This window comes from Micropterus salmoides, unplaced genomic scaffold, assembly GCF_014851395.1.
Source record: "Micropterus salmoides isolate LMB-PRFRI ecotype aquatic unplaced genomic scaffold, ASM1485139v1 Ms_hic_scaffold_10, whole genome shotgun sequence".
Taxonomy (NCBI): Eukaryota; Metazoa; Chordata; class Actinopteri; order Centrarchiformes; family Centrarchidae; genus Micropterus; species Micropterus salmoides.
The window spans coordinates 15,430,683-15,502,771 of NW_024040041.1; the positions used below are offsets into that span (position 1 = coordinate 15,430,683).

The window sequence follows — 72,089 nt, forward strand, 5'->3', positions numbered from 1 at the left end:
TTTTTTCTCTGTCTGACTGTAGTCTCAACTCATCTATTCATCCACAATGCCACTCCTCTGCCTTTCCAATTTCTTTTGAAATCCTTTAGAGCCGACTGATTAATTATTTACTGTTATTTATCTATTTGTCTCTATTAAATATAGATACATTTCAACCAGGAGGTATTTCTTTTAGAAACATGTTGAATTTTGTTTATTTGCATGTTTGCCATTTATGTCTAACTTGAATTCCATTCACTAATACTCAGATTTACTGGTTAATGAACAATTAAATAAAGTAAGTGACTGTGCATAATAGTTTGAAATAGCTTGTTAATCTACAGGAAATTAGAAACAAAATTAAACATTAAAGCATGTTTTGAAATGAGCAGTGTTTCTTTTGATTGCAGTGTGATGTTAAATTCTTCTGGGCTGTTTATAACTCTAACGTCTCTTGTTATTGGTATTATTCTTTTTTTTTCAGTTCACCTGTAACCCTGGCAGAACCACTGAGGACCTAGGAAGAGCAAAATAACCAACTAAATTTGGTGTACAACCTCAAACACCTGCCAACCTGCCTCCTGCCAACCTTCCCACACCAGAAGTTATTCATAAAGGATACGCTGCAGACGAGAGAAAGGAGCACTTTTGTGTCCTGACAAAGATAGCCGAGGAGTGAGAGAAGGGGACAGAGAGAGGATACAGGTAGATTCTTTTATATAAAAACTGGTTTTACCATGGACTCCTTTGCATGACCAATAGCTTCAGACATGTGTTTCTATATTGTCATTCACATGTGTGTTTCCCCAAGGATATACCATGTCTGACCCGTATGTACTTGTAGATACACAAAGCCCATACCAGTGAAGATATAATCTTACGTGTATGCAACAATACAAATTGACATGACCTCACTGTTACACATGTGCTCTGCTTTACAGTAGCCTGGAGCTTTTTGTCTGTATGTATATTTGCATATGTGCGTCATGAACGTTACAGTGTGTGAGGCTTTTGGCATACAGTTTGGCAATGGGGTGAAAGCATTAGTTAGTGTCTTCACAGGCATGTATTAAGCCATCTTCACTGCCTTTATTGCTCTGATTTTACAGGCAACACTGTTATTAGTGCTGACAGTACTTCACTTACCACAGCTATTATATTCTGTCTGTGTACGCATATGTGAGTGCGCTGTGTGTGTCAAGCAAAAGAAGTAATTGTTGTAATTATTTCATCTCCGTTCTCTTTCCCGCCTACTGTGCTTGTGTTGGAGAAAAACTGACTACTCTAAGACAAATGTAACCTCAACTCAGTTTATCTACCTTTAGCACCATATTGTGGTGATCATATGTCATTATATGAATTGCTGCTGTCAGGAACAGACTTATAATCACCCCGAATAGTCGAAAATTCAATGCTTCGATAGAAAAAGCCTGATTCGACTGCCAATCTCGTATCTTCACAGAGGTGTTGTGAAATGAGGATCATGACATTTTGGCTATTTGGGGGGGCCCAGTGTCTGATATTATTATAAATCTTTTTAAAGTGTGTGAATAAATCCAAAGTTGTAAAAATAATAAGTAATAATACGCCTCAGTTAAGCTGTAAATGCACAGTGTAAGTTACAGTGACTAATGAATAGAGACTGCAGCAATTGGCCTGATTAAAAAAGTGTGCACCAGTTACAATTTAGGATGTATCATTTCTAATATCTTTGCATTGGTAAAAATGTATTTATTTATATACAATTATTGGTCCCTATGCCTTTATTGTTTAGAAATGTGACTAATCAGTTGGTATAAATTTGGTTACATTACATTGAGATTGATTCTTCCTAAAGTCTTTCCCTTATCTCCACTGTCTGTCAGCTACTACCAATGCCAAGGTGTGTCAAATTAGATTAAGATTAAATTAAGAGCAGGAAAGGCTACAAGTCCTTCAGAATTTCTAAAAATTAAATGTTTGGAGACACTTTGGACTTTTGAAAAGAGACACGGTACATGCAGTTTCCAAAATAACCCTAACCCTATACAGGCAGTGCGACTAACCTAAAAACTAACTCACCTGAAGTGGCGACATGATGTGAGTGTGGAGAAGTCTGCCTCCCCCTCCCTCTCAGATTCAGCGCTAGCTATTGCCCCAGATAAATATTTTAGAGGTTAAAAACAAACTGCATAAATGAGATGCTTACGTAGTTGAAGTACTAGAGAAACCATGTGAAGTAATTTATGATTCAGTTAATTTATCATATAATCACATCATTCTCTGTACTATATTGAATTGCATAGCTTATGCTTATTATTTTGCATTGTGTTGTATCTAGGGCTTGACATCAACTTTTTTGCTCACAAGCCAATGTGGCTCGTGGTTTTCCAAAGTCACACAGCATTTTCACTAGCCACATTTTTGTTATTGGGAAAATACGTTTTATATGATTAAAGATGACTATGTTGTGCTAAAATTGGTGTGCAAAAATGTACTAATTTTATCATTAGCTCTGATAAGGTTTTGTGTAAAGCTCCTTTTTTGAAAACATGTTTGAAACATAATACTTAAACACATAAAAAGAGTAGCTTCTTATTGTATATAATGAAAGGGCTGTGTGGGTGTAAAAAAAAAGATAAAAACTAAACTGAAAAAAAATTGTCATCAGAAACAGCTTTAAATACTGTAATACAATAAAATGATCTGCATTAGAAATAAGAGTAAAGAATAACAAATTATTTTTGTCTAAGAAAAAATCCACAATTAAGGCAATGGGATCAACATTTTATGTAGGCCTATATAATTTTTTGTGCACTTTTGGATTGTTTGTTTTGCATCTGACTTTCCTCAGAGCACTTACTGGATTTATGTTGATCATCATGAAGCTCTGGTAACTCTGGGTAACTGTAGATATGTCCACCTGAAACAATACAGGTCTTTATTTTCCAGATTATTCCCATACAAACGCATCTCCTGTTTTCCTACATGGCATGAGTATTTTTATTTAAACATAGAATCAACTCTGGAAAGGTAGCTGTGATATGACGATGCAATGTGACATAAGGGCAGCCCTGCTAGTAGTTGTTTTTTTTTTCTTTTTTAAACACCACCATGTCCCTTAATCCTGAAGATATCTATGGTCCTGAAGATATTTTATAGCATTTAACAGCTCTTTCCTCCTGGCTTTTCTCTGTTTCACCTCTGCCTTTTCTCTTTCTCTCCTTTGCATTTTTTCTATGCACACTCACTCAGTGCGTGTTGATGTATGTGTGGTATAATCTCACACGACTGTTTGTGAGATTATACCATCAGGTTAAAACAAGACAGGAGGCTGACAGCAGCCCTCAGTCCGACGGCCAGTTTGATCTCCACAGTCAACTTGTTTACAGTGTTGTCGGTCAAGACAATAGGCTTCATGAATGGACCAATGAGCAAACATGTGCAGTTAGTACTCATGGGAGTTGTAGTGTCAGAGTGTCAAATTGCAATTTGTTTGTAATTTCAGATGCCAAAGTGGCTAGTGTGATCCGCCATAGCTGAAATCCACCCACCATGGCTGAAATGGGTCCTCTACAAGAGGCCTGGGAGTTTCAGGGTTCTGCACAGCATCTTAGCTGTTCCTAGGACTGCACTCTTCTGGATAGAGACTTCAGATGTTATACATCTGATGTTAAATATGTTAATCTGTAATCTAACGTAACAAAACCACACAGTCATTAAAAGGGACAAAACAACCCAAAGCCAACCCCTAAAGTTTAATAAAAACATTACAGAGAAAGCCACACCCAAGAAGACAGAAACAAGCAGTTATATTGGAAGCGCTAATACTCCAACTTTAGTGTGTTGCTTTGTCTTTAATTTGTAAGTCATTTTGGTGTGTGTTTGTGTATGTATGGTTGCATGTGTACACATAAGACTACCTACCGATATCAGATGTTACTCTCAGTAGCTGTTACCATATGGAAATGTATTTATTGGTGCACACAGTTACATCTGATAGTGATACAGTCACATACATAAGTAAATCCCCTTTTTTTTTTAGATTGGAAGATTTTTGTTTAGTCCACGTGTCCAACTCTCAGTGGGCTCTGAGGATGGCACTCTCAGTTAGTCAGTCATTTCAAATCACTTGGCCCCGTCAGGTATAGGAGCAGAATGGCCTCTAGGGGCCCCTTATAGGGCTTTTTGAGTCTGACAGGAGCACCAAAACTTTTTGATGCGTCTGATTGACAACTAGTGAGAGGAAATGCACTTAATAGCGCTGCCCAGGACATAGTGAGCGCATTGTTGTCTTTCTTCTACTGTATATTTAATGAACTAATAAGTTTGCATTTCAAGACTAAATCAATCCCCTGTGAATACAGGCTAACTTTGAGTGCTGTTCACATAGATTGAGGATAAGTTCCCAGTGCAATTCCATTAAAAAATCTGACCGTCTAGGTGACAGATGCAGTACCAAAGACACATGATGGAATAGTGTAAAACTACTATTACAGGGATGATTGCAGTGAGCCAAAGGCACATCATTCCAGGCGTGCTAAAGAGAGGATATTTAGACAGAGAAACTATTAACCGTTATAGGCTATTAAGGGAGGCAATTATTGACTTACTTGATGGGATTCAGAAAGACATTTAGCCTGCCACTCTTAAGATTTCAAAGTCATTACCAATATTGTTCTGTTAACACTTCAGCTGTTTGCATACGGCTCCTTCCAGTCATATGTTGACTGTGCTCATGCACTATTGTTTCTTGGAGGGAAGCACCCCTGGCCTAATTAAACATGAAGGAAAGTAATAATCTATTCTGTAACCCTTTGTCAAGCAGGTAACAAACCATGCCCTGATGCTGTAAGCAGCTTGAAGAAGTTCATCCTTGTGATGACTGCCTCACTTGTTAATGTGCGTGCACTCAAAACTGACAGAATTAGTTGAACTTGCTAAGGAAATGCTTGCTTTTGTTGTTGTATGTTCCATGTACTGTATCACCAATCCCATGGTGCCACACTTAGCAAACAAATACCTGAAATAGTGAAAATTAGGCTTTTGTGACTGCAGCAGTGTGAATGCCAATGAAGATGAGATTGTTACAGAGGGAGCTGTTGCACTGGGAGCACACAGGACTCACACTGTGTATTTATTCTTATAAGAGCTGACCAGTATAACCGCAAATGACCATTTAGTAAGTAAAGCAGAATTTTAGGTTAAGAGCCTTGCTTAAAGGCACTTTAAGCAAGGCTTAAAATTGCAAAGTGGACCTCCTCACAGGAACCTGAAAGAAAACAAATAATCAAATCTATTAAGGGCTATGAAAATAAGATGTATTTTTGTGAATGTGAATGAGTGTGTGTGTGTGTGTGTGTGTGTGTGTGTGTGTGTCTTCAACATGGCTGTAAAAGTACATGTGGAACTACTCAAGGCCAGTTATTTAGACTGTGCTTCGAGACTATACAGTACATTTCAGCTGAGGCCAAGGATGTGCACTCCTGTTCAAGCACTCATTTTCACTAAAATGGGCCCTGTATCCACTCATACTGATGCAATAGTGCACACAAACACCTCCACTACATTCAGAGAGAGGGAAAGGCTCACTGTTGATGAGGGATGGATGTTTTTGCATATGCAACAGCCCAAGTGTCTGCTTACATTCCGATCTACCCCATTTAACCATCAATCTAGCAAATCCTGCTTTAATTATGAGCCATGCCTCCTCCTCCCCCAAAACTCAATCACAACAAATAAAAGAGCCTTTTCAGCTATAATGGGATTATTGATTGGGTGGCAGCCTAGAACTGAGACTTTGTGTATGTTTCATTCTGGCTATGTGTGTATGCAACAACTAGGCAATGTGTCCATGTATTGTTGTGTGTGCAGTTCAGATGGACATTTTTTGTGCAAGTCTGTGTGTGTGTGAGAGAGAGAGAGAAAGAGCGAGAGAGGGGGAGGGAGAGAGAGGGAGAGAGAGAGAGAGAGGGCTGAAGCATTAAATTACCTCACAGTTTGAGTCTCATCAAGGGTGTGTCATGTTTTACTGATGAGTTCTGAGCCTATTTTGATGGATACCCACTAAGACTTTCATTACTTTGCTTTTCTCATTATCTCAGATGTCAAAGTGGCTGTAAATTGTCCTATGTGGGTACTTTTCGTCTTGAAAAAGTTACTGCAGCTAACTTTAGATTTAATTGCCACTAGTAAATTTGCATCTCAGGTAGCTGAGAACCAAAATGGCACCTGTAAATGACCTTTTTGAGACCTTTTTTTTATTTTGACTCCGTGGTGATTCCTATTTCTCAAGTTTTTTGCTCGCCCTATCACTTATGCACATGCACATTTAAATTCTCTTTAGCTGCTTTTTCACTGCTGCCAACCAAGTTTCAACACAGGCCTATTTTAAAAAAAAAAAAAGAAAAAAACCCACTCAAAACCATTAACTTGTGTCTGAATTGGACCATACCAAAACCATGTTTTTTTGTCTTTTTAAAATGTTTATCACCCATACATTGCTCAAACATGTTCATATCCGACAGATCTTAGCTTAGTGTAACTGTACTTAAATTTACATTCTTGTTTGTAAAACATTAGTCAACTGATTGTTGTATGAGCATCTAGGCCATCACTTACTGGCACTACAATTTGCTGAAAATTACACCCACTTACCCAACTGTGGATACCTCGCAATTATATATGCCAAATTTGCTGTTTATATCTTTTGCCACTTTGTATATAATTGCACTGCATTAACTTTTCTGAGAAAATAAAAAAAAGAATCTGGCTTAATGTCCTACATTGATGCATGCATGTGCGTTTATGTACGAGTCCAAACATTTGGATTTTAAATCATGTTCTGACTCATTAGTTATAAGCACACAATATTTGCTCAACACCCGCGCTTTGGCTGCCCTTGTATAACAACAGCAACAGAGTACAAGAAAACAGAGCTGCAACCTACTGATATTATTAGACGTTAGTGGAGATCTGCACTTAAGTCATGTCTTTTCCCACTGTGTGTTTGTTTAAGATTGTGTATTGCAATGATGCATGCAAATTGAAAACAAACTTCAATTCCTCATCTTATGTCCTCTTTTCCAGTCTCCTCTTTCATACAGTCACTATCATTGAGTTCACATATGCAGGCTGTTGATTAAAATTCAACAGTGAGGGAGAATGGTAAGAGGACTTACACTGTTTATATGCACAGATCTATCGATCTGCACTCACACCACTGTCGTCTATACCTCTGTCTGTCACCGATATCAGTGGGGCATTTTCTTTCCATTACTTTTTTCTTTTGCTTTCTTGCTGTTAAGCTACATACATTTTTACTCCCCTACATCTCTTTGTGAAAAACAGTGGCTGGTGCTCTATTTCATATTCCACCTTGCCTCTCTCGCACTTACTCTCTTTATCTCTTGCTGGTTTACTGCCTCTCCTACTCCTTTTTTTTGTGGTGTTACTGTGGCTGCCGGTGTGCCAGTATACTGTGTCTAGCATTTACTAATCCTGCTCACATTAGGTTACATCACTGGCCCTTTCCTTTTTGATACAGTATTTGCACCACTCCTGAGATGAGAGATGGTAAAACAGTATGTTACACACATAACACACACACACGCGCGCAAATTAAATATTTATATAAATATGCATCAAAAGTCATGTTATGTTGTGTTTTGTCTCAATCCAATTATCTTTCTCCTGCTTAAAATCAACTTTTTTACTTCACATTTTTCCTGGCTCCCAACATTGTCCCTCATTCTTTCCTTCCACTCTTTGAAATGTTAATCCGCTTGCCAGGTCTGTTGGCTAATGAAGCTGCAACCTTGAAGTAATTATTGGTGCCTTGTCTGTGTAAGAGTGCCAGTGACAGAAAAAGAACTAAAGAGAAATAGCAATTATAAATGTAACTGCAAAAGAGAGAGACAGTCCAATATGGTTCTCAAGGTATAGTGTATCCTCAGTACACTGACAATGTAATGTATCAAGCTTTACTCTCAGTGCTACAGTGGTTGCTGTAGCAGACACCAACTATCACACCAAACTATCACTAAAATCACACATAGATACAGTACAATGTTCCACTACCCCCGTGGGGACATCTCATTGAAGTAATTCATTCCCTTGTTCCTTAGTCTTACATTAACTTGAATTTTAGCCACATCTTAACCCTCAAAAAGCAGTCTCTACCATTGGGGTCTCCATGGTGACACTTGTCCCCCATGGGTTAGTGTGCATTCAGGTTAAAGTCCCCACCGAGATATAAGAACATGAAACTCACACACACAGCCTGTAGCCTGTTTGACTACCCTTAATTAGAGAAGAGAAGAGAAAAAGAGAAGGGAAGAGAAGAGACATAATGGGAGTGGGGGGAAGGGTGAAATGGGGATGATCTGAGAGGAGATAAAGAGAACAGAGGAGAACGCAAGACATGAAGAGACATCATTGCTTTGATAGCAGGGGCATGTACATAACGTGCAAATGAAGAACATTTAAGTCTGAGAAAGAGCAATGTGTTTTTGTAGGAGGAGAGTAGGAGGTTGCCCGAGCATCATTTTATCCTTGCTAATCGACGCTGACATTCACATTACGGCCCTGCTCTCCACCAGATGAAAACAGAACATTTTCTAGCGTCATTTTCTAGTACAGGCGAAAGGGGAAACTGTTAAAATGATTAATAGAAAAATAGCTGGTTGGTTGGTTTTTGGTTGTGTATTAATTTATAATCTTACTGTTTGCTGATGCCTGATGGTGAACTCACCAGTAATGATGCGTTCTATGATCCATTTAGTATTTTATACTTATGCTGGGCAAAACTTCGGTGCAAATTGATGGTTTTTAAGCATCAATTTACTGCCTGACAGACTAGAGCAGGCAGCCAATCAGTTTGTTTATTATATATTTTAATCACATGTTCAAATTTCCGTTATTGGACAGGAATTTACGAATGGACATGGTCTTCATTCCGCTGGACCTTATAAAATAACTAAACACAGTTTGGTCATATAATTCACCAGGAGTGTTACCAGCAAACCAAGAGAGTGGGAGAACACAAGAGAAGAAACAGCAGGAGAGTATTAGAGAGAAAGAGAGACACCCCATATGCAGCGAGCCATACATGTTGCATAAGCTGACCTATCTAGTGCTGTAATCAGAGCAATATGCTTGCAACAACCTAATCCAGAAGCAACTGCTAAACAATAGCAGTTCAGCTAAAAAAATATATATTGTGACTGACAGTCAGAGGTTGAAGCAGGGGAAAAAGAGAAATAAGATCAAAGAAAGAATGAAGCATCATTCAGACAATCCTCCCATGGTGATTTTGTGCATCTACACCCAGCTTGGGGTTTTTCTTTGAGTGCATTTGTTTCATGGGCAGATACTCCTCACAGCAGGGAGTAGTGCATATGTGTGAGTGTATTTTGATTGGATATCTACCATGTATATTTTATGAGTGATGTGACATTTCTAGGAGCATGTAATCTGTAACGTTCACTGTTCTCAGGAAAAAGGGGGAAGTAGGTGGGGGATGGGGGTTTACGGAGATCAGAGTATGGCCGTATATGTCTACTAAGGCCTTAATAGCCTACGCCGTTAAACAGGCTGTTCAAGTGTCTTCTGTTTCAGTGAGGTTTCACATCCTCCAGACACTCTTTGGCATCTTAATTGTCATAACCAACATCAGCAAGTGTAGCTGTCATTGTACAGTATCACTAGTATCAACTACGCCAGTTACAGCAGGGGTGAAAAAAACCTATGAGGAATATAACTTATTTTGTTCTTTGATTCCCCATGCACGACTCTCTGGAGCTTCCTGTAGTCTAGATTCTCTGTCTTCTAATAAGGGAATGTGATATGTTGAAGTGAAGAGAGCATCAGCAGCATCAGCAAGAATGAGGACACTCATTACCTGCCCTGTGGAGAGATGTGAAACCCGACTGAAATTAATCAAATACGTGGGTATTAGTAAGATATCGACTGAGAGGCTGCTTTTAGTCTACTTGAAGCTATTACTGTAATAAAAAAAACCAGTTTGGAGAGAGAGGTCCAACGCCGATAGCTGTGAGGGAATCCACATGTTGTACCTGGCAAGTTAAATAGAACGATCACAGACTGCCTTTGATGGTTGCTTTAAATTCGTTGATGGAGGTTCTTCCTCAGTCTCTTAACCAAGTGCAGAAATTTGACACTACTTTTACTTCTGGACTGACATGCGACACCCACTGGTGTAACGATGAATGATATTAGATATCTCACTTCTTACAGTCTCACCGTTAAGAAGCATCTTTGATATCATGCAATTACTCGGCTGTCTGCGCTCAATCTTATTTATCAGTGTGATGACAATGGTTGTGCTATGTTGTGTGCATATGTGTGGAACTGCAGTGAAGTGGTGTTTATGTTTGGCCCAGTTGCTTAGATTACACATCTGTTTGAACAGAAACCACTGATTGTAGTCTCACAGCTCTGCAGAGTTTTTCACCGTGTTTATGACATGAGTAGCACCGAGTCAGACTTCACTTTCAGATATACTGTATTTTATTTTTATTTATCTTATTCCATTTTGAGACGATCTATCTGTACATATGAACTTACAATAAAATTACTTTATGAAGCAATATGTGGCCTATTTTAACACCAAATATTGTAATAGCCTAATGAATGTCTGTTCACATTACTTTTGTAAAACAACTGACAGACACTTGCAGAATCTAAAATCATGCAAGACACAGGACTGATGTGATGATGTGCTCAGTAAACAAGCAAGCGTCTCAACTTGGTGTACACATGCCAGATTCACGGCTGCTGTGAAGAACTGAACTGAGGTGTCACTGATTTTGAGTTCAGCTCCCAAGCGATGCTGCATTTTATCCAACCTTTTGCTCTGTGCTGTTTTTCATGTCACTCTCTGCTGCAGCCTTCTACTCAAATGTGCCATTAAAAAGTTTGGATATACAGTATTTTTAGAATAGTTGCGGGAAGTTATTACTGGGCCATAATTTGTGTGAATGTGTGTGCAGTGGGGTCTCAATTAAGATGCACACACACACACACCACACACACACACACACACACACACACACACACGCGCACACACACACACACCTATCACCACCACACACATACATAGCCAAGAAGATGAAACTGGAGCACTAAATGAGGAACAGTATGTCGTCTGAGACCTAGCCCTGTGTTATTTTAAACCTGGGAAGCATGTCAGGGTTATATTATCTAGGTAGCCTAGAACGAGAGCGACCTGTTAGTTACTTAGTGCACACTGCACGGGTTGGTAAATAGGTGTAAAGCCCTAAAAGTTGTTTAAAAGACAATCCAACTCACAAACTTTGCCACAGTAAACAATATAGAGACAGAGAAGTTTTGCAGATCATTCAAGAGTGTGACATATTACAAAATGTAAGGTTTTCTTCTGTATTTTACTTCTGCATGGCTAGTTCTGAAGGAGAAACTTAAAAGTAACTCTCATGCCTAGTATATTGTAGCAGTTGTTGTTCCACTTTACTTTTCAGATCAGATAGTATACAGTCTTGTGTAAGCATAGTGTTGTCACATCTTGAAGCATTCATTTTTTCAACAGGGAATTGTAATGGTTGTGGAAGGCACATACTAATTTTGTCATCCTGCCAAAAGGGGTGTCAGATCACAAAAGGTGTCGTTCTAGAGGGCATGTATTTTGTAGTTTCATTTGGAGTACTTGCAAAATCACATCATTCTCTGATGTAATGCTGAAAAACTCGGAGCCATTCTGCTGTATTCCCATGCTCTAGTAATATCATTGCCATTCATAGAAGCCAATTTGCTTAATGGATCATCGACATCGCACAACTACTCCGTTTCATAAAATGCATGGTGGGGTTGATTTTGATGTTTGAGTAAGCTTCCATTATTATGAGGAGAGAGAGAGCATTGGCTCACTGACTAATAGACTGACTAACCTGAATGTTGCTTCTGAACTTGCCTTGTGCCTCAGGAAAAATGCCTCTCCTCCTAGTATAGAAATATATATGAAGTTCAGGATCAGGACCACGCCTCTCTCTCCCACTAATTCAGCCACTTACGCCTTATTCAATTCCTCCAATCCAACCACCTGTACTTCACTCATTCCATCCACTTGTGCCTCTCTTATCCAATCACCTGCACTGCGTATATAAGCCCGTCTAACCCCTTTCTCTCCTGTTTCTCAGTTCTCACATCTCTCCCCCCCAAACCCTGTTTCTCAACTCTTTTAATGGGCAGCACAGTGGCCCAGTGACAACATTGTGGCCTCATAACAAGAAGGTCCCGGGTTCAGACCTCAGTCAGCCCAGGCCTGTCTGTGTGGAGTTTGCATGTTCTCCCCATGCTTGCGTGGGTTTCCCCCGGGTGCTCTGGTTTCCTCCTACCATCAAAGACATGCATGTTAAAATCCATAATTCTGCTATAACAGGAACCACAGGGGGTTGATAAGCAAGCCACTTATTGAGACAAGCCCCCACACTGAGTCTCGATCTTAGCCGCGCCAGCCACCCATCTTAAACAACCCCGTTCATCCCTCCATTCTTGACCCCTACATCCCTCTCCCCTTGATCCCTCCATCATAAATACAACTCATTATCCAAATAAACTACCTTTTAATACCTCACATTGGCGTGAACTTTGTTAGTGAAGTAAGTTTTTATTTCCGTGTAATTATTCAGTTTCAGTTCAGTGTCATTTCTCTGCATAACTACACAGACTGATATGTTGTTTTTAATTCTGATGTAATAAATGGGCGTTGGCGGAGAGTTGTCTTTGTGACACCTGGCAAAAATTACATCCTCTGCAGGGGTCATTAGAGTTTTCGTCGTTTCCTCCATTTCATATCCTGCTCTGAATAGTTCTAGCACAGGTTTAAAAATATGACTACATACACCTTTCTCATGTGAAAGTAGTGAAATGCAGAAATACATTAATTACACCAATCACGCTGCTTGTTATTACTGTGTGCTTTTGCTAAAATTGTGATTTATATGTGTGCAATCAAGGCCCACTTGGCTTACAAAACAGTGAGAATGTGGCAGCGATCATTAGCGTTGCAGTCAGCAGTGTATGAAGCCATTGTTATCACAACCAAAGCCATTGTTCTTCCCATCCAGCGTCTGTTTCTGTATTATCACAGGCCATATGCTGATATGCCTACATGCACGTATCATCACAGGGAAAAAATACTGTCGCCCACGGACAGAGAGAAAGAGAGGACAGGAAAAACAGTAGATAGATAGATAGATAGACAGACAGACAGACAGACAGACAGACAGACAGACAGACAGACAGACAGACACACAGACAGACACACAGACAGACAAACAACTGCTAGCACTCCACCTTGTTTATTTGAAAACACCACCGTGTGCATCATCCCACCGAGAGTGGGTGCTGGACATTGTTACTGCTCTGAGCAAAGGTACATCTATTGATTCCCCCCTTTTTAAAATTGGATCTCCTGCGGTGGCTTGCTGGAGGGTGTCAGGTAGAAAAGAAAGAGACAGAAAATAAAACAGACATAATTATGGGAGCATAGTCTTACCCCCGCCAAGCTGTCAGTAAGGTGTAAGAGAGTGAGGTCGAGAGAGATTGAGAATAACAGTTGAAGTGATAATGACGGCTTCCAAAATTTCCAAAGCAGCCCAGGGGACAATAGGAGTTATAATGAGGCTTGTTTTTGTTATCTGTTTCCCAGTGTCAACTCAAGAACAGCTGTTTACTTTCTCCAACATTGTTCTTTGTCATCACATGCTCTCCCTGTCTCTCCTCCTCCCTCCCCGTTTCTCCCTCTTTTTCTCACTTTTTTCCACTAATCACAAATGCTTTCCCTCACTCCCACACTTTCTTTTCTCGCTCTGTCTGTTATCTTTTTCTCCTTCTTGCTTGGTGCCAGTTCTCTCGGCTTCTTTTCTACCTCCACCCCCCTCCCACAGCCCTCTTCTCACCATCTGACCTCATCACCTTACTGAAGCAAGGCAGATCCATGTCTTACTACCTTCCATCCACTTTCAATCTTTAATTCATCTCATCACACCTTCTGTAGATGCACACATTTGGATACAGTATAGCTACTTCTCTCCCTCACATGTTCCCTTTCCATCCCCCCCTTTCTGTGCCTGCTTGACTGTAAAGACTAGCAGACTTCCATCCATACATCCATCGTCAACCGCTTATCCTGCGTACAGGGTCGTGGGGTCTGGCAGACTTGTGAAAAAAAAATTAAAATACTAGAAAAAGGCATTCTTCCCTAGATGTAACTTTTGAGTGACAAAATAAATGTTAGAAGTTGTTCATACTTTTAAATAAAAATCTTCAAATTACCTTACTTTTACTCCAAAAATAAAAATAAAACAAACTTCTGTCTGTGGTAAAAAATGGTAACATTTCTAAATTGTAATTGCTTCATACACACTATATTCCACATAAATGAGACCAAAGATGAGTAAAATGTCAGAGCCTTTTCACATAAATAATAATAATCTCACTCTACTCTCTACTCTTTTTATCAGGGATTTATACTTTTATTACTTTTCTAATTCTATCTGTACGAATGGGTAAAGGTGCAGGGGTGATTCTGATGACAAAAACAACAGTGCTGCACCAAAGAACCCTAGTTCATAGTTTGCCATATATTTCTGTATGAGAATGTTGGTAGAATTAAATTTGATTGAAATGACTACATTTGATTTACGCACCTTTCTTGAAGACTCATGTTGGGCTGCTTGCATTGTACTGAAGAATCTGGTCGCAAGTGGGAGACTAATGGGTCCCAGTTCAAAGGGGAGCACCCAAAGAAAAGAATGAAGACCGGGAGATAAAGAGAGAGAATGAAAGACAGGTGAGATGATCAATTAAGGGGGAGCAGGGTTAAGAGTGGAAATCAAGGAAGATGGAGTGTGTGGTCGGAGTAGAGGAGAGAGGGAATGGAGTGCGAATGTAAAATACTGGAGAACTGTTTTACTGCGAGAACAGAGGAGTGAGTGATCATGCAATTGGGGTGAGAGAGAGAGAGAGAGAGGGAGGGTGAAATGGTGATAAATCTTGTGAATGTAGTCACAGGCTCAAGTATTTGCAGTTCTTTACTCAGCACTTGGTGCCAGTAGGGTGCATACTAGCCTGGCACTGAATGCTAAAAGTTAACTTTTTCTTATAATTGGTTGTCACATTCATGTATGTGTGGCTTTTTTTTTCTTCATAAACTCACAACTCTTAAGCACAGGAATATCTGAGGACAGTGACATGTCAAAAGAAATCCAATGTGTGCCCACGTCATGTTTTTGACAAGGCTATAAACAAGATATCCAACGAAGGTTAAAGTCAAGGGCAACTGGACTTGGATGAAGATACTGGAATACTTTTCCAGTATCTTCAACCAAGTCCAGTATATATAACCAAGTCTAGTATATCTCAAACAAAATCAACACTTCTATAGCACACATAGATCCAAATGCTATGTATATGCTTTTCTTACACACAGGTTTGATATTTAGCTCAGTGTATCTGTGGAGTAACTTCGTGAGGTCAGGTGTAACTTCCTGATTAACCCGTACTACGAAAGGTGGGTAGGTGTTAACCGAGGACTATTGCCATGGCAATTTACGCTGCATCTCTAAACTGCTCTGAGCAGATTTTGTTAACTCAAGGTTACCCTGTATGCGGACTACACACCACATCTGTACCCAGTGTTAATGATGAGAAGTAGACTTTTAATACACATGACTTGATAAAATATATTTATGTTTCATCCTGACTAGTTCCACTGCGATTGCAGCTGAAATTAAGTTAGGAAACACATCAGCATCAGCGTTATACAGCGAGCACTGCAGCCTCAGTGATTTTAGGGAGGAGATCTTAATTAAATAACGGGACAGTTTCTTAGATGTAGCCCATCTGTAGCCTATAATTTAATTATCCTAAGTGTTTTCACATATTTAGATTGACTATTTTAAGTGTTCAAAAAATATGGAGCCAGGGTCGGGGTTAATAAACCAAGAAAAAAAAATCCTAGATGAAAGAGGGAAATTTACAAGAAGAAAAATTGGAAATTCCCTGAAATTAATGTCACAAAAGAAAATCAAAAATCACTCTGGTGTTTTCTCCTGAATGCGCCCAATCCACGGCAAAGTCCCTACGGTACATGATAGTGATTGTGGGCTAAACTCATGAGTATTTCCTCACTGCTAAATTTTTACAATTGTGAAGTCTAATATAACTTTCCAGTGCATGCATAATACACTGCAGACATGTGTGTGTGATGTTGCAGCCTTGCAAAGTGAAGTTTCTCTCATAAATTTGTGACTATAATGTCAGAGAATATTCAAGTTTTTTTATCTACAAATAGATTAATCTTGGAAATTAAATTCTGATTATTAGGACTAACCCTCTCCGCTGGCACCATTTTTTTCCTATTACAATGGACCCTATGTGCAGTTATATCTTTACATCTTAACATTTACATTTACATTAATAGTCCATAAACCTACATAATAGAGATTTGAACTACAATAAGAACACTGAAGATAATTAGGCTACAAATTTACTGCTATTTGTGGCCAGCCGCCACGATAGATTTGCTGTTAAACTTGTCTTTACATTCATAATATCTTGACACTACCAACGTGCATTCCTCTGGAGAAATACGGAGCATGCACCGTTGTGAAAAAACACAGAGTTAACACGGACTGACCAACATCTTATCCACCGTCGTAGTACCGTTTAACTCCGTGTAGGCGGCCAGATTTTGTCAATCCTGAGTTAGCCTGATAACCCCGAGTTAACTCTGATTAGGTTGAACTCCCTTCGTAGTACAGGCCACTGAGCAGCTTGTAATGTTGACTAATCCCGTGTACTGAGTAATGTGTGCGTGTGTCCAGCTGAGGAGCAGTGAGTTCATTAAAACATCTACTCACATCTGGAGCTACTGTTTAATCCCAGAAACAAAATGTACCCTTCTAGTTTAACTCCCATTGTATCTGTGTGTGTGTGTATGAATGTGCATGTATAGTATATAGTATGTGTACAGGATATGTTTTTATAAGCATAACTTGCTGTGCACACAGTGTTTATTTACATGTGATGTGATAATAGCAGGCAGAGAAATGCCTATTTACACAATGTGGTTAGAAAATGTTATGCTTGTGGCATTTTACAATATTGAATTGGAGACATTACAATAATTACCACAAACAAAGCAGACCATCCTTTAGATGTTTGACACCCTCTGCTAACCTTGTGTACTCTGCAATTTACTCCCTCTGGGTCAGTCTTTCCAGCAGGAAGGGATATTTTAGACTCAAACACAGATTACTCAAGGGGCAATAGGGCATTAAAGGGGCTATATGTAGTTTTTTAATTAAACCACTTATCAATTAATTACTTTTTTACTGCCTATTTGTGAACATGTTGTTACCTCACATAAAAATGAACCACACTCCTGCTTTCTTGGTCCCTTGGAATAGCCACTATTCTGCATCCTATGTGAAGGAATGTACTGGATGCAATGCATTTTGCGCTCCCAAGCCTCTTGCCTACTGATTCTGAATGGTACACACAGCAACACCACATTTGAAGTCTGCTAACACCAAAAAAGCAACTGGCTCCCAGCACAACAAAAAAGTTTCATGTGCTGAATCCCGTCAGGCCAAACAAGAATTCACAATAACTGTGATATTAACTGGGATGCTAATTTTAGCTAGCACAAAACATGCTTAAAACCAAACTTCTTTTTGCAACTAGTGGAGTGGTCCTCTGCTGGCCATTAGATAGAATGCAGGTTTGTTACTTCTGCATGGATTAAGAATTCAGAGGTTCCCGCTTGTATTGGACAGGTAAACTAATATTGCTACAAAGAATGTGAAATATATTGTGATTTTGTGCTTCAGTTGGGTCATGTTAAGAGTTGTAACGGTATGGCTTTCCACATTATTTCACTAGCTAACACAATCGATATTACTGTCCTATGTACCACAGTCAAAGTGATTTTATTGTGCAAAAAATGATGTAACGGTACAAAACAAATGTGGAGCAATTTATTTATACTAGCCTATAGTGATGCAAGGCAGGGGCAGCCAGCTACTTTAGCATGGATCACGCATTTTTTGCTTCACAACGTTCAATTACATTTATTGTTGTTTTAGCAACACTCAGGTACACAGATTATTTGCAATAATGATACAATAAAAAAATCATACAATAATGATACATAATGGCACTGGACAACAAAACAGTGGAAGACCCATTCACTACAGTAACATTACTTTCACAGTAACAATCTCATAGATAATATTCAGTCTTGCTCACTAACTGTCTTCATTATCAGCCAATAAATCACAGTTATGTTCACTTTACTGAGTGAAAGATGCACATGTCGGCTAAATGCAGTCAATGTAACATTCATGTAAGGAGCATGGATTAGTTAAAAATATTACTGTACTGGGAGTTTAACTGAGTTTCTAGCATGTTGTGTGATGCCGTCTCTTGTTATGTCCCTCATGAGTTTGAGCACGTGCAGGAGCACAAGCTTAGGAGCGTAGTGGTTGTAACTAATTGACTTCATGGAACATTTGTCTCTATTTAAGAAATGAAAACATTTGCAGAAACAATGCACTTTGTAAGGAGCATCCACTGCAGCTAAATGTTAAGGCCAGTGCAGGTCCTCAAACAGCTGCTAGACTGTGGTTTCATATCAGACTCTGTATGGAGGATATATGTGAAGACCTACAACTTCTGTGTAGAAAAATCTGTTGTTTATTTTCACAAGAAGTTAGCACCTAATTAATTTATGTATAGAAAATAGACACATTTTAGGATGAGAGTCCCGCCCTGAACACATGTACATGCTGACATGTACATGCTGACATTTACCCACAGTCATAGCGCCACCTGCTGGCAACAGGAAGTGACTTTTAACGAAGCAGCCCCCGCCGCACGTTTCACCTACGTGCACGAATTTTCTGTGGTACGTGTATCTTGTCCAGACGCACAAAAAAGCCTCTTGGAGCGATGCCCTAAAACCAACAGGAAGTCGGCCATTTTGAATTTTACGTCAAATTTTGGATGATTTGCACACTTCGTACTTTAACGAACTCCTCCTAGGGATTTAGTCCGACCGACCTCAAATTTCTGCTGTGCCTTCTAAAGGCATTGAAGATGAAAAGTTGTGCTATCTGTGAGTTTTCGTCAATGGGCGTGTCCGTGGCGTGGCGTCAAAGATCAAGTCTTCGCCATGACACAGGAAGTTGTTGTAACTTCAGTGTACATGCGCACATCTGAACCAAACTTTACGTGCTTGATAACTCTCCCACCCCGCTATGGAGGACCGATCCTGACACAGTCAGAAATAAATACAAAAATAAATAAGTGCTAAATAAACAAATAAGCATCCAATTAAATACACAAAAAAATAAAGTAAATAAATAAATGTAGGTAGTAATTAAATTATACAAGGAGACATAAATGTATATATTTTAATTAGTGCCTTTATTTATTCACCTTTGTTATAATTACCTTATTTATTTATTCTCCGTTATAATCTTCAACTTTATTTATTACTATTTTTTAAATGTATTTATTTATGTGTGTGTTTTAATATTTTTGTCTGTTTTATTCTTCCTTTGTGTTTATTTACCTTATTTATTTTCTTTCTCTTTTATTTCTTCCTGTCCTTTTTAAATTTCTGTATGCATTTCTGCCTCATTATGCAAATGAGGAGGTGCTGTGTCTCAAGGGGTCATCTTCTCTGCTATTGGTGGACCAGTCAGACAGGAGAGCTCTAGGCCTACTCTGCCTGCAGACATCAACGATCTTGCCCCTCACACAGTCAGATGGCTTCCTTCAGTGCGCTGAGGTGTTTAACAACTCTGAAGACACTACCAGCCATGTCTTCCTTCTCTTTTCACGTAGACGCTCCGACAGACAGTGCTTTCAGTTTGCTGCATGCATGGACACAGAACTGCGGTATAGGGAGAAGCACACGGTCAGCTGGCTGCAGCTAAATCTGGAGTGCACTCGTATTCAATTCTGTATGGTAAATTCAGATGTAATGGAGCAGAGCGAGCTGACAGGCAGATTTAGAGACTTTTTCCGTTTGCTGGTCCGTTTCTCTCTTTACAAAGACGCATGTTGCAGTCAGAGTCTTCTCTGAAGAGGGCAATGAAGTCTCAATAGTACACGATGCGATTGATAACTCTCCCACCCCGCAGACATCTACACACCAATACTGATTTATATTCATAGCGGCAAGTGCTATGTAGCTCCACATAGGGGACACAGGAAGTGACTTCATGCGGCGTCGGAACCGCGTAGCAAATTCACAGCGGCACCGGCAGAGCTCCAGAATGTGCAACTCGGCCAGCTCACACCCGGACGCGCTACAAGTGCGAGGGCCCGCCCAACGCTGCTTGCAGCTTTAATTTTTTTTAGTATCTGAAACCTTTCTTGACATATGCAAAGTAATAAAACCAAAGCCACCAAATAAGCTGTGGGTCTTAGAAGCTATAACTATTCAGTCTAAATATTAAAATAGAAAAGAAATATGCATGTGGAAAAAGAGGAGGTGCTCAATGAGACGCACAAACAGCTTCACATGCATATCTATTGTTTGCACTGTACTTAGGCCTGGATCATTGGGGTGTTCTGGTAGACAGCCATATCCCATCCACGCGACACCAGGTAACATGCCCTTTCAACGTGGCAACAGGTGCTGCACCAGCCAGACAAAGTGTCAAGAGACACGGTTGGGAAACCTCAGCTCTCTGTGTCTGTGCCTGCTGCAGATTTTACAGTAGATTTTACAGTACAGATTTTGCTGCAGATTTTTAGTAAGCACATGGACTGTGTCTGCCTATATGCGTTTTCATCTAAATGTGTCTTCATTTGTGCACACAGGACTATCAGGATTTTAAATATTCAAGAACAAATGTATAGATTTTAACCATTCCCAACCGTCGCATATGATTTCAATGGGTATGTAACACTATGAAAGGAATCTTTCAGCACATGTTTTATAAATTTTCAAATCTCCAGTATATTAACTGGAAACATTACAGCATGCAGCATTTTAAATACAATAGTTAAGTATCATTGATATCTGTGAGCTGTGACACTCAGGGATATAATGTAAGGGACGTGAATGTACAAATATAACACAGACATTACAAGAAACATAGCTGGGTATGACATCTATGTTATGACAAGCCAGTATTCCCTTGGTCTACTTTTGTTTTCATAAATATTTATTTAACTCAGGGATGTGCCAACTTCACCTGTGCTCAGTTCTTCTGTCACATCAGTTGTCTGACCAGAACATGACACATGCATCAAGGGAGGGATAAAATAAATCATTAACTTGTGTAATCATGTATTTCAACATCAAATTCAACAACAGAATAAAACATTTTTAAAACTCATAAACAGCGCAAGATATGGTTAGATGAAACTTTAACGAGCCTCGTGGTGAAAGTAGACTGTGGCAGCAGCAGGTAGCAATGGGATGCAATAAGAAGGGAAACGAGAAGGACTCAGTGGGTGTCATGAGCACATCACATGTCCGTGGTGGAGCACAAAACCCATCAGGTGTTTTTAGTGAATGAGTGACAATGTCAGCAGTCAGGTTTCAGTGCTAGCGTTGAGATACAAGAAGAGGCTCCAGTGGGCTTGTAGTAGTGAAAACATTGTCTGGTCTGATAAATCCCAGTTTCAATTGTGACTGGGTCAGGGGACAGGTGCTGAAAGAACACTGATCCGCGTAGTCTCTTCAGTCACGTAGAAGCATCTAGTCTTTGTCTCATGATAGTCCATGACTGCAATCTTACAAGGACTGCAATTGTGGCTGATAATTCTTGCCATTTAAAAAAAAGCTAAGTGGCAGTTACTTAAAACTCCTAGTGTGAGATAATACACTTCACCATCGGGGGGTTGTGCTTCAGGGACAGCAGGGGAGACAGCAGGGGAAAGAGCGAGCATGGAATTTGGGTTTAGGAGAGAGAGATAGCAGGTGCGTATTATGACTACACAAATTGCTAAACATCAGATAAGTGATGATTATACATTACAGCCTCAACAGGATCACAACCGATTGACAGGATAAGGCAAGACAAGCTGGCCTGTGCGGGCAGGAGACAGCGGTCAGCACTGCATCCTAATGGAACGTTTTCATCCTTTTTATCTTCTTGCTCTTTTTACCGCCTATGATTAAAACATGCTGAAATGACACACAGTTCAGTGTCCTATAGCTGCATTATCTGTGCTACTCAGGATGATTTATGGGTGCAGGTGAGAATGCTGTTAGAGGTGGCTCTAAATGAAAAGTGCCCTGAGATAACTTCTGTTATGATTTGGCGCTATATAAATAAAATTGAATTGAATTAATATATGCTGGTAAAAAGCCCATTACAAGCCTCCAGCACACCGCACAACGTGTTTGAGTCTGTCCGTGTGTGTCGGTCAATGCATGTGTATGTGTGTTGAAGCACACACCCCAGCTTTATTTGGAGTTACATGGAAGGAAACGGGAAGGTGTTGCGTGTTTCTTGTTTCTCTCATCACACCTTTCACATGAACACAAACCACTGAAAATTTTGCTTTTTTCCTTCTTCTCTTCAAAATGTTTGGTTCTGAATCGAGCTGTTTGTGTGCCTTTGACATCAGCTCCCACGAAAGTCGTTCCATTGGTAATCTACTTCTACATCTAAAAGTGTCAACACACCTCCCGCAATTAGTCTTCCTTGCAATTTTCCAAGCTCGACTATTGATGTGGCACACTCACGTCTGCGTCTCTTTACAGATCTGTTGCACTCTGGGCCTGTTGGCATCTCTATTTTTCATTCCTTGCATCTGTTTTTAGTTTAGCTCTCTGCCTATTTCTCCTTTCTGATTTGTTTTCTGTTTTGTTTATCAGAGCCTCATTTTCTCTATTTCCCTCCCTAATTACACCACTTCATCTAAGCTCTCTTCTTCCTCTTTGGTTGAGCCGTCTGTCTTCTCGACCCCAGTCCCCCCATCCTCCATTTCCTGTCTCTCTTCCTCACTTTTGCTCTCTGCTGTGTTTTCTTCTAAGAGAATCAAACAATGAATTTTGTCTTTGCCACGAGTGAGAAAATTAAGCTCATCTCTCCCTCTCGACATATTCAAATCTCACCTCTCCTCTGCTCCCACTCTTTTCTCTCATTTTACTCTGCTGTGTTTTGCTTGTGGACCTTGGCTATTTGTTTAATGTGTAACCTGTTATCCTTATCTGACTTTTTTCAGGATGCATGTTCTTCACAGCAGACCAGAAAGTCCTTTCTCATTATTTTTGATTCTCACACATACTGTCATTCTGTCTCTCTGTCTCTGTCTCTCTTCCTCTCTCACTCACTTTCTGTGTCTCACAAACATGTCTGTCTCTGAGATTTAACAGGCAAGGGAAAGTTTCATAATGTGATCTGTCACAGCTTGTGTTATATCTGGTGTCACATCTTTTGTTCTCTTTATCAGACCCATTCCACAATGTCCCTGTTTCTCCCCTTTTCTCTGCCTCCATGTTCTCCCTCTTTATGTCACGATGGCTAGCTTTGTATTGTATTTACTTTATTATGTGCCCATAAAACAATACTTGATTTAAGAAGTGGAAGCACTTTTCTTGATTACTGATTTACTGTTGATGTACTGATGTGCTAAAAATGATTTTGGATGTGGATACAAAAGAAGGTTTACTTGTGGGGCTTTTTTAGGCACCATTATGGAATAATTACAAATAGGCAAGGGAAGCTAATTAATAAGAGAGAAAATAGTGTAAATGTAGGCCAAGTCTAGAAAAATGATATAATTGTCTGCAAAGTAATTATGGACTGAGGTGAAACATGAGAGAAAGATCTTCCTTACTGAACTTTGGCCCAAAGCTATACTTACAGTGGTCTGATTTCATTGATATAATACAGATGCCCATTAATCTACTACCATTTTTCATATTAATTAAAATCCCAAGCTTATGGAAAAAAACCTGGCAACATCCAAGAATGATGTCTGAGTCATTAACACCACGCTGGGTATCACGCAGTGATACCGAGTGATACTCATATTTGCAGATTTGGCCCTCCATGAGTGTAACCAAAGGAAGCATAAGGATAAGTATTGGGTTCTCCCTCTATTGTCCTCACCACCAACAGAGGTGACAGGAAGAGACTGGGACTGAACTACCAACAAGGCCATTCATGGACGACCCCAGGCAGGTTCCACCTGCAGCTGCACCCAGCAAAACATCACAGCAGGGACAAAATCTTAATTTTGATATGGGATTGTGTCATAAGAGATTCAGTGGATCAATGTCAGGGTTCAAAGTAAAGAAGGCTTTAAGTTGGATCTTCACTACTAGCATGAAACAATAGATTCTAGATGAGCATGAAAGCCTCTTAGGCCTCTCAGCATTAAGATCATTGCGTTTCAGATTCCTAGACGCTGAGCTGATGTTCTTAAATCTGAGCAGATTACAACAATACTAACAAAAAAGTACCACCCGTATATCATCCTTTTCTTCTCAGCAAAGATTATTGTTAAACTGAGACAAGATCTATCTATTTATTTTTGTATTTTGTTGGCTATACCTGCTATCCCTGTCTGATGCAACATGATAATGCTAGCAATCTGGGTCACTGTGACATGTAAGGAGCGCCATTCGAAAAGGACAGGGAACGACTTGCTCCACGATAATTTACGCTTTTATGTAATTTCATCATTACCTCCTTTTCTCTCCCTCTCACTCTCTCCACATCTTTCCCCTTCTCTGTCTCATCATCCCCCCCCCCCCCTTTTTTTTGCCGGCAGCCAGGCAGTGGCCTAGTTTAGCAGTGCAGAAGGTTTGTTAGCATCACCCCCAAACCAAACAATAATAATGTGGACTCAAGGGAGAACACGGGAAGGTTCAAATCTACCCATGTACAACTGCAAACAGATGGACACCTATACTGTATACATGCTTCCGTATAAGTGCGGTGTGGGTGCAGATGCTCAGAAGTGTATTATAGAAGCACAAGTACATGCACAAAAACAAGCATACACCCCCAACCACAAGCACATATACATCCGCATTGTTGCATTACTGCCAATTTAATCTCTTTGGAGTATGTAACATTTTGCTATGAGGAAAGCACACCTGCTCCCTGACACAAAGATTCTACTTCCTATTGTTCATACTTACTATATACTGTAACAGTAAGTACATTTATGAGAGTAAATCATTGACATACATTCACTACCTCTAGTTTGACACATATTGTTTTCCATAAGAAATAGCCTCATTATATAAGTTTTTAGTGGTGAAAAAAAAAAACAGTAGATCATATTTTGTGTAATAAACTAAATTAGGGGGAAGCGTGTTTGGTATGTTGCTGTTGTGACAGTGTGTAAAAAACACATTCAGTTTCATGTCTTTTGAATCAAGCCTGAAAACTGATGAGCAAAGAAGATATAAGAAAGTGTCTTTGACTGATCATCTCTTCACACAGTCCATCTCTTTCCTCCAGATCACCCTCTCCAAGTTAGAACGAGAATTTTAAATAAAATCAATAATCACACTAATCCCTTACTGTAACAAACAAAGGGACGATGTGATGCAATAAAGTGAGCGAGTGAATCAAAGGAAAAGGAGAAAGATTAAAAGGTAGAGAGAAACAGACCTACAAATGTATGAAGTGTATGTTTGCGCATGACTTTCTATCCACATTTGCACATACAAATAAGGAAGTACACGTCCCATGTGTCAGCACAGGCCAGCACGTGTCACTCCATTGTCTGAACCAGTGTTGGGTTTCAGTTGACCCATGTTATAATCTGTTGCAGTCAGTATAGGATGCTGGCCTGCAGGCTACTGTATGAGAAACCATCCATCTGGGGCCCCAGACAGTCACTGCCATCTCCATTATTATTAACCATGACTCATTGCCTGGATCCACTGTTGACTCATAGATAATAAAAAAGAATCAATATACACTGGGAATAAGTATGTCCCAAAACTATTCAGAAGAGTACTGGTTAGTAAGTTAAAACAGTAATATAAAGTCTAAAAAGATGTTTTGTTTTGCAGTAAAACTGAGTCATTTTACTTGCAGTCACCTCTGATTCATAGGGAAATTCACCAGTAATGATTCTTATTCATCCGGGACATGATTATTTTGCCCACTGATATTGGAAACAATAAGATGAAAGGGTTTTTTTCTGCACACACTTGCATCCAGTGTGCTGACAAAGTATGACATGGTGAATGGACCACAGGGCTGAACCAAGGTGGATGCCTTCTGACTGTGTCACACTTTCAAATTTTATAATATAAGATCTACTCTGCCACCAAGAGCTATTCCTTAAAGGAATTCTTAAATCTTACCAAGATTTAAATGAGAAAATATACACCATGTCTGTATGGTAAACATTAGGAGCCATCCACCCTGGTTCAGCCTTGTAGCTGTGCTCCAGTCACCATGTCATGGATTTTCAGCGCACTGGATTCAACTCCCCAAAATGGTGGACTGTTTCTTTCACTGCTACACCCAGAGCAATCTACAGTACCTATCATTACGCAGGGCCAGTCGTGGACCTCTGTGGCTTGCAATTTTTTTTTCTTTTAAAGCAGAATGTTTTGTTAGAAGGACCCAGCCATCATGTGGAAAACCCTGTATTGTTTGTCTGCAAGGGCACACATTTACCCAAAGACATATTATCTTGTACTCTTTTCTAATGAACAATCACAGAGGAGAAATATGATGTAAAATGTAGGAAAAAATAGTCCTAGGGTAACCCTAATACCATTGCAGATGCACTGAAAATTAAACATTGTCCTGGGTTAAAATCCTAATGACCCTATAATCTATTGTTGATATTTTATTTCATATTGCATTGCTATTTATTGTTGTTATTAATTGTGTATTGTCAATTGTAGAGCAACACTGAAAAAACAGCCCTTTACTGTAAAATCATGTCACATCAAGGAGATCCCTCCGATAAGCTCAGTGCTGCCAATATCCCAACATCATCAACCAGATTATTATGACTTACTTTACTGTGAGAAGGGGGTAATTTAGCAAGAAACCATGTTTCTCTGCAAACAATTCAACACTCAAAAGGGAAATTAATCAAATATAGATACATTTAATAATGTATATTTTAAAGACACTGAGACATGCTTTTCAGTATCTGAGTCTAAGAAGAGGAGTGAAAGAACAGGTGATTTGTTTTTATTTTATCCGTAAAACCAAAAGATGATGATGATAAGTGGAGAAAAATGGGCAAACTGCTGTTCCTGACTATGTCAAACTGAATATTTGATACAAGGAAATGTCTTGTGTTCTCAGTGAACCCTTGAGCAACCTCGGGGTCTAGTAGTAGTATTGTCCCATTCAATGACTTACAGTACAGCAATTTCACCTCACACATTCATGCATTCAGCAGGAACTCACTTGTTATGGTACTGAAAAAGAAAGCTACAAGAAATAAGGTAGACTATGTTCCACCGGAGGGGCTTCATAGCATTACATTACGTTGTCATTGCTCCCCAAACACAGCAAAGGAACAGTGCAAATACCTGGAAAGTTGAGTTGTGCGGTTAAACGTGGCTATATGACTGGAAAAAGTTTGATCAATACTAAAATTATCAATCTTTGTAATCCAACTGCACTGTAGAGTGGAATTTTGCCAATAACACTGATGAGCTTAACTAAGTTGTCCTGACTCATATATATTTTTTTTCTTAATCCAATGAAACCCAAGTCTCAACCTGGCTGTAAAGGAGTGCTGCTTTAACCTACTGATACTTCCTTCTCCTCTGTGTCTCCCCCTTTAATGAATACACTGTATCAGACTGTTGCATATACATGCCCACATTCATGCATATAAACAAGAAGAGAGGCAGCCGTAGCAGCAAGTAAACATGGCAGTGCAATGTATAAAATTATAATTGTCCAAGCGCAGTCTAAAATAATAAAATGTATAGCTGTTGAGAGTTGTCATGCCAGTTTAGCTGGGATCATTTTGGTCCAGATTTTGGCCACTGTTCCCTTTTTCCTCATGTATCAACTTTGCTTCTGCAGCACCCTCCACCACCCTAACCTCCTCCTTCTTTCTTTGTGTTAAAGCTTTTTAAATACGGTTGTCTTGGCAAAGATCTGATATCTGTTTACAGCTCTCTCGGAATTCTGTATAGTAAAGTTAATGTGCTTATGATTCTGGGGGATTAGTGCTCCCGGCAGAATCCTCATTGCTGCTTGGATTCATTCAGAGCAGAGCATTTTGCACCAGATATAACCATATTACCATTTGCAATAAATGTTCAATTCTTCAAGTGTTTCTTACTGAAGAATAAATGAGTGATCAGAGAAAGGTTGTAGGACGAGAAAAGAGACATCAGCTCTTTGATTTGTTTATGCCTCTTAATTTGAATATGATATGAACCAGTGCCACAGCGTGCCATTTGGTGAATATATTCATGCAATGTTAGAGCTCATCGAGAGCATCTAATTTTCCCAAACTCCAACCTTGGTGATGCTGGTGCCAAAGAACTAAACAAGTCAACCCAATGATTTATATCTGGCGGGGGGAAAGGAAAGGGAATGTTGTTGAGCTTCAAGAAACAAAAGAAAATCTTTGTTTTATTTGTTACAATTGTACAAACTGTTTCGCCTGCTCTTTCTCTGTCTTTTTCCTTCTCTGACTTTCTTTTAGCATGGTGGTTTACCTTCAGGCTTGCCGATGGAATTCCTCAAAATTTTGAGATGCAATTAGGCATCTAGAATATTTATGACTCACACATAACTACTCAGCAATGCACATTGCTCTCCCAAGTGGGTTTTTAGGTCCGCCTTCATGGAAATGTGCACACACACACACACAGAAATGCAAAGCCTTTTGTAGTTTGTTTTGCAGTTTGTCGTAATTCGAGATGTGCATCGTGATGGGGTGTTGAAATGACCTCAGCATGTTCATTCCAATGAGCTGCCATGTCGTTTCAGCCATGTGTCAGCCACCACATCAAGATACAGTATGATTTTTTTGATTACTAAAACTCTGGGTGACCTTTTTGTTTCTCTTTAGGCAGAGTAGTTCCAGCCCTTCTTTGATTTGTGGATGCAAAACTCATCACAATCCATCCATCCATGCATTTTCTAAACTACTAATCCTGCCCTGGGTTGTAGGGAGCTGGAGTCTATCCCAGCTCACACTAGACAAGAGGCGTTTATCACAGGGAAGGCAAAACTAATCAAAATCTAACATCAAAAGTTATTGAACACATTACGCCTAGCGGTGCATTCACACATCTCAATGGCAGTGCCGCCCCACTCTATCCATATTAAGTCTGCCATGGAGGAGTGTTGGCCAAATGATTACTGCCTTCATCTCTGAGTTGTGAGAATCACCACAAAAAGAGATATGAATATAATTGTGGAGCTGCTTTTTTGAGAGAACAGCAGTTCACTGTATGCAGGTTACTGCTGATTCATCATTGCCCGCACCATCATTCTTCATCCGTTCTCTTGACACCCCATGTTCTGCGTTCATTATCCATTCCCCATTTGCTCTTTCCAGACATCCATCTCTCCTGTGGTGCTTTTGCTCTCCATACCATTGTCATTCTTTTCATCACTCAATTTCTTCTTCCAAAACCTTTCAAACTTGAAATTGACTTCTATCTCTATATTTCAATCCCCCTCCCCGCTCTTCCATATTTAATGCATCATTGGTTCCATGCTCCCCAAGAAGTGATTGTACTTGCGTGCCTCCAGCATTGTAGCATTGTTGCTATGGCAGCACTAGTGCAAGTGGGTAGGATAACAGATGCATCTGTAGTGGCAAATGTGTTGTGCTTTGATAGAATGCAGCTGAACTTCTGGTCTTGTATGTTAGAAACAGTAAAAGTTACATCCACAGCTGCCCACACAATATATGCACGTGTATGTGGAGTAAGAGAGCCATTCTCGTAATAGAATCTAAGTGTATTTGTCAGAGCTGATGTTGGCAAACATGAATCTATTAAGTTTCTGCAAATGAACACCTCCAGGACATAATAGCCAGAGAAAGATCAATAGACTTTATAGCCTAGAAAGCTTATATTTTGTGATTGGGAATTCTGTGGAAAGAAACTGGAGAGAACTGATTGAGTTGTGATCAATAAAAGATGTGTTCTGATTAGTAGAGCTCACGCCCAGAGTGCGGTCTATATTTTATTTTCTTATCTATTCCTCTTCATTAGCTGCAACCAGGTCTGTTTAGCTGTCATTTAAGCCCCACCCACTTTCCCATTCAGCTGTTGTTTGATCCAGAGATACCAGAGTTTTGTATTGTTTAATTTATTTTAAGCTGTATCTTCTACAAATCACAGATGGCTGAACAAAATGCATTCATTTTCATTGTCTATTTCTTTTGATCCTGTAGCCATATTGAGGCAAATTGGTTAGGAAATTCTAACCATGAGGCTTACCTTAACGGCTGTTTGATCATCTCTGCACATATCTATTCCTTGAAACCACCCTGAGGGTGTTTTATTTGACTTTTCTGTCAATTAATGTTGGCATCCAATTACCTGATTGACATTTTTTGATTATCTACAGTCAAGCCCGAAATTACTCATACCCTTGGCAAATTCTGACTTAAAGTTACTTTTATTCAACCAGCAAGTTGTTTCTTGATTAGAAATGACACAGGCGTCTACCAGATGATAATAAAACGATGTACAAGAGGCATCATTGTGGAAAAAATTATTACTCATCTTTTATTTACATTTGAACAAAAAGTGGCATGTCCAAAATTATTCATACCCGTCTCAATAATAAATCGAAAACCCTTTATTGGCTATTACAGCAATCAAACGCTTGCTATAATTGCTGACCAGCTTTCTGCATGTCTCCACTGGTATTTTTGCCCATTCATCTTTAGCGATGAGCTCCAACTCTTTCAGGTTGGCGGGTGTCCTTGCCATCACCCTGATCTTTAGCTCCCTCCACAGATGCTCAATGGGATTTAAGTCAGGACTCTGACTGGGCCTCTGCAAAACCTTAATGTTTTTGTCTGCTAACCATTTCTTCACAGCGTTTGCTGTGTGTTTTGGGTCGTTGTCGTGCTGAAATGTCCACTGGTCCCCAAGGCCAAGTTTCTCTGCAGACTGCCTTATGTTGTTGTTGAGAATTTTGATGTATTGCTCCTTTTTCATGGTGCCGTTTACTGTGATTAGGTTCCCTGGTCCACTGGCTGAAAAACAACCCCAAAACATTAGGTTCCCACCACTATGTTTGACAGTGGGGATGGTGTTCTTAGGATTGAAGGTTTCTCCTTTTTTACGCCAAATGAAGGCTACTTCATTGTGGCCAAACAATTAAATTTTAGTTTCATCTGACCATAAAACAGAAGACCAGAAGTCTTCTTCTTTGTCCAGATGAGCATTTGCAAAGGCCAAGCGGGCTTTTGTGTGCCTTATCTGGAGAAGTGGTTTCCTCCTTGGTCTGCATCCGTTGAACCCAGCGGTGTGCAGTGTCCGTTGGACTGTCTGCCTTGAGATGTTGCCATCAGCAGAGCCTAGATTCATCAGGATGGCCTTGGTGGTGATTCTTGGATTCTTTTTTACCTCTCTCACTATCCTCCTAGCCAGCACAGGTGTCACTTTTGGCTTCCGACCACGTCCTCTGAGATTTTTTACAGTGTGGAACGTCTTGTATTTTTTAATAATACTTTGCACTGTAGCCACTGGAACTTCAAAACATTTAGATATGTTCTTATAGCCCTTCCCTGACTTATGGCCAGCCACAATGCGCAGCCACAGGTCCTCAGTGAGCTCCTTTGTCTTAGCCATGACTGTCCACAAACTAACAGCAGAGAGCTTCTAATTTTCACCTGTTGAGTTGATTAAGACAGCTGTTCCCAATGACTCAGGGTAATTAGGATGCTTTAGAACAGCTTGGACTATTTAGATTGGTATAGATCTTTGGATTTTCCCATAGACTGTGACACTTTGCAAAGGGTATGAATAATTTTGGACATGCCACTTTTTGTTCAAATGTAAATAAAAGATGAGTAATAATTTTTTCCACAATGATGCCTCTTGTAAATTGTCTTATTATCTTCTGGTAGACGCCTGTGTCATTTCTAATCAAGAAACAACTTGCTGGTTGAATAAAAGTAACTTTAAGTCAGAATTTACCAGGGGTATGAATAATTTCGGGCTTGACTATATATGAATTCCAGTCGCACTGAAATAGGCTAAAGGCTAGTTGGACAGTTTTTTTGGGGGGTTTGTCTTCTATTGTCGATCCATTTTGGAGGTCTTACTTTGATCCCTTGACAATTTCTGTTCAGAAACATCTTGTCTGAAAACATCACACTTGTTGAGCCAATCTTTTATGTACGTTTAAGTTAGTTATTTACGTTTCAGAACATAATATTGTGGATTTGAACCTGCTGGCTTGAATCCGTAACAGACAAGTTAAAATTTTGCTACCCAAACATTTAGGCTGCATTAACCTCTTATGTTCTTGAAGGCCAGCAGGAAAGCATTTGAAAGACCTTTCCTCACCATATCTACCCTTGCTAAGGCATGTAAATGCGCATGTTTGAAGTGTAGAGAGCATTTTTATCATTTTCTACAGCGAGGTGGTGATTCCCTTCTGCCCTCAATGGCATTATTTACCCAGGCTGAAATCTCTGACATTTCACTGACCTCAATCACTGAATCCCCACTACCCTTTGTAGTTCACATCATCCAATTTCTGTTTTCCCTCGGCCCCTGTGTGGCCCAGGTCCAAGCCACATGTCCAGCTTCTCTCCGCTGCTATTCCCCAAATCCTGCCCTAGCTCCCACAGTAACAGAAACAATCTGCTTCTTTCCACACGGTTGCCATGATTGCTCTTAAGTTTCTAACCCCAACTCTGTCTTGCTTTAACCCCAGCTCTTGGTTGTATCTACACTAGAAATGTGTCAAGCGCCCTGTCATCTCACCGTGGAACCACGTTACCTGTCATCTCACCGTGGAACCACGTTACCTGGCCTTGCACCCAGTCATTTGTAGTGGAAAAGAAACCTTGGTAGTAGTGGTGATATAGTGGTCAGTCGGGGGGCTTAGGTGCTCTGCTCCATTTAGCCCTAGACCTTCGGGCCCTTTTCTGTCACGCTCCATTGCATCACTTCTTCTTCCCCCTGCGAGGCATGCAGGGAATGGGTATGATGTCATGCATGAGCAGCCACAGATGACAGTGGTCTAAAAGTCAACCATTGGCAAACAAATATACACAAACACACAGAGAAGGTCAGGGAGGACAGAGAGAAAGTGAAGGTGTAAAAAAAAACAAGAGATAAGTTGGAAAGATCTTCTAAAGGCGTACATGACGATGAAATATGAATTATAGATCAAACCTGAGAGAGGTAGTTGAAACACTCTTTCCCCTACTATCCCTTTCATTCCATTCCGCCCTTTTTCTCTCTGTCTGCTTGTTTTCCTACCTCACTCTCCAAAGTTGATCTTTTTTTTTCAGCCCGGATCACTCTCATAATAGCAGGTTGCATCCAAGGTGATTTGTGTTTCAGTGTCTGTTACTTTGACTCTGTTCTTTGTGGCTGTGAAAAATAAGATAGGAAACAAAGATCAAATGCAGCATCTCGTCTGTTCTGTCTCAGCTGCTGCTTCCACTGCCCTTTCCCTCTTCTTTCTCCTTCTCTCCTCACTTTCTGCTTCCCCCTTCTCATCTTCCTCAGTCATTTATGTCTCCCTATATGTTTCTATCCTACTTGAGCAACAAATAACTGCTCAAGGCATGGGGTATAAAGGCAAGATGGTCCAAACATTAATGCAGTTTATGTAACTTTTTATGTTTATAGACAAACATTGTATATATAGATATACATAATATATAGGAAGGTGCACACTTAGAAAAACAAATACATATCTTTATGTATTTATGCTGCCAAGAGTGAACAAGCAACATTTTGTTCAGCACGGCTTAACAAAGTAGTGCCTCTGCTTTTGTCAGGTTCGTCTTATGGCCAGTGAGAAATGATCTGTTCCACTCACACATACACACGGTGAAGCTCTCAGAGGAGCCTCATCTGTCTGTAGTTGTGTTTGTCTCATCTCTAAGGCCTGTGTGAAGTGGAGAGGAAGGAGTGTTTTGCTCACAGCCCCGATCTCTCCGCACTACACTGACTGTACTCCAGGGAACTGGCCTGGACGAGAAGAAAGTATAACAACAGTGCACGCTGATGGAAAGAGAGCAATGCAGGAAGAGGTGAAAAAGAGACAAAGTGAAGGAAATGAAGAGACAGGAACACATATCAAGGCTTGGGGAGGGATTAGAGGAGTTTAAAGACAAGAAGAGGTAGAGGGAGAGAGACCTTGGAGGAGGAAGGTAAAGAGCAAAAAGCAGGCAGAGACTGAACAAGCACTTTTAGGAGATTCTTGTCTGTGGGGTTTGTTTGTGATGAACAGTTTGTCAGTCGAATGCCAGAAAGGCAAACTCGTCACTGTAGTCACAGCGAACACACACAAACACACTTTCAGCTACATGCTAAAAAGCTTTCTGCAGCATGATCCAAAATATTTGGAAGGGCAATCCAAGTCATTTGCTCTGCCCTTGCAACAGCTCTCCTCTTGTTTCCCCTCCTACCCAGGTTCAGGAAGACATCCACTATGGGTGGGAATCCCTGTGTGTGTCTTTGTTTCCACGTGTGTTTCTGTGTGTGTACAACTATTTATAATGTTACTCTAACCTGTACATGCAGAAAGTATTGTGCTACTTGATGATGTTGGGGTTACATATAGTGGATAGCAGGGATTAGATCAATGTGTGAGTGTGTGAATGCAGGGTTTGTATGTTTGTGTATGTGTCACAGATACAGAGTACTGTATTCTTCTTTTGTCATAAAATCATTGAACCATCAACTAAGCACCTCATCATGCTACATTGTCATAGCGGTTACCATAGTGACCTGAGTCTTTTCCCAAATTACTGAAGTGAATAAAAATAGGATTCATTCAAGGTCATAACATCAGCCTGTGGACACTAAGAGGGGTTGTCGGTTTAAATCCCCCCTTGTTCAAGTTGAGAAGCAACAGGTTTGGCCTAACAATTAAAACAAAACACTGAGACCAGATTTGTTCAAATAAGTGTCCGCCCATCGAAACATTCCTATCTTCCCTCTTTGTTACCTTTCCACGAAATGAGCACTTGAATTGTTTGGGGCACCCACTTGAAATCAGTCTTTCAAGTCTGTCTAAGGTCTTCTGACTCATGGTAGAATGAATCAAATCAATTCCATTTAGCACCATAAAGAGAATGAAATTGTGAAAGGTCAATCAGTGTCAACTCAGAAAAACACGATCAATTTATGTAACCAGTTTAATAGAAAATCTCTTTTTATTGTGTGTCAGACACTATTCTGTGATTCTGTCTCCGTTTTATAGCATTTTGTATTTTGCATTCTTAACTACTTGTTTTTTTGGCAATTAAGTCAGATCCAGAATCCTCACCCCCAACAGCTATTTATTGATATTATCATTTTGTCCTGAGACTGTCAAACCTAATTTGATGCCCTTAAGATTGCCTAGCAGGAGTTCTCAGTGTTAGCTGCTGGAGATGAGAGCTACTAAGCGATTTCCCTTACTTGCTTATCCCAGTTTAGCAACAAGTGTTGAGCTATTGTATCTTATTTGTTCTTTTTTGACTGAGGATATTCTATTCCTGTTTTGTTTTTTTTGTTTTTTAATTTGTTATTTCTAAATTAAACACCTTCAAAACACTGGGATGTCGAGTCCGCCACTGACCTGGGGAAATGTCATTGTGCTGTGTGCAGTGTGAACACAAACAAAACATGAATCCACATTCTGCATAGAACATACAGAAATATTTGGAGTTTGTTTGTGCAACATGTTTTATAAAATGTTTTGCATTACGTTATATATATTTTAAAATAAGTGTAAAAGTTCCATTTTTGAATATCCTTAATTTATTGATGAGTATTTCTACCTCAGCAACTCTTTTTGACCTTGGTTGTCTCAGATACATCTACAGGGCTTTTCTTAACTCTCACAATATACCTAGGAGGCAGAAGGTCCTTGTCTGATTATATAATGTGCTGCTGCCTGAGTAAATCTGTCCCTAATTACACACAGATCGTGAGCACAAATTGAATGAAAGATTCAGTGCAAATGTGCCCTGCACTTTTATGTGCATAAAACTGCCTCTCTTCATGTCAGCTCAATGGGTACATATAATTTACAGATGACACAATTCAAAATGACAGCATCATATGCAGCCAGCAGCACAACAGGTTCCAGTAAATACATTCACATTTGGACTCACAGTGGCTCAGCTCCAAGAGTCATGTTGGTAATAGAAGCGATATGAACCCTCTCCAATTCCTACACCTGTCACAGTCAATGTTCATTTGGATGCTATTAGAATTCAGTTTCATCATTGTGGCTAATGAAGCGGAAGAGACACGCTGATTTGATGCGAATGCCAACAGCATCCAATTCTGTTAGCATTAGGTTTAATTGGCACTGTCAATCATAAGTGTGTTTCCATAGCAACAGTGATGATCAATATGAGCATGTGTAATCAGGTAACCCAGATTTGTATCATATGAGGGGATGGATGTGATATATATGTGTGTGTGTGTGATGCAAGGATTTTACAAAGTAGGTGTCAAAAAATCTTGTCCTTCACAATGTGTTTTGCTTTAAAATTGTTCTTCCAAAGATGGAAGAAAATTGATCTTGAACATATTTGGTAAAATAGATGTGCTAAATCAAAATCTCTTTTAATTTACCAAATGATGTGTTCTGATGTCTTGTAATTTTACCTTTACATTCCAGAGCAGATAGCACTTGAATTTGATTGATTTGTGTTTAAGGGTTCAATTAGTAACTTCAGTTCCTCTTTGTGAGGCATGGCAGTAATTCAATTACAAGATGAGGCTTTTGAAAAGTGTTACTGGATGTATTTCTGGAAAAGGTGGATGTAGGACAGTCAGATACCTGCAGCTACCCTTGCACCACCTGTTCACCTGCTACCTTCCAAGATTTTAACCATTTCTGCTGCTGTGACCCGCTCAGATTACATGACTGTATATGCTCCACAAGTACAGGTCAAAAAGAACTCCCATGAAATGTTATATATAAAGGTATTGTTAAAAATTACAAAAACAATTGCTTGCTTGTATATAGTATTATAAAACTATCAAATTTTAAAGTAGTATGTACACAATAAGATAAATATATCTCATAGTTTTCATGGAATCAAATCTTACAATGCACATCAGCAGTCTGCAGCAATGAAGTAAAAAGTTTGATCTCATTTTCATAGTTACAAAAGAATCAGTGTTATGAGTCATGCTCTTTCCCTTTGAGACAGGTGTTCTGCATGTCCCATATTCCAAATTATGCAATCATATCCCTGAACACGCACACATACAGAACTACTGTGCTTCCTGCCTCCCTCATGTGAACCCTCTGGGTTTCACTATGTGGAGCACCAAATGAGATCATGTCTCATGTGGAGGGGATAAACCTCAGACGATAGAGTGAGGTGTGTGCAGGCCTGCATAGAGCCTGGGACATGAACAGTGGAACAAATCAAAAATGTAATATCTATTATTTATGCAGATAGTATGTGAAGGTGGCGGGGTAAAGATTTCAAAAGATGCCAGTCCCCAACTGAGCAAACAAAGTTTTTTTTTGTGATGTTAATAACTGAATTTATTACAGATTGACAAAATACAATCAAAATTGATTTATTGATGTGTTTATAACAAAGATTATGACTTGATTATATTAAAGATTAAATCAGAATCAGATTCAGAAGGAGCTTTATTGCCAAGTTGTTTTTTACACATACGAGGAGTTTGCTGTGGTGATAAGGTGCTACACGTAGACAAACATACAGTCAACATAAATAAATGTAGAAATATATAAATATAGAATGGAAGAACAACGTTGCAGATATATACATGTGCATTATTCTGGGTCTGTGCCGTGCAGAAGTAACGCAACGGAAGAGAATATTGTGTACATATAAATATATAAACTGACAACATAAAAATATACAACAACAAAGATCAACAATCAACAACAAGAAACTGTTTTTGTGGCAAGAGGTTTTGGTCCTGATGGACCGCAGCCTCCTGCCAGAGGGGAGAGTCTGAAACAGTTTGTGTCCCGGGGTGGGAGGAGTCAGCTGCAATCTTTCCTGTTCGCCTCAGAGTCCTCGAGGAGTACAGGTCCAGAAGAGAAGGAAGATTGCAGCCAATCACCTTCTCTGCAGAGCGAATGATGCGCTGCAGCCAGCCCTTGTCCCTGGCAGTGGCAGCAGCGTACCAGATAGTGATGGAGGAGGTGAGGATGGACTCAATGATGGCGGTGTAGAAGTGCACCATCATTGTCTTTGGCAGGCTGAACTTCTTCAGTTGCCGCAGGAAGTACATCCTCTGCAGGGCCTTCTTGGTGAAGGAGGTGATGTTCAGCTCCCACTTGAGGTCCTGGGAGATGATGGTGCCCAGGAAGTGGAAGGAGTCCACAGTGGTGACGGGGGAGTCACACAGGATAATGGGGGAGGGTGGGGCTGTGCTCTTTCTGAAGTCCACGACCATCTACACGGTCTTCAGAGCGTTGAGCTCCAGACTGTTCTGGCTGCACCAGGTCACCAGATGGTCGTCATCCCACTTGAGATGAGCCCAATGAGGGTGGTGTCGTCCACAAACTTCAGGAGCTTGACAGACTGGTGACTGGAGGTGCAGCTGTTGGTATACTGGGAGAAGAGGAGAGGGGAAAGAACGCAGCCTTGAGGTGAACCAGTGCTGATGGTCCTGGAGTCAGAGACATGTTTTCCCAGCTTCACGTGCTGCTTTCTGTCCATCAGGAAGTCAGTGATCCACCTGCAGGTGGAGTCAGGCATACTCAGCTGGGAGAGCTTGTCCTGCAGCAGGGCCGGGATGATGGTGTTAAAAGCAGAGCTGAAGTCCACAAACAGGATCCTGGCGTAGGTTCCTGGGGAGTCCAGGTGCTGGAGGAAGAAGTGAAGGGCCATGTTTACTGCATCATCTACAGACCTGTTGGCTCTGTAGGCGAACTGCAGGGGTTCCAGGAGTGGGTCTGTAATGGATTTTTAGGTTGAACAACACAAGGCGTTCAAAGGACTTCATAACCACAGAGGTCAGGGCGACGGGTCTGTAGTCGTTTAGTCCAGTGGTCCTTGGTTTGTTGGGGACAGGGATGATAGTGGAGGCTTTGAAGCAGGCTGGGACATGGCATGTCTCCAGTGAGGTGTTAAAAATGTCTGTGAACACCGGAGACAGCTGATCAGCACAGTGCTTCAGGGTGGATGGGGAGACAGAGTCCGGCCCAGCTGCTTTGCAGGGTTTCTGCCTCCTGAAAAGACCGTTGACTTCCCTCTCTGTGATGGAGAGAGGAGGGGAGGGGGTGGAGCTGGCCAGCTCTGAGGAGGGGGGGGAAGAAGTGGTGGACTGAGGCTGAAGCTGAGAGGAGGAGTCACAGGGGATGGTGTCCAATTGACTCTCAAAGAGGCAGTAGAACTGGTTCAGCTCATTTGCCAGGCGAGAATCGTTTATGGAAATATATTATGTCATCAAAACAAAAAGTGATATGGAGATTGGGGTCATATACAAATAAAATATATGAATGTTAAGTTGTTTTTGCTAAATGCATTTCCATTTGTCTGTAAACCTCTCCTGGACTACTAACAAGACTTGCAAAGACAGCTTACTCATGTCTTACTGTATCATAGAGCCCTTCCAACAAAACACTGTCTTCACAGGTGTTCAGGAAATGAACACCTGAAAGTCTGTCAAATTTTTGGCTTCATTATTGTGTGTCTTTGGTATTAATATAAAACATGCAGATGGAGGGACATGTTTTACAAATCGAATCTAACCAGCTCCTGTCCTGTGTCCAGTTTGTTTCTGTCTCATGACTGAGCCAACAACTATTTGTACAGTGAGTCCTGATGACCTTCACACTAATCTGGCACTGAAATACTTTAGATCCAGTCAGATTGTGTCAGGATCCAGTTTTGACTGGAGCTCACACAGGTCTTCAATGAGCACCCCTCAACATACTTAGCATTATGTTTAAGCTATTATTATTCCCATCAACCATGAGTAGGATGTTTGTTGTGCTGTAGCTTACCATAAAGTGGTCGTTTTTAGTACAGTCAGGGGCACATAAAATCAAATAGGTCATTGAGTGGCTTGAGTGATTGAAACTTAATGCATCCACAGTGATTTGTGGGTGCATTTGCACCTGTTTTTCTAGCTGTCTGTTTGTGACTAGATTATACACATTTTGATGCAGCTTTGTCTTTATATCCATATGTTATATCAACCTGTCAAACATAAACATTAAGACCACCTTGACAACCACATGTGTTCTATTTCCTTTACCCTGTGTCTTCTTAATAAGAGGAGGCAGTTAACCTAGCAGGTGTCTATGGTCATTTGATCTACATGACAATGTAACATTTCACACACGTAGTATTACAGTTTTCTGCAGTAGAAGTAGTAGATTAAAAAATGGGGGATGGACCTGATTCTGTGCTGACACCTCGAGGGAGCGTGGAAAAGTCGGAATTAGAAGGAAGTCTGAATTCGGAGTACAAAGAAGAAATCTGGCCTGTTCGTCAGAAAAAGATACAGAGATTTGCATTGTTATATTCATGGAATGATGATCAAGACAATGTAAAATTGAGATGTGAGATGACAAAAGTTGAGAGAGTACTACATGTAGAAAGATAAACAGTAGTACATAATGTCATTAACAGCACACCAATAATGTGTTCAGAATAAATCTTTATAGCTTTGACTATGCATGTCTGTACAAGTTTGAGTATGTATGTCTACACAGGCATATGCTTGTCTGAGGACGTGTCCATTTCATTGCGCATGTTTGTGTAATGTGTGTGTAATTGTATGTTTTCCCAAGCTGCTGAGTCGGCAAGAGGACAATGTCTACCGTGATGCAACAGGCAGCTAATCCTCTCCTTATGTAAACGTTTGACTGCTATTCAAATGACATGCAGATGGGATAGAGAGCTTAGGTTTTGGCAGGATAGTGTCATAACAAGGAATGTCTGTGGAGACAGTGTGGTGTCAGCATTTGGGTGATTAATGCTGCTCTTCGTGTTTAAAAAAGGAATCCTCCTCTCTGAGGACTGAGGACAGATTCACAGGTGCACATAGGTATCAGCCAAAACTTGATGACCTCATAGCCTTACGAGGTGGTGGATCAAGTGGGGTGGGTGTGTGTGTGGGGGAGGGGGGGGGGGGCTAAAAGGGGGCCTGTTGGGGCATTACTGCATGCATATATTTACATGACAAGAAACAGCATCGGCTGAAGAAACAAGCCCCGGAGGTGAAGTGAGATGGATTTTTGGATGCCTGCAGGTGCAGCAAAAATAATAATGCAGAGGCAATAAAATGTTACAGGAAGTTGGTGGAGTCTGAATTCAAATATAATTTATTTAGATTTTGGTTTCAATACTGTTGTCATTTGTGCAAAGAGTGCAGGCAATATATGCAGTGTGGACAGTATAATATTTATGCAGAACAAGTAATAAACAATAGTCTTTGCCATCATGTATCATTTATCACATTATATTGAATTTGCTTTATTTCTTATCTTTATTTTGTTATATTCTCCCCTATAGATTCTCCATTATTCCAAGGGCCCATCCATTTGAGTCAGCCACAGCGGAAGAAAAAGGAGAGACTATGAAGACAAGCTGTGCCACCCCGCACTGCAGCCCAAGATATGACATAACATGGGTCCCCTGCTAATTGCCATGATGGTCATAAAGCTGTGACTGGCATTGTGAAGGTTTCGCCCCTTTTTCAGCACCCAACCCCGACCCTCTTTGGAAATCTATCCTAACAACAGTGTTGCTTCCCTTTCTCCTGCAAACACAACCTTCCTACCTGCCTGACCCGACATTCCTCTACTTAATAATTATAGCTTATCCTCTTCCTCATTTCTTTTCATCAACATTATGCAGGGTGCTTCTTCCACCTCCACTCTCCTTCTTCTTATTCTTCCCTCTCTCCTATTCTTCTCCCACTTTCCCAACGTGGTAAATGGGGACTGCTGGCTCATTGAGGGAGACAAAGGCTATGTGTGGCTGGCCATCTGCAGTCAGAACCAGCCACCGTATGAGACAATCCCCCAGCACATCAACAACACGGTCCATGACTTGAGATTGAATGAGAACAAGCTGAAAGCTGTGCTCTTCAGCTCCATGTACCGTTTCACCAACCTGACTGACCTCAACCTCACCAAGAATGAAATCAGCTATATTGAGGATGGAGCCTTTGCAGGACAAGCCAACCTACAGGTGATGGGAATATGGATAATAAAAGATTAACACAAGAATATTGTTCAGAATGCATTAGAACTTGAAACTAGCACCTTATAACATGTCACTGAACTATGTTCTTTATTTTAATTTGAAATAGAGTGGGACATTTCATTGTAGAGGTTTCGTTTGCTGAATGCATTAAACATGCATTTGAAGGAGACCATAATTAGTTAAATAGTATTAAGAATGATGGTAACTGTGTTTCATTATAATTTTCCTCAGTAAACTCAGTTGCAGGCATAATATCCCTAACAACACAGACATGAGGGTGAGTGAATTGGCAATCATTAGAATAAAAAAAAGGCTTGGTTACAGACGTTCTCCAAGTCTAAGTATACATGATTGTTTTTACAACCTTGATTGGGCATGATAATATATTCCTCAACAACTTGATGAATGAAGTCTGAGGCATTGCTTAAACAGCATCAACTGGGCAAGTGACACACTGTGATAATCACACAGGTTGTCAACAAAACCCCAATTTTACCATATTGTTTAAACCATCAACAGTACAAGAACATGAAACCTGAAAAATGAGAGGACAGTTTGTTATAGTTTGCATTGAAAGAGTGCACGTGTACAACTTATTAAAGACAAATAATTGTACTGTGCGCTGTGTTGCTTGCCCTTCTGGTGTCTGTTGTAGACAATGCTGCAGCATAACCGAATCCATTAGTTGAGCTGAATGAAGATTTTAATACCAGCAGTACACATGATGACAAAACTAAGCCCACAATGTAAAAAGTTTAAACTTTTGTGGGTCTTTTTCAGGTTCTTCAGCTGGGCTACAACAAGCTGACGAACTTAACAGAGGGTATGATGAGAGGGCTTGGCCGCATGCAATGCCTCTTCCTCCAGCACAACCTCATTGAGGTTATTGCCAGCAATGCATTCTGGGAGTGCCCCAGCCTCAGCAGCATTGACCTGTCATCAAACAAACTTGCCCGCATTGACCCATCCACATTCACAGTTCTTAGTCGGCTGATGGTGTGTGAACTGGCAGCAAATCCATTCCATTGCGGCTGTGATCTTTACAGCTTCCTAACCTGGTTAGAGTCCTTCAACAATGTAACACACACCTATGACCGCCTCCAGTGTGAGACGCCCCGGGAGATGTTTGGCTTCCCCTTACTCATCGCTGCTGGCCATGCTGGTCGGAATGCCAAAAATATTTTGTACCATCACTGCCGAGATGGAGTGATGATTCCAGGAATGACCTCTCTCCCACCAGATCTGGATGGTCCTTCTGGGCTCGGACCAGAAATGTTCGGGGGTGTGGGGCCGTATAACCAGCCGACCACATCTTCCTCATCTACTGAACACAGCTTCATTCCCAGCATCAAGCTCCATCATGTCTCATTGTCATCAGCCTCTCTCCTTGTGCAGATTCCAAGGCCCTACAGCAAAATGTATATTCTAACGCAATACAACCACACATACGTGTCTGACGTCATGAATTTGAAGAACAAGAAGGAGATGATCACCCTCAACAAACTCAAACCACACACCAATTACACCTTCTGTGTAGCATCCATCCGCAACTCTCAACGTTACAACCACACCTGCCTCCAGTTTTCCACACGGGCACAAAATCAAGATGACATGCTCCCCACGCCTTCCACTACTACTCACTACATAATGACCATTGTGGGCTGTCTTTTTGGCATGCTCATTGTTTTAGGCCTTGTCTACTATTGTCTACGTAAGAAACGGATGCATGACGAGAAGAAGAAGTCTATCTGTGTCAAGAAAACTATTCTGGAAATGCGCTACGGACCAGAGGTGGCAGCAGCAGTGGCAAATGATCTATCATCAGTCCACAAGCTTCAGGAGCAGTCCAGAGAACATCGCCAGTATCAGCACCACCATGGAGGTAATATCCCCATGTCCACATCCTCTAGCTCGGGAATGCTCCACTCAGCCAACACCAGTTCCTCTAGACTTTCCTCTATCCCGCAAGTAGAAAAGATGGCTACTGCGTTTTCAGAGGCAATGGCAACAAGTAAAGGAAACTATATGGATATAAGAACTGGAGGGGCAGGGATGGAAAGGATGGGAGATGGTGGGCATGGAGGGATGAGGGGGGGAGACTTGAGAGATGATGATGGAACTGATGTTGGGGATGACTCAGATGATGATGGACATGGCTCTGCATCAGAGATTTCCACCATTGCCATGGAAGTGGACAAGGTTAACCAGATCATTAACAACTGCATTGATGCACTGAAATTGGATGCAGCAGTGGCTGCTTCAGGGGCCTCTACTAACCCCACAGCCTCCTCCAATCCCACCTCACCTCCCCCCACCAGCACATCATCCCTTACTCGTGGCCTAATCCCACTCTCCCAAGGGGTGACCGAGACGTGCCAGGCCCTTGGTCCCAACAAAATACCCCCCCCACCTCCTCTCCCTGCCTTGAATGCCCCGCTCTCTGAGCGCCCAGGAATCAGTGGTGGTGGTTTTGTCGTCACTCCTCCCTACAGGCCCCCTCCACCAGCCACTGCTGTACGTCCCATTCAGCGGCAAATGAGTGCAGATGCAGCTGTGGTTATTGTTAATGCTGTCAAGAAACAGTGCAGTACGACCTCTTGTGGCTCCATGAGTCGGGACAGGGAACGGGGAGGAGCAAGGGTATATAGTCTGGATGTTCCTGAGCCAAGAAGCCCAGATGCCTGTAATCAACAACAGCAGCAGTACCCAGACCGGGCCAGTCCCGTGGGCTGTGGGGAGCCCCTGGAGAGGCTACCTTTAGTAGGGAGTGGGAGCTGCATTGGAGGGGGTGGTGGTGGTTGCGACAGTGGTGGTGTTGGTGCCCAACATCAGGACAGCCAGAAGCCGCACCATTACCATCAACAGCAACAAATACAACAGCAGCAGCAGCAGCAGCAGCAGCAGCTGGAGGTGCAGCAGGACTACCACTGCTCGGAGCACCGCCACTCTGTCCCAGCTCTCTACTATGAAGGCTCCCACCAGGGCTCCCCAGCCCAGAGGGTTTCCTTCCTAAAGCCCTTGACGCGCTCCCGCAGGGATGCAGCATCTTACTCCCAGCTTTCGCCTGCCCGCCACCATTCCAGTTACTCTGGCTACTCCTCCAGTCCAGAGTACTCCTCAGAGAGCTCACTGCGGATCTGGGAGCGTTTTCGTCCCTACCGGAAAGGCCAGCGGGATGAGGCCTGTTATGTGACGGCCGGGAATGCCCTTCGAAAAAAGGTGCAGTTCGCTAAAGGCGAGGACCTGCATGACATCCTTGATTATTGGAAGGGTGTGTCAGCACAGCAGAAGCTGTGACTGAGGGACCACAAATAAGCAATGTGGGAAAAATAATTTGCAAACTTCTCTGATAGGCCTGTAAGCCAGAGAAAAATTAAGAGAAAATCGTAGGACAAAATTTTGCCTTTGGATTATTTTTGGCATGCTAGGTGTATAGAATATTGTCCTAAGAGCAAGGACTGTGAAACTGTGCCTGGGATACGCGAGTCATTAAGGTGTTTTCTTTTACACTTCATTGTAGCACCATTTCTGGATCATTCTCTTTTAGTGTTTATGGGTTTTATTATAGCACAGAGAGCAAATGCCAACTGTGTAATTTAGTACTCTTTGAGTGATCACATTTTGTGATCTTATGGACCATCTTTATCAGTGCCATGTTTTAATCTATGGGTAATCACAGAAGGTAAACGTTGATACCCTTCATTTTAAGCTTGTGTGATCAAAGATGTTGTTTCCTGTTTTGTATTGGGTGCTGTATCAATTTGCAGTGTAAACTTGGATATGTTTAGACTTATAAGTGAAGGGATGCCGATTAGCGAACAGAGTTGTCAAATGCAGGACCTCTCTCTCTTCTATGAGATCATTCATGCAGCTGAGGAATTTGCATTTCAATAACATCTGTCACCCAAAAAGAAAGAAGAAATTCAAAGGACATTAACAAACAAAGAGAGGTGGGCTTGAGGGGCCTGTAGCATAAGAAAATCGTGAGAGAGATTACAGTAGAACCTTAGTTTAAAATAGTGCTATGATTGCACCCTGGGGTGTTCAACACATCTTTCCAACTAACACTCTCGCATGGGTCAATGAATAGTGTGAGGAACGTTGTCCCATAGCTATCCAAAACCGCCCTAAACAGTATTTGTCCAAGTATTGATCAGAACTGTGAGCATAATTTGAAGGAGTACAGATGGCAAAATAATGTTTCCTTAATGAAGGTAATTAGATGCTACTTACCTGTACAATTGGGAAATTTAACTAATAGCCGAATGAGCTCTTACAATCCTGTTAAAAAATGGCATGAGAGATGTGACCCATATGTGACAGAGATCAAGAGAAATTGAAAATTGAAATTGGGCATAAAAGAAAAAATGGAAGACAAGTAAGGATACCACTGCCACTGTGAATGTAAGCAGATTATAAGCAGGGTATGGGGAAATCTATTTGCATCATTGAGCACCACAGTACATTCCAAATCCTTTCTCTAACATGAAAACTGAATGAGGCACAGAGGGAAAGGACACTTCTAATTACTGCCAACGTGTCTGTTCTGTTATGGAAATTACTATTGTTGTCTATTGATAACTTAATTAGCCAACTTGTGACAGGCATGTTCGCTTGCACTTTACTCTTCATGATTGTGTGTGTGGCTGTGTGGTTTACAGTGGTCAGTGGGTGTTGGCATGCCTTGTAAGATTATATTGTATTTGCCCAAATTTACCTAAATGAATAGTTGTCAATATCTTTCCCAGTGACTGGATGTCTAAACACTTATAGATTATTAATGGCATGGGCAGATATACAATGGTAACTGTATTTTTCCAGACATACATCACATGACTGTGATGCTTAGATATACCACTGTAGCGCAGTGCCTCTTGCTAACACAGCCATAATCTAGTCTCCATTCATTAAAAGTGTTATACATCCACTGGGCCTTTTCTATTGAAATAATCTAATTATGATTTTCCTAAATGAGAGTGTCATTGCCTGGCATTCTGACAAAAGGCATCCTTTTTACCCAAAGTGCTGTGTAGCTGTTAAATTTTTGCATCATCAGCTAACATACACAATCGGAGACACCCTACCCTAAAAATGTGAAAACTTAATCAGTGGCCCTTGCTCCACATTTTTATTCAGGGCTATATTCAAGAGAAAATAAGTTATAGTGACAAGTTTAATTTCAGGAACATTTTTATCTGTTGATCCTCACTTGTTTATTGTGGATGATGTTATTTGGCCCGCCTCCCACCACCTTCCCGCTCCCACGGGTCCAATGGGATATGGGTTTGGCACTAGCAGGACACTGAATCTGTCCTGTTCCGTTTTATTAAATGAGAAAAGTCAGAAATTGCCTTTCTTGCAGGCAGGACCTGGGTCTGCACAGCACATATCAACACTGCTTTTCTTCTTTTGTTGAATATTTGATCTTTAGCATGCGCTTGACTCCTTTGAATAAATGCAGGTCGAACTGGAATAAGAATGCAAATGTGAAACGGTGGTATATAATGGTAAATCCATATTGATCTATGTATTTCTTCATCCCTCTTTGGTTCCATAAAACATCTATCCCTGTCACTTTTTCCTTGTTTTATTAAGATGTTTCCACACAGTCAGGTTCAGAGGTCATAAACCTTGGAGTCAGTGTTGTGCTGTGAGTGTTTACAGTTGAATTGACCACATGAGATCAAGAGCCTCACTGTCATCTTTTAGTAACATGTCTGGGATGCACCACCTCATCCGCCTTCTTTTTATGATAAAGCACCATGTGAAGAAGATCAGTCTTGGAAATGTTTAGTCTCCTGCTGATCTCCTATTATCTGAGATAACAAAGTTTCCAAAGGAACGTGTTACTGTAATTGACAGACTTTCACTTAATCAGAAAAAAGGATTTTCTTTGCTATTACATTAAAGGAGTACCTAACCCCACAGAGAGAACATGGTGTGTTAAACTTCCCAGATCCTCAACTGCCATAACAAGTTTACAGACATGGACACTAAGGATAAGTATAACAGCAAATTCAAAATGATCAGTAATAGCAGGATCATTCCAGCTGCCATTCATTTTCATTCACCTGACAAAATGGAATGTGACAGAAAATCCTGATTATTACTGTTTCCATGGACGACTTTTCATTTCATACATTTTCTATTTGAATTAACATATTTAACACACTAATGTATTTTTCAGGAAATAGATTTTCAGGGGACACATGTACATTCAAGTGCTCTTCTGCTCATATTTGGATGAAGCTCTATGATGATATGGCATTGCTGGCTCAACAGAGAACATTTTCAGTGTCTGTGTGAGAAGTGCCAATCTTGCTAACAATTTATTAACAGTGTTTTCACCATAGCCCACATGAGTGCTGTTGCCGTAGTTGGAGGGGATATTGTGTTTCTCATCATTAATAATTACTTGAAATCCTGCTGCCAAAATAGCCACAAGAGTGTCATGCAAAATGGAAATGAAGACTAGTTTACACAAAATTCAAACTTGACTAGCAAGTATTTTCTATAACTCAGTCAATTTTCAAACAGCAGTAAAAACAGGTACAAATATTAACAAAAGAGGCTAAGGAACTTGTTTTTCAGCAGCGCTGCACTCCCAAATAAACTGTTGTTGTTGCTCCCCTCAAGCAAAGCTAGAATTGGTGGCTTAGACCAAACATTTGTGTTAATTGGCCTTGGAGCTTTCGGGGTAATTCATAAAGTTTTAGTTTTTTGGGGGGGTTATTGGAGAATCATCTACAGTTGTCACTCTACAGGATTGAAGCTTTCAATAAAACAGAGCACATTCTAGGGTTATCACCAGCTCAAATAATTTACCAGCTGATTACTAACAACTAATAACTCAAGCAGTATCATACCTGTTTGGATTTTTTTGTCCCACAAAGCTAGCATCAAACAAAAGAAAAAACTAGTCTTCCTTCCCAGCTCATATACTCGTGGAACCCTGGAGGGTAGCTCACTGGGAGATCAATGGTCCTTTTTGTAGAACTGTCCTTGTTGTTTGTCTCAGAGCCACAGAAAAGCCAGACGTGAGAAAACCACCTAATGTGCTGTTAATGTTCAGTCCTTTTGTGGGAGGCTAGCTCGGGTTGCTTCCCCTATCTTGGTATACCATAAGAAAATCACAGACGCTTTCAGTTCTAACATGTTAATCCTTTGATGCCTTGATTTAAAGTCTGATCCAATTAAACTAAACACAGTTTCTTTAATAATAAATCAGAGCTCAAAATGGGGTGTGGGTTTATGTCTAATCAGATTCTAAATTACTAAAGGAGTTAAATGCTTCCATTAGTAAAGACCACATTTTTACAAATGTGATTAATGCTCGAAGCACTGTCTGTCAAAGTGTGACACTGCTTCAGTGTGTGGTCATCGTCATTTGAGGGTAATCCGAGGATGCAAATTTAATACTAATTACTAATACAGAGAAATCTGACTAACTCTTTTGCTTGACCATTTACTAGATCATATTCTTCTACAATGAAGAACAAAAATTTACACAAATCTGTAGATTAAAACTGAAAGTCTGTGTCAAAGCAGCCAGTGTTTTAACATACATACAGGCCAATGTATAGTATGAACTATAATAGGTATTGACTGATTATTCAACATATTACAATGCACATTATTCTTATTTCCGCATTACAGAAAGATGTGGTTGATAATAATATATAAACCTGCTAACTGAAATCAATGTAGACTGGTAGACCAATGCCTAGATGCAACAAGAGATGATGATTTATACTGAAAGAGAGATTTGCAAAGCTGAGTAATTAAACGCAATTAGTCACAACCAGGAAAAAAAGGATGTAAGTTGAATAATCCATGTCGACTTTTTCACACCAACAGCAAACTAGTTTCTTTTTTTTTTCAGGCTATTACGTGGCATTAGAGTGATTTTCTCTCTCTACTACCTTCTCCTCCCCAATACCCATGAAAACACACACACACAGCACACAAGCAGACACACACACACACACACACACACACACACACACACACACACAGCAGACTACAAAAATGGAACCTATAAAAGTGAGTCACAATGAGTCACAGTCTGACTAAACTGAAATGACTCTTTCATGTAAGGCAGGTAATGGGCAAGGTCTTCAAAGAGAAGTGAGCAATAAGAGAGGAATGGCTGAATTTAGGGAAATGCAGGCAGACATCTGGGATAAAAGATGTGGACGCGTGGCTACACTAAAACACACATGTGCATGCATAACAGAAGTGTACTGTGGGAACAGCTCTTGCAAAACATTCAGATACATATGCATTTCTCATGACTGAATGCCGCCCTCCTTTAAAGCCTTAAGAAGGACAGCTTCATTTCCACTTATGTTTAAGGCAGGTGACAGGCACGTATTAGCAGTGACAGTGGGTTACAAATCCTTTTATTTGGTATCTTTAGACCTTTTGTCTAATAGTCTATTAAGTCTATTAGCTTACTGTGTGGGAGATTAGCCTGTGTGAATTATGTGCCAAATTTGATAAATGGGAAACTATACTGTGTGTCTCCTCATGATAGCCACAGAAGGGCTCATGTGATAAAAAAAAAAGTCAAATGCATGCCAATTTTAATATTTCTCTTTTTAATGTGAAATTATATTTATCAAAAGAACGAAAAAGGAAGTCAGTTGAGACAAAAGAAATATGTCTTAGCGTGACTGATTTCTTGGTCATTCTTCACACTTTAGGAGGCAGCTCTGACAGTCTGAGCACTGCCAACGCTGCCTTCTCAACTGCCAAGCACTCTAAAAAGGAGTTTGAAAAATACAAAATCCCCAAATTAAATAAAAATTTAATTTATGTTGAAAGCATGCACTGACAACAAAAAGTCCTCATCAGAATATCTAATATGTTTTGCATCTCTAATTGGACAACCATGCAGGTTGACACACAAAGCTTTGTCTGTGAGCTATTCTATGCTCCAAAACAAGCAAGTAGTCTGCACATGGATGGATTTTGAATTTCATTGGCAGTTGTTTTTTGAGCTGCAAACACATTTAAGATAGAGAAACCTCTGATAATTCTAAATAATAGGCTTTCTGGGCAGAAGAGCATTTGAAACTCCTAAGGTATGCCACCTGATTGGACCGTGGACACTTTTTACACATGTTTATTTACACTGACACAATATGCATTAACTCTGCAAGGTTTATTTCCAAAGATGGACAAAGGACTTAAAGAATCTGTGAAATATCTGTGAATTTTGTACACTACATAAAAGAAAAAAAAAATGCTATGGTTAAAAAAAGCTTCTATGGATGTTTTATACTCAGCCTGATATCTTGATATGTCTGTGTGTTTCTCTATTTTCAGTTGGCTGTTTGTCTTTGTTTGTTTTTGGGGGAGCTATTTTTGTTTGGGGGGGGGGGGGCGTTATTGGTAACTGAGGGATTGACTTTTTGTACTTGCAATGATATCAATGAAATATGTTATAATGGTTTAAGAACAGAGAAAGCTTCACATAGTGTACTACATAAAAGAAAAGTTGTTATATTTGCATGATTCCCTGTATTTTTTGAGAGACAAAAATATATTGTTGTGTACAATGAGTGAACGTACATTGAAAACAAAAACTGTAGGGGCTGATATACAGTCAAGTACCTTTGATTTGAACATTTAGGCTTCAGCCGTTTTATATTCTCTGTGACGTTTTATATTACATTCTTATTGGTTTTCATTTGGGTGGTTATACTGATTACTGACACTGCAGTTACCCTTGCTACTGTTTTAGCCACATGCTGGTGGGGTGCGCAGTGCAAAGAGCGGGTAAAAATGTCTGAGGCTGGTGGGTGTTTACATCCATTAAATTACGAGAAACAGCACTCCATTCTTCTCCATTACAAAGATTATTCTCCATGGCAGACATGCAAAGCTATCTTCTTTGGCTTGAGGCCGGGCCCTGTCACAGTTTGTGGTTGTATTTTCTCTGAACTCAGCTGTCTCCTTTATGGAAGTTGTTTGTTTTTTTTTCAGTTAAGGGACGTAATATATGTATAAGAATACATCTTTAAAGAGTGTGCTCAAGTGATGCAATCACACACACTGTGGACTGTCTAATGGTCTTAACCTAATCCCAATCCATCAGTTAGAAGTCACTGGAAAATCAATGCAGCCTCAGCGGCTTCTCCCTCAGCTTTAGCCCACTCGCTGTTAGCTAAATCAGTGATTTTCATTCATCATCCTCTGCTCTCAGATCCTGCTGGTTTTCTATCCAACTACTTAACTGAATTCACTTTAAAGCCATGTCTTTTATCATCACTCTTTTATTGTACACTAGTTTATTATACACTCTTGTACATGCTTTTTGTGTACACAGAAAATACTGCAAATGGACTTGAGACAGTAACAATAGATTACCACCACTGTATTACCTAAAATTATATCTATGAAAAATGTATTTATATTCCATAGCACTCAAAAACATCTAACATTGATCATTTTTAGATCAGTTAAATTCAAATGAATGAGTTTGACCACAGATAAAGTGGTTTCATCGGGTAGAGTAGAGCCTATATGAGACAACAAGGAGTCTTGAGCACATTTCATTTGGCACCCATCCAAAAATGTGTAAGTAACACCTACTGCAGTTCTGCTGATACATTAGTTATTGCATTAGGGTCCATACAATGACAGCAGCCATGAGTCATAGTCATGTTTACATTCTACAGCGATAATACAAGACTTTATAACCATATATTGATTGTTTTGTGGCACAGCCTTTGCCAAAACCTGAAAAGGCCTCCCCATGTCGAGTACAAAGAGAACATTAAATGCATTAAATGCAACCTCCAGGCTAAGCCAGGTCCTCAACATGGCAATGCCATATCATAAGTTTGTAGAGTTCTGTTTTACTTGGATAAAATGGCACTGTAGTCTGATATGGCAGCTGTTGTTTATTGGTACTGGAGCTGAATCTGTAACTCCCAGTTCTCTAAATCCAGACCCGGAGTGGCGAAACTCGCTTAAAGGTCCCATTGCAGTGAGAGCAGATGCCGTTCTGTGTCAGAAGCACATCATACTTATCTATGTTAATGTTTTCTGTTTGCAATTCTGAACACACAATCCTGTGCTGTTGTGGTTCTCCGAATGATTGAATTTGTCCATGCCAGAGATTGAATACTCAACTCGACTGTCAGTCCACAGAGAGAAGGCAGGGAAAAGGGGGCACCCTTGACTCATTGAGGAAATTAAATGTCCATGGATTGATCTGTTCAAAAGCTAATAGTGTCTTGGCCTTGCAGCAACAAAGTTATTCAGCATTTGTGTAAGATGATGCAGAGACAGCTGCCATTAAATAGACATGATGATGACTATTATTCAGTAAGGCTATGGATATCGAAACCTGCCCAGTCAATCGTCAGCGATTTGAGCTGTAATTCCTTTAAGGTTAGGGATACAACTTTCCACAAGTCACTGCACAATGTCACAAAGCTACAGGACGCATTTGAGAAAAGCACAGTGCAGATGTATAATAATGTGTTTAAGTGGTTGAACCATTGCATTTCATTTGCTTTAGTCACACATTTTATTTTCATTTTAGTTAATTAGTAATTTTTTTGTCATTCTTTTTTCCATCACTTACAAGGAACTGAGAGTAGAGGCGTTTCACTATCTTACAGGTTGTACCAGTTGAAAATATGTATAAATTGTATAAATAGCCCGTTTCTAATAACAGTATTTCCATGATCCTGCCCGGTACAACACAACCATCTAATATACAGTTACTGAAGCGTAACCACCATCTGTGTGATCCCTAAGCATAAGGGTCAAGCAAATTCTCACAACAATATCAAATGATTTTAGTGACTATTCGGACATGTATGTAACACTTGTGTCAAATATGGCTCTTGCCAGGTTAACAGTATCAGGAGGCTACTTGGTCTCAAAAGGCAAGAGCTAGAAAAAGGGCCTTCTCTGCATCAAATTAAAAGTCCCATGGTCAAGTTCTATTCAAATCTTATGTGACTCTCCCCTCTGGTTTCAGCTCTACACTTATTAATGTTTAGAGACCAAAAGGGAAAGACAAAACAAAGGTTTGGATGATAGGAACAATTCTTGGCTTTTTTCTTTCTTTAATTATTTGTTGCTGATACTGACATTTTTTCCCTTTGCGATTTCTGTACAAAAGATCTATTTCTATATTTGCAATAAATTTGTAATTAAAAATGAACCATATGTACACAGTCTCTTTGATTAACTAGATTTATTTATTTTTATTAATATTTTGGGGGATAAATAGTTGTTGCTTATGACTGACTAGTTTATCGAGACATGTCCTGACATGTAGCCCTACACTGTCAAATGAAAATGTGTGTGTGTGCTAGTCTGCCTTGTGGACTACTATATACACTATATACGATATATGCTACTCTATCCTTTGGATGGGCTCTGTAATTGAATTATTCATGCATTGAGGGCTGCAAAGCACCTGGACTGACTATTGTGAGACATTGCAGAATTTCCCTTACCGACACATACACACACCACTGGCCACTTGTACTCTCCATTAAAACCTCTCAGTGTTTTAAGGGTCCTGGTACAATGGTACGGATGGGTACTCAGGTAGGGGGGGGTCAAAACTTGATGACTCACCAAAATGACAAACACGTCCACCTCAGTTACGGTTCCACAGTGAGTATCAGATGTTTGAGTCCAGTGTGAGCAAACGCTTTGCTGAACACACAAATTTAATGAGAAGAATGACAGAGAACAACCAGGGAGTTTTCTGAACCTGAAGGCAGAGAGAGCCATGGATCTGGGCTTTGCTGGTAGCATTCAAAGTGCTGGTGGGACATGTTTTAACAACAGAAGAATTGTTGGTATTTACACACTGTATTTAGCAATGTTGCTAAATTTGATGTAAAGGCGAGAAACACACACACAAAAAAAACAGTGGAAACAGAAATATTCTAAACAGAACATTTGATTATACATTATGTTAAAGGGCTATGAAGAGATGTTTAGGCTTGGAAATACAATTGAAACAGACACCTGTAATGTTCAAGAATACATTTAGTTACTTTTAGCAGTCTACCACACAATTACACATTTAGCCACATCTAGATGAGCAGAAACAAGGAGGTCAGAAGGTAATAAGGACAATAAAATAACCTTTCTTAACTCTTTGCTCCAAGTGATTTTTTCTGGTGCACAGGCACAAAATCTCCTAAACGCAGGATGGAGAGCATGGAAAGGTAACGAATGGTGGTTCACTCTCAGGGCACCTGTTCCATGAGGGTTTAACTGTTAGTCATGTTTCTGTGTCATTACAGGGGCAGTGTAGTTATTTTGCTTTGCCCCATTTAAAGTGAAACCAGTGTGAAAAATAACAGCAGTACACTGTTACTCTAGTTCTATGATTAGAGGTGGACCCTACAGACGTTGATATGGACAGTCCAAAAGTGGATGTAGCCCATTGAGATGAGCCCTCCTGCTGTCTGATTTGCATTCTGCTTGATTATGCTCTCTACTCTGGTCTCTAAATACAAGTGGAGGTGTCTCTATGATGTAAATTTGGCATGATTAGCCCAATAAAACAAATCTCACTGCACACAGTACAAAACACTCCTGTACCTGAATACTGTAAAATGTGCCTATGCCTGTATTCCACTGTTTTTCTCTGCCCATCTTTTATCAAATCAAAACAATTCCCTCTCTGTGTGAATCTTGCTCTCTCTCATCATATTTTTCCTCCTGTTTTTCATCATTCACCCACTTCCCCTCCCTCTCTCTGACCCTGTTCTTATCCCACCAACCTCCTCCTCTTTTCATTGTTGCCTCAACCTCCCTGCTGAGAGTTGTGTAAGTCAAACTTAGCAGCTATAGAAAAATATCCCATATTTCTAAATATCCATAACTCTGAACCATCCTTGTTAAGCTCTTTATCGCTTGAGGATTAGGGGGTTGGATTAACCCTTGACTATCCAGTCTGCATTTTAAACTAACAGTTAATCCCGCCTGCTATCTGCAAGTGCCCTTTCAGTGCGTGTTTGTTTTTGTGCATGTAAAAAAGAGACAGACACAAAGAAAATAAAAGAGCAGATGATTAAAGTACCATGCAGGAAACAGAGGCGCTGACCTCTGAAATTGTGTGGGAACTCCACAGCTTTTATTGACCAGAGAATGTGAGACTTGCTGTAATCTCTTTTTGACCTCACATCTCTCTCTCTCTCTTTCTCACACATACACACACACATATGCACACTGATTGGAGAAAATGACAGTAACCCCCTCCATGCAGAAACTAAATGAAGCTCTGGGTACGTTCCACCAGGAAGACTATCTTTATTCATTCACAACTTTCTCTCGCTCCATGCATTCTAACAGCTGACTATGGACACTGTCTCTTTAGTTGTCAAATCAGATTTTGCCATGACAATCATGTAGTCACTATCAAACTTTAAATCCATTTTCTCCTCTCCTGTCAGCTGTCATTTCAGAACGAATAGCTGCGGCCCAGTCACTCCTGAACTGTTCACAAGAATATGAGCATCAAAATATTATAAATCAGACAGTATGTGTCAGAACATGATTATAAAATGTTTTCTCAAACCATTGAAGTAACTTAAGTTATTTGAGGCTGTTAGTTACTGGACTGTTGTAATTTTGCTATGTAAACCTGTAAAGTTTTAATCAGCACGAAGTGAATGTTAAATGAGAGTTGGGCAGTGTGTAATATAAGCCTGTGGCACAGCAGTGATGACTTCATTAATTATTTAAATCTTCTCATTTGGGTGATTTTATTAATCTAAATGCTTATCTGAAATGCATCCAGGGAAGCTGTTGCACACAGATTCATACAGTGAAATCATTGGGAACACAGTGGCCGTACTCAGGATGAGTCCAGCAACATCAAAGCTGTCCTCACATTTATTTATTTATTTTCAGCAAAAGTTTCCTCTTTTTTCTGGCATGCCAAGTTGATATTTTTCTGGAGTTTTTAGTTTTGCTAGTTTTGCTGCTTAAATGTAATGACAATTGCTGTAGTGGCATTACTGCAAGCCTGGGATTGATCTAATCACTAAAGTAAAATAAAAAATAAGGCAACAGATAAAGGTGAAGGTGTTCTGTGCTATCTGTCACCAAGACGTTAGCAGCAGTTCCTTCAAGTCCTGAAAGTTGCGAGGTGGGTCCTCCATGGATAAGACGTGTTTGACCAACACCTCCCACTGATGCTCGATTGAATTTGCTTATACTAACAAATAAAAACACATACAGACACTATGACGATAAGCATAGAACTAAAGCAACTCATATGTTTACAGGTATGATCACACAATTGCAAATAGGCCTATTCATCCTTTAGCCTATCAACTCAGCAGCAAAGCGGCCAGAGATGTTGCACAAACAGGTCACAGTAAGTGAGCCCTTTCCAACATACAAGAGGTAACAATCGCAACTTCCATCCCTGATCATACTCTAAACAGAAAGAAATCTGTAATCAGAAGTTCATTCTACGGGCCTTTTCCTAACAAAGTCAACAAACTGTTGCAAGAAAGATGACGTGAGGATATCCAAGCACATTTTCGCACATGACAGGGAAAAGATCACTGGACAACTAGTCTGGAGAAACTGCAGTGTGAATGCTGGCTGTTGAAGGCTGATGCTAAACTGGATTGCTAAACTTTTATGCAAGCTCTCATTTCAGCCTCTATCTTCAATAGAAAACATATGGAAAAACAGCTCTGTATGACATCATTAAGAGTCAAGAGTAAAGCTTTGGCCATGTTAAAATGAGCATCCGACATTGTAACATCATAGATAAGACAGAAAATATAAGAAGCCTAATAAGTCTCCTTTTGTGTGTGTGTGTGTGTGTGTGTGTGTATTGTGTCTGTCAGTGTATTAATGTGTGTGTGTGTATGTGTTCAGTGAAGAGGACACAAGCAGGCGTTCAGAAAATAGCTTAACTTCAGTCCACCAATCAAAGCAGAGGACCCAGTCTTTTGAACTTTAATCAGCTGACTTACGTCACCAGGGTAACCCTGCTCTACAATATAGACAGATAGGAAAATCCTTCTGAGACTTTCTGTCAAACAAACCTCCAGTGAGACAAAACTATAGGTTGTATCAGCAAAATGACCTGACCAGCAGCAGCAGAAGGCATTTGTGAACGATGTGATATGTTTTTGTGTGGATAAAGTAAAAAAAAGTGAGCTCTTCTGCGAGTTAAAAAACTGGTACGTTCTGCTCTGCTCCAGCCATTTTGACACAAATTTATAATGGCTTCCAACGGAGGACTTGGCTGTCATTCTTGTTCTTTTCGAAGGGCCAAATCTATAAATCCGAGGGATTTAAAAAGCCCACGTGAGGAACCACAACAAAATTTACTATGTTTCTGGTGTAAAATTATTAAAACATCAACATACACACCCACTATAAACTCAAAAAAGCATACAACTTCAACAGCGACTGTGAACAAACCATAAAATATTTCAAAACGCTGAATACATCATTAATAGATTAACTTCTTGTGACCAATTTACAGTTTAAATCAAGTCTGCAGCTGAAAATATGCTGAAGTGGTGAGGATGATTTCAACAGTCTCTCCATTCACTTAGAATGGGAAAATTTTCCTGGAAAACCTTGAATATTTTGGAAAGTATTCAAGGTATCAATGACAAAAGCACCCTATTCCTCACTGAGCCAGACAACTTGGAGTTTGAACGGAGTTTCTACATCAATGGTGCATTCTTGCTTACAGCATTCACACCCAACAAGATTTTCCAAGTCCCAGCATGCCATTGTTACTTCATAACTTTTAATAAAATAAACTACCTAATGAAATAAGTTGCAGGTAGAAATTATATTTATTTTGATAAAACATTCATTTTTGGAACATTTTAATAATAAAAAAACAAAACGTTTAAAATATATTATAAAAGAAAATAGGGTAACCAAGAACATTATATAAGGTGAGGGGTATAAATAGCAATCATTCAATTAGTGAACTAATAGTGGAGTGAGATGCTGGTGTGGGTTTTAAATTAATGTTGTGAACGGCGGATGTGAGGACTTCACAACTTTGTGAAACAGCACTGAAAGAAATGACATTTAGAAACATTAATAGCAACATCTCTTTCCAGAAACAGTGCCATTGGTACTCTGGACAAATCACACCTACAGTTGTCTGCAGTTTTACTAGTACAGTATTACTTTGTACTGAATAAATCCTCCCTATGAAAACTGTGGACAGTGGTCCATGGAAATCACCCCATGCACCACCAACCTCCAACCTCACTAGACAATGGACTACTCATATTTCCCTATTTAACCCCTTATCGGATACTCAAAAAAAGTTAAGTAAAAAATTTACTACTACATGACCAACATCGCTGCTATCAGAAGAACTCTTGTGAAGTTTGAAGGTCAATAGTCAGTTTTATGTCATGCTTTATTTTTCCAAAATTGATTGCAGCAGAACTATCTGCTCTGAAATTGAAAATCTGCAAGGAGTCAATAAGTCTGACAGGCCAAGATTGACTTTTGTTTCTTATAAGGAAATAAGACATGGTTTGAATTAAAGCACTTTCTCAGATAATCGTTTCATTTTCATAATAAGAATTATTTAATGAATGGCTTTTATTATCAGAAATCAAAATAGCAAATCCATACAGACTGTGCAGAATATTAATTTGTGACATGAGACGTTCTGAGATGTGATGAGGCACATTTCTCTGCTTGAGTCCAGAAGTAGAGCTATCCAAAGTGGTTATTTGGGTCATATTTATGAATCTCTGTGTAAAGGATGTTTGGATTCAAGGAACACTATAATGGAAGAGACAACATAGGAAGATGACTGCCTATAAACATGGCTACACTAAGAGCTAAAACCTGCTGTCCCAGCTTAAAAACTCTCCATCCCTCTGCCTTTGAAAGTTTTATGCATTACACATGCAAACCAGGCATGAGTGTGTGCACAAAAATAGGCACAAATAAGCCAAAAATAAAGATAAATCTTCTATAAAAAATCCTGTTAATAATTCATTGTCCCAGCTCTTTCAACGATAACCTGTGTATTTTGAGTCTTAAAGGGAGAGTAAGTGATTCTTCAGAAGGATTGTTAATATTTGAACTCAACTGCCAATCAAATACACCCCTCTCTTCAATGCTCCCTCGGAAACTCCGCCCCCCAAATTTAAAAAATCTCTGAGGTTTCTTCCCTTGCCGGGTCATATAACTTTCTTCTCCGTTTATACTCTTCAGACCTTTTCCTCTTTGGCTGTGTGTCTGCCATATCTTCTTCTTCACAATCCAGCACGTTCAAATGTGCTGATGTATAGAACTCTCTCTCTCCCACGGCCCCCCTCCCCCCATCACTCCTGTGCATGAGCACTAACTCCACCTGCTGCTGATTGGCTGGAAAGAACCATGGGAAAACCTGATTTCTTTTTCAGAGCACACAGAAAACGGAGAGCTAGCAAAGCGTGAGGAAATATTCGCTGAATTTAACAAAAAGTAGATTCCAATCACTTCCTATGCCTTTAAATTGTTCCTTCCAAATACTGGGGAGAAGGAGGGAGGTTTGGAAAGTGTAAGAAAAATTGTGACATTGAAATTTAGCTCTAAGTAATTACTTCAGGTGGCCCTTTCAGTGCAGAGGGCTAAAAGCTATTTCCTGTTGTTTGTTTCTTTTTCATAGACATTCCAAAGTTATCTTTCTCTAAGAAATTTCTTCTCTCATAGGAAACCAGCACATTGCTTTTTTTTTCTGGTGCTTTAACGTTTGCATGATGTTTCAGTGCATGGCCTAAAACTGGATAACAGAATTGGCTGTGCATGGAAAAAAATTCTTGAGTGCAATTAAAATGCATTAGTGGTTTATGTTCAAGGTATGTTCCTTGTCTGTTTTAGAAGACTTCTTGGGGCAAGATGACTTGGCAATGATAAAAATGATTGTGGTGTGGAAAATTGTGGAAATTCCTGCTTACAGAACACAGCAAAGGCTCTAAGGTGTCAGTTGGAGAATAACATACACAACATCCTTCCAGGTTGGACTGATTAGAGGCACTCTCACAGAACAGAGTAAGATTATCAACCTTTCTGTTGCTCACACATCCTTCAAACCGGCATGTCAGAGCTCTGTGCAAATAGAAGAAGAAGAAGTTTCAACCAAGCTCCCTCAGAGAGAAAAGAGGCCAAGGACAACCCCTATTAAAGCAGCAACCTAGATGTGGCTGTTTATGTTAGGAACTTCTGCAGCATTTTGACTATATTTCCTATTCTGTATGAAAGACTAATTAGCCTTACTAATTAGACGACTTTATCATCAACATAATCACAGGATAATCAAATGATAAACCATCTTCTGAGCATGATGACATGTTTGTAGGGGTATGTATACAACAAATTTCCCTGATAAATATCAGATTTTATTTGGTGAAAACTGAGTGCTACTTATTACTGCAGGACTGACAATTATGGTTAGAAAGATACAACGATTGTGTGGGGAAAGTGGTGCTAAAACTATATCAAATCCTTAACTCATCCAGGATCAGTAGCTGTATTTACTTTGTTCTGGCAGTCTATACTTCAACATGCTTCTCAACACAGTGAGACACTATTGCTAGTTAACACTGTTTTCATGGTAAATACCCAATGGGGCTCCATACTCTTTGGAGGCATAGTCTGGAGGCATAGTCTGTTGCTCTACCCCAAATTGCCAAGCCAATCACAGACCACAAGCGAGGTGAACACCAGGGGTTAAAAGGGTCTCTCAGGGAGAAAGAGAGGATACAAACACCACCTCTGGGATACATTGTTGGTCCTTTTCCTATGGACATGGTCATTTCTAGCAATCAGCTGTTAGAGCATTCTGCTGGACCTCTGCTTGTACTTTTTTATCCTAAGAAAGAAGTAGACAAAAGCATACCATCTTTAGATATTAATTGTCAAACATATCTTATAGAAGAGAATAGATATTATGATACATAAAATCTTCTAATTTATGCTGACCTGGAAATAATATTCTTGAAATAATGCAAGTACACACCAACAGCCTGTTAAAATCTTGTGCTATAGTGAGCGTTGATGAACAGTATATGGCTTTGATGTTGTCTCATAACGAACAAGTACAGCACTTTCAGCTACTGCTGTTAAGGATTTAAAAGCCTTCCATGGCACCATGTAATTACTTTGAACATTGTGTCATCCTAGCTCCCGCATTAAAAGCATGTCAGGAATCACCCTGTGCAGTTATAAAACTATTAACGCTCATCTGAATGTCTCTTCATCCGTCTTTTCCCCCTTCTTTTATTTTTTTAAGCCTCCCCCATCCCATAATCCTTTCTTATCTCGCTTTAGTTCATCACTCCTTGCATGGTCTCCTCTCAAACCTTCGGCTGTTGAGCAAAGTGCACCTAATGGAGAATCCATGCCATCAGTCAGTTTGTCTGTTTTCATCCTGTTTTTAACAGCACAAGAGCATTTTCATCAACCACATCTCACATGTCAGTTTTTGTGTTGTGGTACAGCAGTGTAAGGTATTTGTGTTGAATTATGCTGTGAAATTACCAAATGGATAACACACAACTACATGCTAACATGCTTAACTAAGAGAGTGAACATGGTAAATATCATCAAATATTGTGGTTTTAATCTGATACATGTGATGGATATGGTGCTCTCAGGCCATTTGAGGTCCTCACAAATGTACCATAAATTGAACAAACCCAAAAATTGCCTAACATTACTAAAATATTAGCATTGTCATTGTGAATATATTAAATTGCTGATGTTAGCATTCAACTCAAAACATTTCAGTCACACCAGTGTCGACACCGACTGACTAGAATTTGTTTTAATTGTTGTTGCACTTGACCTTGCGCAGCCCCTCTCCCGTTTGTGACCAAACATTATAATTTCTCTGTAGGTGGGTGTGGAAACTCCCAAATTAGAGCCTGGTGGATGAGAACTGAACATTATATTAGTTTTTCAATGCAAATAATTACAATAGGAGCAAACCATCAAAGTGGTTTTACCTTCTAAGGTGTAAATGTGTGAATGTCAAAACGCTCCAGGTAATTCTAGATGTTGCTAATTTATAATAATGGCAGATCTATTAACTACATAAGATGCACAAAGTCAAGCACACATTTTTAGAAATATATATATGTAAAAATTTCAAAAATCCCCCTCTCACCCCTTGCGAGGTGGTATGTGTCATCCTCAAGCTTGGGTCCTCTACCAGAGGCCTGGGAGTTTGAGGGTTCTGCGCAGTATCCTAGCTATTCCTAGGACTGCACTCTTCTGGACAGAGACCTCTGATGTTTTACCTGGAATCTGCTGTAGCCACTCTCCCAGTATGGGGGTCACAGCCCCCAGTGCTCCGATTACCACTGGCACCACTGTTGCTCTTACTTCCACATCTTTTCTAGCTCCTCTTTCAGCCCTTGGTATTTTTCAAGCTTCTTGTGTTCCTTCTTCTTGATGTTGCTGTCGTATGGGATTGCCACATCAATCCCTGCAGCCTTCTTCTGCTGTTTGTTGATCAACACAATGTCTGGTTGGTTAGCCATCACCAGTTTGTCAGTCTGGATTTTAAAGTCCCACAGGATCTTAGCTCGGTCATTCTCAACTACCTTTGGAAGTGTCTTCCATTTTGACTTTGGGACTTCTTTGGCACCTGGGGTCCTGCCTGGTGTGGTAGACCCCAGCCTCTATTGATCTTGTACTGAGAGCCTGTTCTTATGCCGCCATGATTAGTGCTTCTGTGCTGTCCTTTAGTCCAGCCTTTTCAAGCCACTGGTAGGATTTCTTGATATCAACCAGCTTCTTCTATTTGTCTGTGGTACATGCTGTGCAGCGGCTCATCTTTCCCTGAAGGTTCTTTTCTTCCTTGTCCTCACCATCATGCTTCTGCTGCCTGAGGTATTCATTCATCATTGGGGGCCATCTTCCTAATGTATTCCTGGATCTTTGTTATTTCGTCCTGGACAGTGTTCTTGACACTCACTAGCCCTTGGCCTCCCTCGCTACGCTTAGTGTACAGTCTCAGGGTGCTGGATTTGGGGTGAAACCCTCCATGCATTGTGAGGAGCTTTCTTGTCTTGATGTCAGTGGCCTCTATCTCCTCCTTTGGCCAGTTTATTATACCAGCGGGGTATCTGATGACTGGCAGTCACACAGTGACTTCAGACTTGACTTGAGACTCGTCCTCAAAAGACTTCCAACTTAGCTCGGACTCGAGGTGCGGGGACTCGTGCACAATGTTTATTTTTAGGAAACGTCTGATGTATATATAGTTTAAAATTTTTTTTTACTTATTTATTTACCAGGGACAATGCACATTCATTAACACTACAGTTAGACTTAACTGTAAATGTACCATTGTTAGTTTAATAGCTTATTTTTCTCCGTGGCCCCTGAGCAGGTTATAACTAATGAGTGCCCAACATCGTAAGCGCAGTGCTTCAACAAGCAGAAGTACAGTATATAAAAGCATTAAGATTATGCAAAATACTGAAGATAGATGCTTGGATTTTAAGTGGCTACAAGTCTGATTTGCCTTAAAGGAGACCTATTATGCGTTTCCATATGTTATGACTTATCTACAATGTCACAGTGTCAGATATTTATGTTAAACATGGCCAAAGCTTCAAATAATGAGGTAAAAGTATTCAAAAGAAATCCCTCTGAGCCAAAACCTCTGATTTTCTCCTGTTTGGAATGCTCTGTTTTCAACAGCTTTTTCTACTAATGGCTCCGTTTGAAGACACAAGGAGTCTTGTCACAACAAGTGTCTTGTCACAACCTGGCTCAACAGTAGGTGACAAAAGTGGGAAACCCCACAGTCTGAAAATAATAATAGATTTTAATAAGCAAATTAAGCAAAATATACAATTGTAGGTGTCTGTCAGATGAGTATGTATGCAGTGTATGTGTGAGTGGAATGTATGGGTGTAGAACACAAAGAACCAAACAAAACAGAAGCAGTCAGCAGGCTGCAGGAGAAGAGAGGGTCAAATCATCAAACAGGCTCCTTTAAAGCCACCTGAGCCCTGCCTGCTCAGCTGTGTTGCATCTCACACCAGGTATCAACTCCACCCACCAATTACCTGTATTAAAGGGACAAAACACAGCAAGATACAAACAACAAGACAGGGCCCAAACCTGGGGCCGTCACAGTCTGTACCACTCAGATGTAACTTGCGTCAGGTCTTAGCCAATCAGAAGACAGTGGGCTTTGAGAGGGGGGGCTTAAAGAGAAAGGAGCATCTAAAGCTTGTTTCATACAGAGTCTGAAATGAGGGCCTGTATGAAGGGCCAGTGTAAGATAGACATTTTTTTTTTTTACTTTCAATCATACAAAGCTGCCATACATGAGTCACAGAACAACAATATAGGACTGGAAAGGCAGTATAATAGTTCTCCTTAAGTAATGTGCACTGACCATGTGCAATAAACCATATTAACCACAGATATCTAGTGTAACATTGAATAGAAACTGAATTTCCCATTACCCAAGCAAAAAGCATTGCTCCATACAGCTGTGTCACTTAATTCATAGTTACTATAAGCAAGAATAGAACATTTAATTATATGGCTGTACAGCAACTTAAAGATAATTGTAAGGTATTTTTATTGTAATTACCTCTAATAATCACAGTAGGTTTCTGCTTGAATACAAACACAGTATGTCATGAAATAGAGCTGTCCTAACAACATGACATAAACTCACATGGCTCCTCCAACCAATCACGCTCATTAAAAACCTGTTGGAAGGGTCCTCTGCATTTTTAATGGAGAGTGAGCATTCAGGATTCTACCAGATGTTTAATTCATTGTGCTTAAATATAAATGGCATGTGATGAATGTTGAATGTGTTTTTAAACATATTTGCTCATCCTGCTGATTATGCAAGAGCAATGCATGCGTGTTCTTTGCTACATACATTTGCTACGAGTTCAGTGTGTATGCACATGTGTTCCAGTCTGTCTGTGCAAGAACTGATCAGAGATAAGATGGCATTGAATGTAGTAAGGCACAAGGAAGTTGAGATACTATGTATTCATGTGCCTTCACGTATTTCTGTGTCAGATTTCCTATAGTTGGCTGCTTGTGGACTACTGTACTGATATTAGCACTCCATAAAGCACTAGTAGTCACAATTCATTTGGGGGACTTTCTTTTGCTATTACCCTCTCTTTCAGTTTTCAGTACTATTATTATATAGAAACAGTTATTTCTTTGCATGCTTTTTTATTGTTAGCTTTTCATTTTCCAAATGCAATTTCAGTTGGACTTCAACCATACCATATAGCTGACACGTGAAAAAACTTGTTAACTGTTAAATATAACTGTTAAATATAGTGAAAGCAATGTCATTCAACATAATCCAGGGTTTTGCAGAATTATTCTATATTGATGTTATTGTCTGGTCTACCAACACAAAAAGTCCCATTTGGGCAGACGACAAAACAGTACTTTAATATGACAACCATCACTATTGCACACATAACACTTGCAATTACATTTTGAGAGAATGAAGGCATCAGCAGCTCTTAACTCCTAGGCTTCCTTTTTTAAAAATAAGTACATTTGGTGAACTCTCTGGTGGATACTTGGTGGTGTGTATCTGGGTATGTATGTGAGAGAGGATGAGAATCACAAAAGGGATGAATGGAAGAGAGAGGACTACACATTGATTCAGCATGCTGAGTGTGGTGTGTGGAAACCTGAGACCTGCACATCAAAGCAAGGTAACTGGCTGATGCAGGTAACTTCAGGAGTAACTTTGTGACTTTGGGTGTAACTTCAATTAACTCATACAACGAAAGGCGAATAAGATTTACCAGTGGTATGCTGTCTTGGCAATTTACATTGCATCTTGAAACTGCTCCAAGCAGGTTATCTTTGTGGTTAACTTGAGGTTACCCAATATACATAGGCTATAATAAGAGTACACATTTGGACTCAGTGTTAATGATGAGAACTATAAATACAGACTTGTCTGACTTGTTGCGACATGCGCTTTCCACTGGGGTTGCAGCTGAAATGAAGTTATTCTTAACACAATAGCATTACATTCATGCAGGTAGCCCTGCAGCCTCTGTGATTTAGGGAGTAGATTTTAATTCATTAATAGTCAATTTATGAGATGTAAACAATGTGTAAAACTGAATTATTCAAAATGTTTTCACATATTTATATTGACTATTTTACATGTCCAAAAAATACAGAGCCAAGGTCCAAATGACTCTGATGTTTCTTCTGATTTGGCCCAATTCATGGCAATATCTCTAAAGTCCCGATGCATATGACAATATGGTGATGTGGGCTAAAATCAGGAGTACTAAATTTGATTGTATAATTAGATTTTCCACTGCAGGCATAACACACAGCAGTGGCATTTGTAGTGTGATGATGCAGCCTTGCAAAGTGACACGATGTGGTTCCTTGACATAAAAAACACTTTTCAGAGAGTTTCTCTCATAAAATGTATGACTGTAATGCCAGAGAATATTTAACTTTGGTTTGAGGTTTTTTTTTGCATTATTTCCCATCTTCCCAGGCTCCATATTTTTCAATTTTTCAAATTACAATGGCCCTAATATGCAATTCACAAGACAAATTAGGAAATTTCATGAAAAATACTGTAAAGTTACTACGCATAAACTCCAGTTAAGTTGACACTGAATCAGCTAACCAAGATCTTAAGACCAATGCAGTTAGTCAGAGTTTGCCAACCCTGAATTTCCTTGACACCCCCAAGTTCCGAGTAGGTTAAACTCCCTTTGTAGTACAGGCCTCTGTTTACCCCTGGGATCCTGCTCTCCAGTGATCTATCAGAATCTGAAGCCAAATAACTGCAGTCACAGTTTATTGTAGCCACAGAAAATCAGGACATAAAAAAACACATGCACCAATCAGGAACTCAGAGATGTTAACTCAAGTGTAGCGATGTCAAACCTCAGCTCAGCCTCTAAACATCCCAGGCTTATAAACACCAGACTCTAAGTAATCGCCAGTAGCAGCGTTCTTGTCACAGCTTTGCACACAAAGGCCATTAGCAAAGGCAAGGACATAATTGTACCTGTGAGACTCTAAACAAACAATGGAATCTCAGCATCTGTCTCTCAGGACTAAGAAAACAATAGTTCAATACTACATAGCTTAACATGTGTATCCACTAGCACCACTCCATATAACAACCTCTTTGATGCACTACACACATCACAGCCAGCGTTATGCAGTCATCTGTTAACTTGAGTGCTTTTCATGTAAAATCCATGGGCAAATTGCTATGTCACATTGTTATTAACATTAAAAGTAATTTCAGGCATGAGCAGGAAGTAATGATTTGGTCATTAGTCTGTTTTCCACCAGGGCGCTACAATCAATAATATAGTGTGTGAACCATTGTGGTATCCTTCGCTTAGAATCCATTATATCTCAAGGTAATTCATTTCCAAAGGTTTTTGCATTACTTCAACATCTTTTGCAATGACTGGATATTCCCTATGCCATGCTTGATATAATGATGCACACAGATAATACAAACACAAAGCGTTGCTCCAATGCAACAGTCATTGTTAAACCTTAACCATGTGATGATTAATGCAGGTCACATAAAAAAATGAAAAAAAAACAGTATTGTATGTTACACAAACCCATATGCTTCTTCTTAAATTTGATCTCAAGCGTAATAATCAAAGCAAAATTATTGAATAATATAAAAGCAACTTAACACACACAAACTGGGGCTATATTCTATGTACACATACAGTATGAGACAGAGGAGAGGTGATTTAGATATATGTCTGGAACACTGTGGACACATTTAATTGGATCTACACTTCTTTCTAACAAATAAGGGTTAGGACTCTGTTGATTGTCTAGAGCAACAGGAATTGTAATGGGATGGAGGCAGAAGCTGCACAGACAGATTATGTGTCTTAAAACCTGGCTACATAAAACCCAAACTGTTTGCATAAACACTACAAGTGCCAATTTACAACAATTTGAATGAGCTGACCATTTCACCTAACACCCTGCTGAGACTATGTTATCATGATCACTATCAGGATCAATTTAGTAGATTTCTGTAATGACATAAAATATGTAATGGATGATACATTAGTGAGTCTCTACAAGTCCTTTTAGAAAGACAATTTGTTCAACAATAATATACAGTATGTGTTAGTCTTTGTGCAGAGCGCACTGTACTGTGAGACATCCATACAAATTTTTCTACTTGTTACTTATTTAAACTAAGTTTGTTGGGTTGTGTTGAATCTTTTTTGAGTTCATCTCTGAAACAGTTTTACTAGTTTTGATCATTTTTGCATCTTGTTTAAATAAGTCGACAACGAGAACATATAGAACAGAGGCTCTAATCTGCTATCTATCTTCTTGCCTCTTTACAACCTGTCAAAATTACTGTTAAATTGCGCATTCATTGAGAGACACCTCTGGCCCTACAGTGATTCACTGCCATAGACTGTATAAAATAAGCTGACATAGCCATCATAACATCACCCACTGGTTTGTTGACTACAATTTGAAGCCTCAAGTTTGGCATTTTGGCTGTCACCATCTTACTCAGAAGTGTACATATTTGGATGAGAAAGTGGAGCTGGGGAGGGATATGTCTTGTTGTGCCACTATTCTGATTGACAGGTTTCTGTGATAGCAACAAGGTAGCCACGACTTGTCAATCACAAGCATAACCTGCTTTGTTGTCTATTGTACTCTAAAAGTTCTAAATGAACACCATGCTGTATTGAAGTAGACTTATGACTAGCAATTAAGTCCATAAACTCATTAGGAAACTGTTTACTGAGGTAATACAAGAGTGAGGGCCACACTGGCTTCACTTTTCAGACCCAGAGGCTACATCTACTGCCAAACAATGACAACAAAAATTCTCCTGACACAACATCTCAAATTATTAGGTCTAAATAAACCAATCACTAAAGCAGTTTTTTTTATTTTAAAGTAAGTCTAGTTTCAAAATATCAAAAATCCCCTTCATGCAAATGCAACAGTTAGCACTTCACAAACCATATGTACTGTACTACACAGTAATATGTGTGTAATTGTGCTTTCAAATCTCTCTTTAAAGACTCTTTCTGAGCTAGTCTACTGTGTAATGGCAAACCATTCAAACAGACAAAAAGGTGATTTCCTCTTGCCTTGCTTCACTGAAGCATTTTTGCATGTAAATTTGAATGGTGATTTGCATTAAAATCTGTTCCCAAATATTTTCATGAGCGTTTCGTTCTCTTTTACACACTGTACTGAACTTTTCATGCATTTTTTTAATATGCTCAAGTAAACTACACTTACAACAGACAAATGCTGCCACTTACTCTGAGCTCATTTGGTGCTGTGTTCTTTATCTGATAATATTGCTCCCACAAGAGTCATTTTGTCAACATCCTCCAGCGAAGAGCTGCAGTTGATCAATAAAATTGTTCACATGTGAAGGTGTGTGAGTGCAATTGTGTGCATGTGCTTGTTTATGCTTGTTTGAGCCTGTGCATTCAATATTTGTTTATTTGCTTATGTGCTACAAGCAGATTATGTAAAATATGTGTACTTTTAAAATGGTTTGGGTCCACTTTGTCTGTGTTGACATTGTTCCATGTATAAGTTTATTCGTATATATTGATGTGGGAAGATATCTGCAGTTTATTATATTTAACCACAGGACACAAATTGGGACAGAAATCCCTCAAGAATCACTGAGTCTGATAATGGATGTGTGATGCGCTTGGAAAAATTGTCAGCAGACTGTTGATTTCGGTCCTCTAAGCTACTTTAGTCATTTTATGCTGCTTTGGAATACAAATGCATGGAACAGACCAGTGATCTGTATAGTTACAGTATATAGTGGCTGTGCTGAAAGATTAATTTTATGATGTTATGAAGCTTTAATGTCTTTGTAGCTAGTGTGGCATTGTGCGTATGGATGGATAATTTTATTTCATACAGCCAATGTATTGTCTTTGCTGGTGTTGTGTGTTTGTGCGCGCGCGTGTGTGTGTGTGTCACAATCACAATCACATATTGTACCTGCTTGGCTGATACATGCTGCTATAACAGGCCATTAAATCAATCTACATAGATACAAAGGTTGTGGCACATTTTGGAGAACCAGATTAAGTTCAGAAAAGCGCTGCAGACATTGACACTGTGGGGGAACTGTTTTAGTGGGCAGGTGCGGTACGGGTCATGTATATGTCACACTAATGAAAGGCATCAGAGTCTAACATCCAGCAGAATGGTTACACATATTTAGGCCAATTAAGAACAACCTTGTATGTGATACACTGTAGACTCTATGGAATCGCACGGGAATAAATATGGCGGACCAAGTGGAAATTTGGTTTGGCACTGCATTGTGTTCACACTCTGTAATGCAGATGCTATGATCTCCTCAGCCTTTATTAAAAACTGCTGTGTAAGAAATCCTGAGTTTCCTGAGATCTTCTAGTCCAGACAACTATAAGCTACCTGTTTAATATTCATGAGACTTTTAATAATAGTACATTCATTAATAATGTACTATAATATTAGACAATAATAATTAATAATTTAATGTGGGATTTACATTAAAAGAGCACCCGAAAAGAAACACAAATGGTAAAACATTGTAGTCTAATTAATCAAGTCAAGTCAATATTGGAAGTCAACATTAAAAACAATCAGGAATGATTAATAAAGGAAATAGTCACTGTGAAGATTGACAAATATCCAAGAACTAATGTAATATCTACATATCAATGCAGAATCTGTAGGTA

The 72,089-nt window shown here is 39.9% G+C and overlaps 1 protein-coding gene across 1 annotated transcript; it reads left to right on the forward strand.

The window, feature by feature from the left end:
- Positions 1 to 468: 468 nt before the first annotated feature.
- On the forward strand, positions 469 to 51,575 carry LOC119887974 (protein phosphatase 1 regulatory subunit 29). The gene is made up of 3 exons (XM_038698480.1): positions 469 to 684; positions 41,632 to 42,312; positions 43,108 to 51,575. The coding sequence occupies exons 2-3, from the start codon at positions 41,971 to 41,973 to the stop codon at positions 45,622 to 45,624; spliced, it is 2,859 nt and encodes a 952-aa protein (XP_038554408.1). The 5' UTR covers positions 469 to 684; positions 41,632 to 41,970; the 3' UTR covers positions 45,625 to 51,575.
- The last annotated feature ends 20,514 nt before the right edge of the window (positions 51,576 to 72,089 follow it).

What these genes read in the sequence shown, in the direction of transcription:
- LOC119887974 (XM_038698480.1), top strand. Translation starts at nt 41,971, where the DNA reads ATGCAGGGTGCTTCTTCCACCTCCACTCTCCTTCTTCTTATTCTTCCC. An exon ending in CAGGACAAGCCAACCTACAG is followed by an intron (nt 42,313 to 43,107) that starts GTGATGGGAATA and finishes GGTCTTTTTCAG; the next exon opens with GTTCTTCAGCTGGGCTACAA.